General features: G+C 49.3%; 5 protein-coding genes across 5 annotated transcripts; 4 read left to right on the top strand and 1 right to left on the bottom strand.

The window, feature by feature from the left end:
* The first annotated feature begins 9,054 nt into the window (after nt 1–9,054).
* On the top strand, nt 9,055–12,980 carry LOC120697930 (phytochrome-associated serine/threonine-protein phosphatase 3). Its single transcript, XM_039981316.1, has 10 exons — nt 9,055–9,400; nt 9,656–9,802; nt 9,877–9,944; nt 10,740–10,797; nt 10,964–11,074; nt 11,174–11,224; nt 11,674–11,817; nt 11,920–12,012; nt 12,093–12,164; nt 12,711–12,980. Exons 1-10 carry the CDS (start codon nt 9,320–9,322, stop codon nt 12,792–12,794), a joined length of 909 nt encoding a protein of 302 aa, XP_039837250.1. The 5' UTR covers nt 9,055–9,319; the 3' UTR covers nt 12,795–12,980.
* Nucleotides 12,981–24,804: 11,824 nt separating this feature from the next.
* LOC120697931 (protein PLASTID MOVEMENT IMPAIRED 2-like) lies at nt 24,805–26,858 on the top strand. The gene is made up of 2 exons (XM_039981317.1): nt 24,805–25,065; nt 25,167–26,858. The coding sequence occupies exons 1-2, from the start codon at nt 24,958–24,960 to the stop codon at nt 26,634–26,636; spliced, it is 1,578 nt and encodes a 525-aa protein (XP_039837251.1). The 5' UTR covers nt 24,805–24,957; the 3' UTR covers nt 26,637–26,858.
* Nucleotides 26,859–31,745: 4,887 nt separating this feature from the next.
* LOC120697932 lies at nt 31,746–34,591 on the bottom strand. Its single transcript, XM_039981318.1, has 5 exons — nt 33,868–34,591; nt 33,451–33,624; nt 32,351–32,446; nt 32,126–32,275; nt 31,746–32,034 (listed from the first exon to the last, which is right to left on the bottom strand). The coding sequence occupies exons 1-5, from the start codon at nt 34,507–34,509 to the stop codon at nt 31,903–31,905; spliced, it is 1,194 nt and encodes a 397-aa protein (XP_039837252.1). The 5' UTR covers nt 34,510–34,591; the 3' UTR covers nt 31,746–31,902.
* A 4,415-nt stretch (nt 34,592–39,006) lies between these two features.
* Nucleotides 39,007–40,298, top strand: LOC120697933. The gene is made up of 3 exons (XM_039981319.1): nt 39,007–39,381; nt 39,580–39,759; nt 39,950–40,298. Exons 1-3 carry the CDS (start codon nt 39,128–39,130, stop codon nt 39,996–39,998), a joined length of 483 nt encoding a protein of 160 aa, XP_039837253.1. The 5' UTR covers nt 39,007–39,127; the 3' UTR covers nt 39,999–40,298.
* An 11,857-nt stretch (nt 40,299–52,155) lies between these two features.
* Nucleotides 52,156–53,910, top strand: LOC120697934 (lipid phosphate phosphatase 2-like). Its single transcript, XM_039981320.1, has 3 exons — nt 52,156–52,716; nt 52,865–52,924; nt 53,423–53,910. The coding sequence occupies exons 1-3, from the start codon at nt 52,647–52,649 to the stop codon at nt 53,596–53,598; spliced, it is 306 nt and encodes a 101-aa protein (XP_039837254.1). The 5' UTR covers nt 52,156–52,646; the 3' UTR covers nt 53,599–53,910.
* The last annotated feature ends 15,744 nt before the right edge of the window (nt 53,911–69,654 follow it).

The raw sequence follows: 69,654 nt of genomic DNA on the forward strand, positions 1-69,654 counted from the left end.
GCCCACCAGGCAAGCAGGCTGGTTGGCGGCAACCTACGCCGCGGCCTCACACATCATGCTTTACACCTCGCTGCGCACGCGGCCTCGCCACTGTGTGCCGCCCCGACCGGCCGGTTCACAAGGTCTTCTTGGCGTTTACACCCTCGCACGGCCGTGCTGCGCCCCTCGCTATGGCCCCTGTGTTGTTGCATTGGGGGTGCAGCCTCACCCTTGCACGCCCCCTGGCCGGCTGATCCCCATGGTTTGCTCGGCACCTGTAGCCCCGGCCGGACCTCCTCTCCCCAAGGCCATAGAGGAAGACATGGACACCTTGCTCCAGTCAAATTTTCAAGCTGGCTCATAAGGTAAATGAGAGCTGGAAATCGAGCTGAGCTGAGCCTGAATTCTAGCTCGTTTTGATATCAATCTAAGCCAAACTGGCTTGATATCCAGCCTTACCCGCATGGAATAAAATTCCCCTCTCGCACCTTCATCCTTGTGAGATCGTCCCCCTTGGAAATGGTAGGAGAGAACAGTTGCCATACTTTGTATCACGGTAGAAATTCTCTAGAATGAGATATTTGGACTGATTGGATAAAGATGAGAAATTTTTTGAAGTAGATATTTTGTAAAGAATAGTGTAAAATTTGCCACATGGGAACACTACAACATTTATGAGCATCTATAAATAAAGATGCTCCCCTTCTCACTCTTGCTATACTATTGCATAAGAGGTCTCAAGTAGAAGGTATCACGGTAGCTATGTAGAGTAGTTGTGTTATGATAGGGTAGCCACATAAAGAGTACAAAATTTATTATGTTGTAATAAGCTACAAAATAGAGTCGAGTTCTCTTGTATAGAGTTGGTCTCTCGTGTTTATGTCTAGATGAAGGTCTCCTCAGCGTGGGTATATTATCCATAGAAGAAGTGATATCATATTATTTTGGTACTGCTCGGTGTTAAAGTTAGAAACTCTAACTTCTCATATTGCGAAAATTGCCCAACCATACAACTGACATTCATACAGACAAAAAGAAACTCTAACCCTCCCGTTTGCTTGGTTTTCATATGCAAATTCATTACACGTAGTCATAGAAAATACAGAAGATAACTAGTTTATTCAATCTCATCCTCACGAAGAAAAGCATAGAAATACAAAATATAACTAGTTCTTTTAGTCACATGCTCATGGATAAAAGATAACATTAAATATAACTAACTATCCCTAAACAAGATCATGGGGGAAATTCATCATCATTGTACCAAACCTGGAAATGAGTCCAACTCCATATATACCGTAAGAGTAAATGACGATGTCAGAAAGTGGATCGTTACCACCGACCACTTTAAACATCAACTTAGAAATAGTTGATGTTGTCTTCTCGTAGCGAGTTGGTGTAACGATGCACCCTCTGCGCCCTTACCAGAATGTGAGGAAACTCTAGCACTAGATTACTAAACGCAAGTCTGTTAAACTGTGATATGCGACCGATGTTGTGCATCAAAAATTAGTGCAGCTCAATGCTTAACATCGTATTGCCCTCAGTTATTTGCCTGGCGTTAGTAAAGTAATAGAGAATAATGCCTTGGGTTTGCGAGGAATCAACGATTCGTTGAAGTCTCTCTACTCGCACCAACATCATGGGATACACATAGGATATACATTGAAATGGCAAAGTGCTGATGAATCTGTAGGGTGTACACACTTCTACCACTACGGACTCCGGCAGCTCAAGACGAACTGCCTATTCGCAGGCGCAATGATGAACGCCGCAAAACACGTAGCTACAACATCTCGCATACTCAACAGCATGAATGGGGCAAAGAGCACATTGGATGTGAGGGATAGGACGAGGGAAGATTAGCGATACTACTAGATCAACGGTAGGGTTTGAAAGGATCTTGGTGATGCCTAGAGGTGGTGAATAGACGAACCTATAAAACCTGAAAATTCTTTGTAGCAATTAAATAGTTCCGACCCTGTGTAGAAAGTTTCGATGAATGAGAACTTTCAACGCTGGGTAGGAACTTCCGACAAGAGTAAAAATTTAAACGAAATACAAGGTTTGATTTGAATCAAAACTTTAGCAAATAATCATAGAGTAACCTACAAGCGATCTTGCACAAAGAAACAATACATGAACGTATATCCGGGACAAAACAAACTCAAGATCAACATGAACTAGATAAAAGTAATAAGAACAAGTGACACAAGATTTGTTTCCAAAGTTCATTGTCACTAAGAAAGCTACGTCTCTGTTGAGGGGCTCACAAAGAGCAGGTTTGTCTACTAACTCTTTCCCTCACTCAATCAAACACTAAGGAGGATTGAGTCACTTACTATCAAAGTCCATCAAAGACGGGGTAATACAAACTTTCCGAGGCACACACATATGAGAGGATGCTCACCGAGCGACGCCTAACCATCTAGAATCAAGTTTCAAGAGTAACAGACACAAATCAACTGAAGGAGATGCTTGTAGTGCCCTTGAGATGAACTTGGCTGCACTCAAGTCAATGACTTAAGCTCACAATTCAATCTTGCTCTCACCCACACCCTAACTCAGATCCACTCGAAGTTGAGCTCAAGAAGGGATTGAGGAAAGGTTTTGAAAGCGCAAGAGGGTGTTCGGTTATATATACCTGAGCCCCCAAAACTAGCTATTACTGTGCAGGTTATGTGCTTGTCGGTTTCGACATAGGGTCGGAACTTTCGAACTAGTTAAAACAGTTGGCCGAGAACCCCTCATCGGAAGAACCAAGGAAATTTCGATGGGGTTGGAACTTCCGACCCCATGTCAGAACTTCCGACCCCTACACAAACTATAAGAATCAAAAATGCAAATGAGTGATTTGTGACTCTCATGGATTGTTAGCATCTCAAGTAGTCACTTTGGCATCTCTAGCAATCTTTTTCACTTCCTTTTTAATAGTATGGTGTTTCCTGTACTCAAATTCAAAAAGGAATTTATAAACAATCTTCAATGAAACTCAAACACCGGTCCTTTAGCAAATTTGGCGTCTTGCATTGCTCTTTTTTATTTCAATGGTTTTGAACATGTTCATTTCTCGATAAACTCGTTAGCTCCATAATTATGCATATCATCAACACCAAAACCCACTTAGTGGGTCAAATACACTTGGTTTCCACCTCCGTCTCCACATCCTCCTGGTCCTGGAGGTACACCGAGGCCATGGGCCCATGGTGCAGCCACGCCACCGCGACCAGCACCAGGCTGCTGCGGCCACCACCAAATCCTGGCAGTCGTGGTCTACACCCAGCGGCGGCAGCGGCAACGCTAGGATGCAGAGAATGGGCCATAGCGTGGCATCGGTGTTGGCGCCGACCCCTCCCGTCCTCACTGGCCACGTCGTCGACCACCGTAGGCTCCGCCGCCATTGCCGCCACCATCGTGGCCGCTACCAACGCGTCCCGTGCGTGCAGGCGTGTCGCCGCCGCCATGGCCTCCGCCACCGCGGGCCTTGCAGGTAGGCCCATGCCCATCACCATCGCCGTGGCACCATACGCAGAACCGCGGCGGGCAGGCACATCGCCGCCACCATGGCCTCTGCCACCGCGCGCCCTTGGAGCCTGCTTTGCTCCGCAATTGCGGTGTTCGAGAAGCTTCCCTCACACGGCCGGGCGCGGATCTCCGGTGGTCATCGCATCATTGTTGTAGACAATTTTGATGACACCATCAGCGAGGATGGTCCCACCGTGGCCGCGGCCAAGGCGATGATTGACCCTCCGCTCTGCCTCCGCTGCCGCTAGCTCGCGGGACTTCACCATAGCCTCTGCGGAGATTCCTCTCCGGCTGTCGTCTTCACTGGCTGTGGTCGTCGGACCCCTCCTCAGCCTACGCAGGATGTCGACGTTGGAGAGCATCATCTTCCAGGTCCTAGTTGGCTTTATAGATGGCAACGGGTAGAAAATATCCACATACCCGCAGATAGAAAACCCGACAGGCACGGATACGGGTTTAGATTTATGCCCGCAGGCGTGGGCGCGGGTACGATCTTAAACCCAACGGGTTTCAAAAAATGATATCCGCATCCGTAAACCCACAAAACCCGATTTAGTGGCTGACATGTGGGTCCTTAACTCCTGATATATAAACTTCACTTAGGGTTTCACCTCATCTCCTATTTCTTTTCCTTCTCCCGCACCCAGCCGCCACACCCGAGGCCCCGCACTTCCCCATGCGGCGCATCTCTCGCGCCCCTTCTTCTTTTCCCCTTCCTATGCGCCGCCACTCGTCGCCCACCCCTCTTCTCCCTCATCTGGCCTGTGCGTCGCCTCGGTCCTGTGCCGCTCGGACTCGACACTACCGTCTGCATCCTCGTTGCCGAGCTCCTCCCCGACGTCGTGGCAAAGGGAGGCCATGCGGGGCCCGCACTTCTGATTGCCCGGCGCGGCCTGACCTAGGGGCGCACGCCATGACCCAGCCACCCGCCGCTCAGAGCTACATCCGCGTGGATGGCACAGGACGCGCCGGCGCCCGGAGCTGCTCCGCCGGCGCCGCCCACCTCCACCATCAACGCGCCGTTGTGCCAGCTGCAGATCTGCTCCATCTCCCAACCCAGCTGCTGATCTGCTCTTCCTCAACTTGCGGGTACACGAGCGTGCCCGCGCGCATACGGGTATCCGCGGATAGCGGGTACGGGCGTCGTTGAGTACCCGTTGCGGGTGCGGGTGCGGGGGCGGATTTTGGCTCGTGGGTGCGGATCTACGAAGTTGATATCCGCACGGATTTTACCCATTGTCATCCCTAGTTGGCTTCCGTGACGCCGGAGCCGGACATGGGAGGCGTGGTCATCGCGAAATACTTCCAGGATGGCGAAGCGATTCACACTGTTCGCCACGCGTGCGGCGCGGTGTGGGTGTGGCGCGGGCAAACCGCTCCTGGCAGCCGCACCTCGCTCGAGGACGCGACCGGATGGGAAATGGAAAATATGAAAACGGGATATTTGGTGCATCCCTCACAAGCCCAAGTTGCCTCGATTGTGTGAAAACGGGATATTTGGTGCATCCCTCACAGGCCCAAGTTGCCTCGATTCACTGCGTTCGGCTGGTCTTGTAGCCTCCAGCGTTACAGTAATTTCCTCTCACACCACTCCAGCCACTAGCTCCAGCTCCAGCCAGCCCAACAGTATTTTTCTCTCACACCATTCCAGCTCCAGCCTGCCGAACGCGGTCTCGTGCTCGCTAGTCGCTACGAGTTGCCTTGATGCATGCTGCAGCTGGTAAGGGATATACAAGCCGTGGAAGAGGACTTCATCTGGAGCTCCGGATCGGACTTGTGTTCCATTTCCGCGTGCTGTTGGTGTCAGGTACGAGAAGAAAAGTTGCATTAGTAGAGGGAGGATCACGTGTAAACATGGTTGATTAATGATTAGGAGTGGATACTTCATGTCCCCTGTACATCTTTTTCTTTTAAAGGACAAAATCCCATATATTTCACAATTTACATGTACCCATTATTTTTCTGCAGATACGAAATTCGTTTTTCTTTCAAACATTAGAGCTGAACAATGGACAATCACTTATGGGCATTTCAATTTTTTTATGTAAGAAAGAAAGGGGTGAAAGGCCGAGCCTGCTTCATAGGGCAAAGTAGAAGTTGCCACATGACATGTCGACTCTTTACAAACACCGCCTACTTGTATGTTGGTTTGAGTGACATCATAGAATTGAGAGGGAGGTGTTGTCGTGCCATGGCCCCATAGATTTTGCTATATGAGAGTATTATGTTGCTTTGAAATATAAATAAGATACACTAAGTAGACAAGTATGAATGAGGTTAGACCGGCCTTTTATGGACTTGAGTTGGCATGACATAATGTCCTATTTCTTTCAGAGGCTAAAAGATCGAACCCAAATCATGTTCTGTAGTATAAAATAAGTTAAAATATTGTAGGCACGGTCTACTTTTTAATTATGGTTTAACTTGAGACTAGGAAGCCCTAAAACACTGAATTTTCCCCCTATCATTATTAAAACTAGCAAGGTGGCCCGCACAAATAGCGCGGGAATCTAGCTTTGTACTAATATTTAATATCTTTTATTTAACATGAAAAATAAATTTTATTTTGTTGCTTGCGGGACCAAGTAAATTTGTAGGCCATCGAAGTTATATCACCAAGGTAAATCAAGGCTAGGGTAAGGATAATCAAGGCCGTTAAGTACTATAAAATTCAGTGGTATTTATTTTTTGTTTTTTCAACTAACATGATAACTTCTAAACCCTCTTAATATTTAAAATATTTATATTTATTTGTTGTACTCAACGAAGGTCTCATCCACATGCTCTATTTTTATCAAATGTTGTAAAAATATAGATATTTTAGGATTTCAAATTTTTCTCATCACTAAATCACCATATGTAACCCTTGTGTGCGAAGCTTCTCTCATCCTTGTCCTCTCCCATCCTCTTACACTGTAGCCCACCAAGATCCCATGGCCTTCAGACCCTTCCTCTCCTCCTCTGGCATCTCGCCGGTGGTGAGAGGAAGGTGAGCCGGTCCTCTTCTCCTAGTATATATATTATGGTATAATATCTATAGTCTGTTGTGTTCGGATGGACGCTTGAGGGCCGCGCCACCACTCTCCTGCTGTTGTGGCCATTGTCGGTGCCGCCGGTGTCCTCGTTGCCATCTCTATTGTGGTGGCTGCAGGGCAAACCCGAATATTCCCCCTTCCTCTTCTTCTTCCATTTGCTCCGCCTGACAAAATCTTCTCCACTTCGTCTCCTCCTCTGGTGTCTCACTGGTGGTGAGAGGAAGGTGGGATAATTCCCTTCTCCTAGTATATATTATGGTATATTATCTGTGGTCTGTTGTGTCCGGATGGACGCTCGGCGGCCGCGCCGCCGCTCCTTTGCTGTTGTGGCCATTGTTGGTTCTCCCGGCATCCTCGTCTGTCACCTTCTTCATTATGGTGGTTGCAGGGTTCCTCGCTCCCTCTTCTTCTTTTTTCTCCACCTGACCAAATCTCCTCCACTTCATTTGTTTTCCTAGTCCCGTGGTTCGGCTCCTCCACTTCCTTCTCCTTCCTCATTTCTTCCTCCTCTTGCTTCCAAGTTTCTAACTGAATCTGCATAATTATTTTAGTTTTTATTTTTATTAGAGTCACGGTAGATCTGCTTGCTCATGCTGCGGATTTACTTATGTTCATCGCATGAGTGAATTGGTGAGGTCGTTGCTTACTGATTTTGGCTGTGATTCTGGTTTGCTTCAACTCTTCCTCTGTTGCCTTTTCTATTAAGCAGTTTTGAGTTTTTTTCTCTTCAGGTCCCCTTAGATCTCTGTCATTTGTTGTGTTGCAAGCCTTCCACCAGATTTGAGGACTCTGCTTTGCCGCTTTCATCTGTATCCTTGGGTCAAAGGTATGGTGTTGGTTTTCATCAACGGGTCTTCTGGGCCCCTTTGGATGTTGGTACCTCTTGTGGCCTTCACCGGCAAGCTTCATGGCAGTGACAATGGTATTTTGCAGTTTGCGTGTGGATTCACCGAGGTCGTGCTTCTATGATGCAATTAGGTGTTCATCTGTGTCTGACCGTTTGACTTGGTTTGTAATTGGCTCCTCTTTTCTATAATACTACGACTTCTATGATATATGTTATATTTTTTTAAAAATAGCATAATATAGTCAATCACATCTTCATCAATTTCTTGTCACTGTCTGATGAGGTTGCGGCAGGACCTATATGATGTCTACCGCTTATGCTTCCCTTGACAACTAATTATGCATTGCAACAATAAGTGTTCTCTAATCCATAATTTTTATGGAGTTTTTTATTAAATGCAAATCAATAGTTCATCATAAATTTATCTATTTACTAATCGTACCTGGCATGGAGCCCTTAATCATACCCTAATTTTTTAAATCTTTTTATTACAAAATTAGCTATTTATAATTATATTTGATATGGACTCTAGAATTTTATTACTTTTCTAATTCCAAATTTATATGTTTACTCATCGTACTCAATATAGACTTTTTGGGCATGTCCTAATTTTTCTTAATTTTCTTATTCCAAAATAAGCTATTTATTAATTATGTTTGATACAGACTCTTGAGTTAGTCTAGACTATTACATCTTTGTGAAATCCAACAGTGTAAATTTTTCTCTTTTTTAATTGACACCTTTAATGTGGTGCTTATTTTATCACTCCCTTATTTGAGCATTCAAGCCGTTACTTAGTGTTGTTCATTCTAAACCTTTATAATCTCGGAGTTTGTGCCATTTTGAAATTGTTTTTGTTTCTGGTGGAATACCAAGCACTCAGGACATGTGATGTTCTTACTCCTTAGCAATTATTTGGCTTGGCCCTCACATAGCCGTGCGATGCGTGGTTACCAGATGAGGCTGAAGCTTCAAGAAGCGATATGATACAGAAAGGCTGCAATAACATATCAATCTGCTGGTAGTGACTGCATACCAGATTTTTTTTATTTCCCCTTCCTACGTGATATATTTCTCCTTTGAGAGGAAGGCATGACTTACCTTCTATGAAAAAGTATACTCGTTTCTTAACAAAACTTCTAATTCTATTATAGAATTAATTATAGAGTTGTATCTAGATACAACTCTTTATATCAACCGATCTATTTATCTTCCATATTTTATTTCTGAATTTAATTACTATAATTGTATTTGGTACAAATTCATTGATGATTATTGTAGACCGTTAGATCTTCATAAAATCCAATGGTCTAAATACTTCAGATTTTTAGATTAACATGAGAATTTCTAAGCTCTCTCGGCGAATGTGGTGGATTATTTTAACACTTCTTTATTAATATAATAGATTTCTAGGCTCTCTCGGTGAACGTGGTGACTTCTTTTAATATTTTTTTAATTAATATAATAGATAAATTATTGTCATTTAAGGAAATTCCATGAGGCTCGCATTGCATTGTTCATTCATGATTTTATAGGCTTATATGTGGGTGTAAACAAAGAAATTATTGGCCTGGCCTGGAACAATGGCACATTGGCACCAACAACACGGACCACCAGACGACAAGCCACAAACCATATAAATCCAACTTTACCAGGGTCAGAATGGGGAACTATCCTTTGATGAAGGGAATACTATCCTGTTCATCTCCTCTCCCGGAACTGTTCATCCTTAGCTTCCTCTTCTCTCGATGTCAAAAAAAAGCTTCCTCTTCTCTCCGCGCCGTCGTGGTCAATTTGGTTAACAAAACCAAAAATATCCATCAATTCGCTACCTCCCCCCCCCCCCAATCTACCACAAACAATCCACGAAACCCTAGTCCATACGGGGGCCTCGAATTGGGGTCTTGGCGCTGGGGATTTCAGCCGTCTGGGCATGGATTTGGATCTGTGGATCGCCAAGGTCAAGGAGGGGCAGCACCTCGCCGAGCACGAGCTCCAGTCCCTGTGCGAATACGTACGCTCCTCTCGACTCTCCGATGCTGCCCTCCCTCGTCTGTTCTGTCTCTGCCCCGGGCATTTGCTTCTACCTGTTGTTGTCGAATAAGCAGAGCTGGGAATTCGGGGGGTTGGGGGGGGGGGGGGGCACGAGTTGGAGAAATAGTCGCCTTCTCTGATTCCCGTGTTGCATCGGGACTTTGTATCTGTTTGCTGTGTGGGTGTGCTCTATGAATTCTGTTATGATCGACGGCTCGGTGTGTTAATGGTTCAGGTGAAGGAGATTCTCATCGAGGAGTCGAATGTGCAGCCTGTCAACAGCCCTGTGACAGTGTGTGGTGACATCCACGGGCAGTTTCATGACCTGATGAAACTTTTTGCGACTGGAGGGCATGTCCCCGATACGAATTACATATTTATGGTCTGTTCTTGTGGTTGAATATCCTGTTGGATTGGTACCCCCGATTCCTGACCTGAGGTTGGATTGGCTTGCAGGGTGACTTTGTGGATCGCGGATTCAACAGCCTAGAGGTCTTCACAATCCTTTTGCTCCTAAAAGCAAGGTGTTACATTAAATGCCTGCTTGGGTATTCTTTCGTCGTGGTCGATGTGATGCCATAGAGTCTTGAGCATTATACTAAGTACTAAGTACCTGGTTACTGACTCAATTATGTCTTTGTTTCCTTGATGTCATGTAACCAACAAACGAGTCTTATTGAATTACATGAGAAACATCCAGATAACTTTTTTGTAGAAATTAGGACCTTCATAATTATGCCTAGACTCTACATATTATGGCGATTGAATTTGAACTTTCATGCATACATGTCAATTTGCTGCTGGTTTCCCTGGTCCTTATTCAAAATAGTGCCAAGATCAATTTATCTTGTACCTTTTAGTTTGTCGGCGCTGTTTGAATTTTTTTTTGCCACCTGGGTACTACGAACCAATCCACTGCCCGATTTTCTAAAACACTGCTTGCCAGTAATTTTACGATGTTCTAGTTAGTGATTGGGCGCATGGGATTTGGTATGAAATGCTTCTAGAAAGTTTCTATCTATTACTGTTAGCTGCCTAAGTAAGTTGAAACATAAAGATGGTTCGATAGATACTAGATTTATCTACAGAGCGGAACATTGGACCTTTATTCCTTATCAAAATTTCCTAAGAGTCACAAGCATGTTTTGGCTCCATTTTGATTGATCAGCTAATCAGTTATTTCTATTTGTTTCCAAACTTGTTTTGCTCGTTCTGGAGGCTTCTTCTTAATACGTCATTTTAGGAAGCTCAGATTATAAATATATATGAAGCACCATTCGAATTTCTTGTTGTTTCATTCATTTTTCTGTGTGTTGTAGGTACCCTGCCCACATAACCCTTCTACGCGGGAATCATGAAAGCAGGCAGTTGACACAGGTAATTCTGTCTGTATAAAGATTGTTTCCCCTCTTTGCAGTTACCTTAATTTGCATTCGCACATTTCTCTTGCAATTGCAATTGCAATCTCAATTAGTTTGGTTCATTTCTGCTCCTGCTGACTCTCTGTCACTGGAAAAGCTAATTTATTTATTTCTTCTTTTAGGTGTATGGTTTTTATGATGAGTGTCAGAGGAAGTATGGAAATGCCAATGCATGGCGATATTGTACCGATGTTTTTGATTACCTTACTCTTTCAGCAATCATCAATGGCACGGTAAGTTACAGGTTAAGAAATTGTAAGCTGTGAGTTTATGCCATGACAAGGGAGAAGCAAATGCTGTCAATTGATACTCAATGTCATGTTACATATTAGGTCCTTTGTGTTCATGGTGGCCTTTCACCTGATGTACGGACTGTTGATCAGGTTAGTGATTCTCTTTATTTGTCTTTATTTCACAAGATGTTCCATTTACATTGTCCTGATGAACTATCATAACATAAAATGCATTTGTTTACAAATTCTGATGCCATGTTATGGCCTTTCTATCCTGTTCTTTGCCAAATTAGTTGGGAGCATGCTGTGCCATTTATGTTTTGAAGGATACATTCATTAATTGAAGCATCACTGCATCAGATAACAAGTGGCTATAACTAGCATCAAGAAAATAAGTGGTTGTCAGTTATTCTAACTGTACACCAATTTTCTATGGGTGGTTTGTCTTTACAAAATTTGTGATGTTTTTTTTATCTTTTGAGGAGAAAAATGTGCAAGCCACCCATGCTGCCATGCATAATATGGAAAATGCTAGTTTAGTGGAGCTGAAGGATATGAGTCATTAACTGAAGGATAATCCACATTTTTGTTGTGGCCAGATACAAGTCATCGATCGCAATTGTGAGATTCCCCACGAAGGGCCTTTCTGTGATCTGATGTGGAGTGACCCTGAAGAGATAGATACATGGGCAGTTAGTCCCCGTGGAGCAGGTTGGCTTTTTGGAACAAGGGTGACTCAAGAGGTAAGAAAATAAATTTGATTTTCTTTTCATTTCTTTACTTATGTTATATAGTATAATAAGTCAAGTACAAGCTTCTTACTGCTGTGCCTTTTCTCAATGCAGTTCAACCATATTAATAAGATAGAGTTAGTTTGCCGGGCCCATCAACTGGTCCAGGAAGGCCTAAAGTACATGTTTGATAAAGGCCTTGTAACTGTGAGTTTTTGTTTCGCATGTCGGCTTGCCTCAAAATGTAGCTCCATATGCTCACTAGATCTTTTCCTTCTTTTTTCTAGGTGTGGTCTGCGCCTAATTATTGCTACAGATGTGGCAATGTTGCTTCTATACTAAGCTTCAGTGAGAATATGGTAAGTCACTTCATCCCCATTCATACACCAGCTCTTAATCCCTTTTTTTTGTTATCTGTTTTACTCCTGGTATTTGGATGGCCAACTTCGAATTGAGGATGTTTTACTTGCATTAGAAACATTCAAGTAATCCTTCCATTTTGTTGATCTTTGATAGTTTACATGAAGCCAAGTTTCTGTACATAGACACTATTTTGTTTGTAGATGAGCTGTAGAAGCTCACGAGCCCTGATAGCTTACTCATGTAGGGAACAGACTGAGAAATTCCTCTGTATAGGAATTTGCTTCTTCCTTCAACATTGTGTACTTAATATAACTGGGAGTTGGATCAGTTCAAGTGTTGAAAGCCTTTTCTTTGTGCCTCTTATCGGTATATAACAATTAAAACTAAGAAACTTCCAGTGGCTTCCATCTAATTTAGCTAAAAGAAAATTTTAAGCTGCCAAGTTGCTGCAGCATCTTATATCCTGGTCTGTGCTTACAGTAGTTCTGGTTTTGCGGTTATTTTCTTGTGCTTTATCTTGCCCTTTCTCGCTCTATTGGCAGGAAAGGGAGGTCAAGTTCTTCACAGAGACAGAGGAAAATAACCAGATGCGAGGGCCAAGGAGTGCAGTCCCATATTTTCTTTGACCCTGTCTGTACAATTTTTTTTTACCTGTGGATCTTATTTGTATGGGCTAAACGGCATTGGATAGGTGTTCATACTTGTAGGTTTCAGCTCAGAACGCAATCTGGTGCATTGTATGTCAGGTTATTTTTTCTTGCCTGTACAATAGATATTGAAAGAAATACTGCTCTTTCTCATGACCTCCATCACAGTGTCAGTGTCACTTGTCCTTTCTTTTAAAACCTTTGTCACCTCTTCTGCTCATTGAGCCACACCTTATACAGTCTCTCCCATTCATCCTAAATTACGTAATATGCTTCGCTTTCCTGAATTGTTGCAGATACTAAGATGTAGATAAATCCACATGCTGACACGGCATAAGAGAATTGTGACACCCCGGAAAAATTTACTAAATAAACCACTCGCTAAATTATTTTCAAAATTATTTTCATCGTTGAGCTCAGTAATCCTAAACCCTAATCAGAATTTTTCCGCCATCCCAACACCCGAGTTCATTCAACGTTCTGTCATTTCTTTTCCGCCAACCATATCCCTCCCCTTTTTCCTTGTCGCCGTCCCGTCCCGCGCAGCTCGGCGGCTTGTCGGCCACGCGCGACCGCTCGCCGCGGTCGGCGCCAACGCATCTCTCCCTTTCTCTCTTTCTCCCTCCCCCTTTTTTTACCATCCTTTTCCCTTTTCCCATTTTCCTTTTCCTTTTTCTTTTCCCCCCTCCTTCCTTCTCCCTCTTCCCCCTTCGGCTCTGTCCCGCTCCCGCCCCCCCCCCCGAACGCTACCCGCCACCGGCCGCTCCCCGCCCTCGCTCCACGCGCGCGCTCTGCCTCGGCCGACCCCACGCACGGCGCACGTGTGCCTGCTGCCCACACACTCGCCTGCTGCCGCTTGCGCGCGCACCCCGCCCACGCGTACACGCGCCGCGCCGAGCGCGCCGCGCCGCCCGCTCGCCGCCGACTCGTCCCATCGACGCACCGCACGGGCACAGGACCGAGAGCACCACGCGTTCCACGCGGCCGCGCCGCTCGCCGTGCCGTCCGTCGACCCGAGCATCACCACCGCCTTCCTGTGCCCGTCCTCGCCGCCGGCCTCCACACGCACACGCACACACCACGCGGCTGCCTCGCCGCTCGAGCCCGCGCGGCGATACACACAGCACCTGGGGCCCCTCCACATGCCTGCGCGCATGCCCGAGCCGTCACTTCGCCCTGGTCCGCCGCGAATCGCGCCGCCGCCGCGTCGCGACACCGAACGCCATTAATGGCGCCCGCGCCGCTCGCCGGCCGCCACCGCCGCGCTCAACCCTCCCCACCGCCTCTCGCGCCCTATAAAGGAGCCCCCAGCGCCACTCCCCCGCTCCACGACCGCCTCCACCGTAGCTAGCCCCCTTCCGAGCTGCAGTAGTGCCGCCGCCGCGATCCCGCTTCGCCCACCGTGCCTACTCCCGTGGCTGGCTCGCTCCGCTGCCTCCCTGCTCAAGCCAAGGGCCGAGGTAGGTGCCCTGGCCCTCCCTCTTCCTTTTCCCCACGACCACTCACCCCGAGCCCCCCTGCCTGCGCCGCCCCTGGCCGCCGTTCGCCGTCACGACCATGGCCGCCGCGCCCCTTCCTGCAGACCCCCTTCCATGAAATTGGAGAGGGGAATCAACCCCCCATGGCCCCACCTCTCTTTTCCCCATGACCCCGGCCGCCCTCGAGCCCCCAGGCCACCGGCCCAGGGCCGCCGCCGGCATGCGCCACCCTCCCCTGCTTCTCAGCGCGGGGGGAGGAAGAAGACAGGGCACTTTTGCCCATAACCTCTCCCCTCTATTCTATTTAATTAAGAACCTTTCCACCCTTTGGTTTCTTTCAAATAACACCCTATCCATTATGATATTTACAAACAAAACCTCCGCCACATAAACTTATTTATAAATAGAACCCTACCCTTTTCCTGAGTAACCCAAACCTTTCCCGAAATTCTAAACAAATCCTTTCACTAATTACAAGCAGGTCCCTGGACCCTTATTTAACCCCTAGGCCTTTATAAAACCTATCATTTCATGCGCCAAGCGACCTTGGATCGACCTAAAACTTTATCACGTCTCTCATAACATAGTTTTGTCCATGCCATCAGGAATCCACCCAAAAATATTACTCCGAACCCCATATCTTAACTATTTCCGATTCGAGCTCAACGATAAAACTTTTATTTCTGTTTCTTGATTGTGTGCATGTTTGTATGCGTCATAGATCACGGTGTGAACGAGGGAGAACCCGTCGACGAGTAGTACTGTGAGCAGGCGAACGAGGACCAGTTCCACGACCCCAAACCCGAAGGACAGTGCTTCGACCAGGACCCCCCCGAAGGCTTTGAAGATGTCAAGTTCAATCCCATCCTTTGATGCATGCTTTTGTCCTAGTTTTTATAAACACAACCTATTGGCATGTTTTACAAAATTGCATATGTTTTGCCTGCTGAAAACACAGTTGGATAGCCACCCCTTGATTTGTTATAACCATTCCTTGACCACCTAGATTAATGTATGAATGTGCTTTGTTTGGAAGTTAATCGCTGCTAGAACGCTTAGGATCTTATACACAATACAACTTGTTTTACAAAGAAAAGGTGTGCGTGTGTGGGAAGGGATAAAAGTGGAATTTCGAAAGATGAGTCTAGACGGGATGGATGGCATTTCTGTGTGATTTGCCGATTGGTGTGCTAGTGCCTGTGTGGCAGAGCAAGGAAGGGAGATATCCATCTTGTCACAATTAAGGACCGAGTTGTTGTGTCATCTCACCTAACTCCACCATCGTGCAAACCACTCGACCGTTGAATGGGCAACGGCTTAGCATAAACCCCACTAGTTAGTCTGATAGCCATCAGGAGAGCTGAGAGCAACGGGTGATCAAGGAGAAGGGATTAGCTCTGTGTGACTTATGCCCCGGTTACAACTTCCGTGATAGGTCAATGACCCCTTGGTGCATCCCGTGATGGCTAGTCAGGTCTAGCTAAGGTGGGTAATGGTTTTATTGGGATCTGCACCGACACTAAGGTGATCGAGTTGCGGTACCCCGCTTGTGGGTAAAGTTGCACACCTCTGCAGAGTTAAGAATCTATTCGAATAGCCGTGCCCACGGTACTGGGCGAGTTACGGTGTGGTCACATAACTAGTGTTTATTGTGGGATGGGCTGGCGTGAGTTGTTTTGGAAATGTGTCCGGTAGTTGTGCCGTGTGCTATGGCGGATGAGTAGTCTGGTAGCAGCTTAAAACTTGGATCCTGTGTGGATCAACCCCTCGTGTTACTCGGTACAAGAAAACTGGTTTTGGAAAATGCTTTCTTTCAAATGAACCCCTGCATAAAATATTACTTTCCACAAATCAAACCCTAGCCTTATTCTTGATTTACCCTGTGCATTATATTCTGTTTATACCCCCTCCGTGGGTGTGGCTGGACTTGCTGAGTACGTTTGTACTCACCCCATTCTTAATTTTTACAGAGGAAGACCCAGACTTCGTTCCAGAGGACGTTGAGTTGGGTACCGTCCTGCACCCAGCCTTGCCTGTGGATTTGGGTCACCCGCAGGAGATTCCGTATAGAGCAAGACTCTGATGACCCTTTTTTATAATTAATATCGTTGCGTGGATGTGGGTTGTAATCCTCGTGATAGTGGCGCTTCTCTGCTCACTACCGCGTAGAGTTGTACGGTAATAAACTATCTGATGTAATAAATGTGTCATCAGCCTCCTGGGACTAATGCTTGTATCACATTTAAGTCTTCTCTCATGAGGGGACGCTTCAGGTGGTATCAGAGCCGTTGGTTGGCCGTAGGACGTGACCCTAGGAGCGAAACCCTTTTTCTGGCCCTTTCACGTTAGGACTTTTCTTTCCTTAATCCTTCTTTCGCACAAACACTCACCACTGGTTCTTGCCCTGTTCTAGATGGCTGACAATGGATGGATTGGCGGAATCTGTCACGCAGAGCCCGGCCTTCCTAAGTTACTGATACTCAGCCTGGAACGCATTGGAGTGGTGGACCCACCAGAGTATGTCTACCGGGGGTACGACTCTAGGGGCACTCTTCGGTGCGACGTAATGATTTTCGTGGGAAAGAGCACCCGCTACCCTGGTTTGGATCCCTGGTTCATCTCCACCACTGGATTTCGTTTCCCTGACACCTACCGGAAAGCCGCCGGTAAAGCCCTCCGACGTCTGCGTGTGATCTACAAGCACCATCTTCAGCAGACTCCTATGAGATTTTTCCCACCTACTGAAGGAAGAGGACGCACATGGATTGCCCGGATGAGAGGACTCTGAAGAGAAGAAGAAGACCTGGAAGATACGGTCTCCCACCTATCCATCTATCTCACCGGCCTTGATGAGCTCTACCGCGAGCAAGCGGCACAATTGAAGCAGCAAGTCCACAGAGCAAAAAAGGCAATCCAGGAGCTGGATGAACAACGGACAAGAGCCGCACGCGCTGAGTATTCCGTAGCCGCTCTCCAAACCCAAATGCAAGAATGTGAGGCAGAATTGGAAGAACAACGGACAAGAGCCGCACGCGCCGAGAACTCCCTAGCCGCTCTCCAAGCCCGAATGCAAGAATACGAGGCTCGCAGAGGAATAGGTGGGTGGATAGAGGAAGAAGAAGAAGAACCCGAAGAAACCCATTGGGATAAGGGTACTCAGACTGAAGATGATGTGATGGATCTGTGTCTTCCACTGAAGAAGCGCCCTATCCGGATCAAGGAAGTGTCCCCATGATAGGAGTAGCACCCCAGACTAGAACCTTTGCCCTAATAACTGTGTATCCATGAAGTCTGTATCCCACCATGTTGCAATAATAAATATCATCTACTCCCTTTGTGTACCCCAAATAATTGTGCAAGTTTATTCACCCTATCTTTGCTTTCAGATGGCTGAGGAAGGATGGACCCAGGGCAATTGCCAAGCTGCACCTGGCTTCCCCAGCCACTTGATCAACGCCCTGGAAAGCCTTGGCGTCACGGAACGCCCAAGGTACTACAGCAGAGAGTACGAGCATCATGACACTCTCCGCTGCAGGGTGATCCTGGTCATCGCCAAAAGTGACCGCTACCCCGACATCCAACCATGACGAGTGATCGCTACCGGGTTTAGGCACAAAGACACCTATCCCTTGGCCGTCAGAAAGGTGCTCTGTTACCTTTGCCGGATTTTTGAAAGACACCTCGCTCCCACACCAATGAGGTTCTTTCCGCCGGCCATCAGAACCCCAGTTTGGGAAGCACGCATCAGAAGTCTGGAACGGCGCCGCCATGAAGAGGACCCTCTGTACCAAGTGGCTACCTACCTAGCCTCTTTGGATCAGCTCTTTGACGAGCAAGCCAACATTCTGAGGGAGCAGACCCATCGAGCCGAGCAAGCAGAGCTCGCGGTGAGACTGCAACAGATACGAGCAGCCCAAGCCGAGGCGAGAGCCGCAGTCGCGGTCAGCAGTGAAGCAGTTGCTCAGGAGAGCCTCAGGCAAGCCCTAGACCGGCGTATGCAAGAATGGACCAGAAGTGGAACCCCGGTCCCGGCAATTGGGGAAGACCATGTTCTACTCCGGACACCCGTCATATGATGGGGACTACTCGTGATAACCCCACAAGCCCCACTCGAGAACCCTGAAAGGTCTACTGCCGTCGGTGAAGGAGAAGCTGCTACGCAACCCTTGGAAAATGGAAACCCAGAGGACGGCGAGTAAGGACTACTCGCACACTCCGCCCCGGAAGAAGGCTTGCCCCGCGATTAGAATGCCCGACGCCACCCTAGTGTTGCGCCCTTCCAGCCCCACTGGTTTAAGTTGTAATCTTAAGTGTGAACCTGTACCCGGACGTGTAGTACGCATTTTAGTCATGTCCTTGTGTTGTACCCTCCCTTGCAGTAATAAAGATGTGTGCTTGTTATTTGCTATGATTGTGTGCTTGTTAGTTGTGTGCTTATCGGCAGAAGGTAGACTCTGCCTTTTCAAAAATATGAATTAAACAACTTAAACATCACTTAATCCCAATCTCACAAAAACTCTACTCAATCTACAGATGGCTTCCCGAAGCGTTACGAGGGCCTCCCGCATTCGGAACCCTGCAGTCACTGGTACGGGAGTGCAGCCTAATGGACAGAACCCCCCTCATGAAGAACAGGAAGTGAGCCAGAATAGAGGGGAGAATCAAGAAGTGCCACTGCCACCACCACCACCCCTCGGAGACCTGGCACAGATAATACACAACCAGACCCTTATCCTAGAAACACTGGCCAATGCCCTCGTTGACAAGCGTCCTCAAGAGCAAACCACGAATGACAAGCTAACAGCTTTTCTGAGGGCCAAGCCACCCACCTTTGCTGGATCTAGCAACCCCTTAGATGCAGACGACTGGCTTCGCGTGATCCAAAGGAAGCTCGAGCCGTTCGAGTGTCAAGACCGAGACAAAGTCCTTCTGGCAGCCCACCAACTCACCGGGACTGCCTTAGCCTGGTGGGAGAATTACTGTGCCGCCGCCGAAGATGCCTCCACCATCACATGGAAGGAATTTGTGAAGGAATTCCGCCGATATCATATCCCCTCGGCCACCATGAAGCGCAAGGCGGATGAGTTCCGCGCTCTGCAGCAAGGAAGCATGTCGGTGGAAGAATACACCCATCAGTTCATGGAGCTGGCCCGGTATGCACCAGAAGAAGTGAATGACGATGAGAAGAAGCAGGATATGTTCAAGAAAGGATTAAACCCAGAGCTCCGGACCTTGCTTACTCCGCAGATCTATCCAGACTTCAACACCCTGATGAACAAGGCGATTCTTAACGAAAGGGCCAAAATTGATGAAAGGAAAGATAACAAGCGCAAGTTTCTGGAAAGCAAGTCCCACCAGCAGGATCGCTTCCAGAAACCAAGAAGCTTCAGCTACACTGCACCAAGGTATCAGGCCCCAATGCAGTATATGACTCAATCTCAGGTGACAGGCCCGCAGGCCCCTAACACACAGCTCAGGAGCCAGAACACCATGAGGGCCCCGCAGAGCAATGCAAGCCAAGTCACCACCAACAACAGCAATACTATGGTCTGTTTCAACTACCGAGAGACAGGGCATTTCATTGTCAACTGCCCATATGCCAAGAACAAGCCTGCTACATCAGCCTTCTCCAATACAGTGAATGGACCAAGGCCAGTTCTGTCAGGTGACAACCGAGTGCCCATCCGCAACAACAACAACACCAACAACAATAGTCAGCAGATGAGGCAGCCCCAGCAGTCATTTGGACGAGCCCGCGTCAACCACATCAACGCACAGGAGGCTCAAGGAGCTCAGGGCGTAGTGCTCGGTGAGTATCTAGTCAGCTCAGCTCTTGCAACGGTACTATTTGATTCTGGAGCATCACACTCGTTCATATCCTCAAGTTTTGTGGAAAAGCACAATATACCTACAGTACTACTAAAAACACCCCTATTAACCCGGACGCCTGGAGGTGACATCAAATGTCAACTAGTTTGTCTACGAGTGAGGATCAATTTAAGTGGGGTAGAATTTTTAGCAGACTTAGTAGTACTCAAGTATAAGGGAATAGACGTGATCCTTAGAATGGACTGGTTAAGCCGACACAATGGCCTCATAGGTTGTACTGACAAGGTGGTACACCTAACAAACCCAGAAGGAGTACGAGTAACCTGCCATACCCGGGAAAGTGGATCAGACCCAATGGTGTTTAGCATGAAAGCCAAGTCCTTGGAAGAAATCCCAGCAGTAAATAAGTACCCAGATGTTTTCCCCAAAGAACTTCCCCACCTGTTTAGGGACCAGCCAAATCTCGAGGACGAGATTCATTTTAAGTGGGGTAGGTTTGTGACACCCCGAAAAAATTTACCAAATAAATCACTCGCTAAATTATTTTCAAAATTATTTTCATCGTTGAGCTCAGTAACCCTAAACCCTAATCAGAATTTTTCCGCCATCCCAACACCCGAGTTCATTCAACATTCTATCATTTCTTTTCCGCCGACCGTATCCCTCCCCTTTTTCCATGTCACTGTCCCGTCCCACGCCGCTCGGCGGCTTGTCGGCCACGCGCGACCGCTCGCCGCGGTCGGCGCCGACGCATCTCTCCATTTCTCTCTTTCTCCCTCCCCTTTTTCCCCTCCTTTTCCCTTTTCCCATTTTTCTTTTCCTTTTTCTTTTTCTTTTTCCCCCTCCTTCATTCTCCCTCTTCCCCCTTCGGCTCTGTCCCGCTCCCGCGCCCCCCGACCTCCCCCCCCGAACGCTGCCCGCCACCGGCCGCTCCCCGCCCTCGCTCCACGCGCGCGCTCTGCCTCTACCGACCCCACGCACGGCGCACGCGTGCCTGCTGCCCACACACTCGCCTGCTGCCGCTTGCGCACGCACCCCGCCCACGCGTACACGCGACGCGCCGAGCGCGTCGCGCCGCCCGCTCGCCGCCGACTCGTCCCGTCGACGCACCGCACGCGCACAGGACCGAGAGCACCACGCATTCCACGCAGCCGCGCCGCTCGCCGTGCCGGCCGCCACGCGCACACGCACACACCACGCCACTGCCTCGCCGCTCGAGCCCGCGCGGCGATACACACAGCACCCGGGGCCCCTCCATGTGCCTGCGCGCATGCCCGAGCCGTCACTTCGCCCTGGTCCGCCGCGAATCGCGCCGCCGCCGCGTCGCGACACCGAACGCCTCCCCTCTATTCTATTTAATTAAGAACCCTTCCACCCTTTGGTTTCTTTCAAATAACATAGTTTTGTCCATGCCATCAGGAATCCACCCAAAAATATTACTCCGAGCCCCATATCTTAACTATTTCCGATTCGAGCTCAACGATAAAACTTTTATTTCTATTTCTTGATTGTGTGCATGTTTGTATGCGTCGTAGATCACGGTGTGAATGAGGGAGAACCCGTCGACGAGCAGTACTGTGAGCAGGCGAACGAGGACCAGTTCCGCGACCCCAAACCCGAAGGACAGTGCTTCGACCAGGACCCCCCGAAGGCTTTGAAGACGGCAAGTTCAATCTCATCCTTTGATGCATGCTTTTGTCCTAGTTTTTATAAACACAACATATTGGCCTGTTTTACAAAATTGTATATGTTTTGCCTGCTGAAAACACGGTTGGATAGCCACCCCTTGATTTGTTATAATCATTCCTTGACCACCTAGATTAATGTATGAATGTGCTTTGTTTGGAAGTTAATCGCTGCTAGAACGCTTAGGATCTTATACACAATACAACTTGTTTTACAAAGAAAAGGTGTGCGTGTGTGGGAAGGGATAAAAGTGGAATTTCGAAAGATGAGTCTAGACGGGATGGATGGCATTTCTGTGTGATTTGCCGATTGGTGTGCTCGTGCCTGTGTGGCAGAGCAAGGAAGGGAGATATCCATCTTGTCACAATTAAGGACCGAGTTGATGTGTCATCTCACCTAACTCCACTATTGTGCAAACCACTCGACCGTTGAATGGGCAACGACTTAGCATAAACCCCATTAGTTAGTCTGATAGCCATCAGGAGAGCTGAGAGCAACGGGTGATCAAGGAGAAGGGATTAGCTCTGTGTGACCTATGCCCCGATTACAACATCTGTGATAGGTCAATGACCCCTTGGTGCATCCCGTGATGGCTAGACAGGTCTAGCTAAGGTGGGTAATGGCTTTGTTGGGATCTGCACCAACATTAAGGTGATCGAGTTGCGGTACCCCGCTTGTGGGTAAAGTTGCACACCTCTGCAGAGTTAAGAATCTATTCGAATAGCCGTGCACACGGTACTGTGCGAGTTATGGTGTGGTAACATAACTAGTGTTTATTGTGGGATGGGCTTGCGTGAGTTGTTTTGGAAATATGTCCGGCAGTTGTGCCGTGTGCTACGGCGGATGAGGAGTCCGGTAGCAGCTTAAAACTTGGATCTTGTGTGGATCAACCCCTCGTGTTACTCGGTACAAGAAAACTGATTTTGGAAAATGCTTTCTTTCAAATGAACCCCTGCATAAAATGTTGCTTTCCTCAAATCAAACCCTAGCCTTATCCTTGATTTACTCTGTGCATTATATTCTGTTTATACCCCCTCCGTCGGTGTGGCTTGACTTGCTGAGTACGTTTGTACTCACCCCATTCTTAATTTTTACAAAGGAAGACCCAGACTTCGTTCTAGAGGACGTTGAGTAGAGTATCGTCCTACACCCAGCCTTGCCTGTGAATTTGGGTCACCCGCAGGAGATTCCGCATGACGCAAGACTCTGATGACCCTTTTTTTATAATTAATATCGTTGTGTGGGTGTGGGTTGTAATCCTCGCGATAGTGGCGTTTCTCTGCTCACTACCGCGTAGAGTTGTATGGTAATGAACCATCTGATGTAATAAATGTGTCATCAGCCTTCTGAGACTGATGTTTGTATCACATTTAAGTCTTCTCTCATGAGGGGATGTTTCAAGAATGGAGGCTAAAGAAAACAACAGCTTTGCACTATCTCTGCGTACTACGAGAGCCCGCGGCGGCGCTGCTCTTTCCGTAGCCTGTGCTGCCAATGTCCTCGTCGAGGAGGCACTCGGAGCCAGGACGCCCCTGGTGCGGCGCAGCCGAGCACGGCCACGGGCAGGCACGCGCACAGGACGCAGCACGCGGCCGTGCACTCCGCCGCCGCCGCCTGCGGGTGCGGGTGGCTCCCCCGGCTCGCGCCCGCCTGTCCTCGCCCTCTGCCGTGACCGCTGCTTTCCACGCCTGCGGCCATCTCGTCGCGTGTCTCTGCCGCTGCTGCTGCCGTGGCAGGCGTGTGTGCCTGATTGCTGCTTGATTTGCCTCTGCATTTCGCGCGTAACACTTGCACCTGATTGTCTGACGATGATTGGTGATCGAGACCGGCGAGTCTAGGAACTTCTAACGATCATGGAGCTGTCTGTTCTCCCCTTCATTTTTCTACTCGCCAGCCAGGACCCCGGACTCCAGGAGGCAAGGAGCAGCCAACTGCCTCGCCACCACACACCATCAGTTCCTCAGGTTCTCGTCACAGCTAATCTGATCTGGCCCATGACAGTATTTTCCCAGAAAGAATCTCATATAACAATGGTGATCTTACACTTGCACACGATTTGTTCTGTTTGGGCTGGCTTGCCGTACGCACAAGCGACAAAAGGGCAAAGGAAATCGACCGGCTGTACCCGTGCTGTATTAGGAGTCCCCAAGGCACGGGCATTGTATCTTGCTCACCATGCGGCCGGCCTGATTGATGCAGCTAACTTGGGTGACGCAAGAGAAGAGCTGTGAGGACGCATCTCCGGATCATAATTTAGTAGCAGCAGATGGGAGCATCTGCTGCAGTCTATCAGGGATGTAAAGTTTCCTCAAAAACAAATTAGGGATGTAAAGGTTTTGAAATAGAATCTTTTTACATTTGAAATACTAAATATAGATTAATCATAAAATTAATTACAGAATTCGTCTGTAAACTATGAGACGAATTTAATAATCCTAATTAATCTATCATTAGCATATTGTTACTGTAGCAAATGATGTAGCAATTTAGTGTCTAATCATGACATAATTAGGTTCATTAGATTTGTCTTGTAATTTACAAGCAAACTATGGAATTAGTTGTTTATTTCGTCTAGTTTTAATACTTTATGCATGTAAAATTCCCATTCGATGTGATAGATTTGAATTTTTAAATTTTGTAACTAAACAATGCCCAGATATTCAGATCTTGGCATATTCAGCGAACGACTGTAGTCCAACCAGCATGAACAGCAAAGGTCTCATGAACTGTGATCTGCCTCTCCTGGGGCTGCTGACTCACCCATCCAATCGAAGGCGTGATCACGGGGCTTCCGTGTATATGCTGTCCCATGCACCAGGAAAGCTGTTCAGAATTACCGCGATGACACACTGTCAACTGACTTAACAAGGAGACGCGAGCTGGGGGCAGATCGCAATCACCGGCCAGCTACGCTGCTTTCTAGAAGGAGGCCGTGACAGGAACAGGATGGATAATGTATGGCTGCGACGGCGATGTATTGTAGACTGTAGTGAGCTCCTCTGAAGTTTGCCAAGCGTTCCGGCTTGGAATCGCAAAGCCGACGCTTGTCCATCTGATAACGCACGGCTCCATCGCAAAGCCTCTTCCTTCTCCTATATAACCACAGCTTCCAGCTTCCAAGAGATCTTCTAAGAACACGGAGAGTAAAAATGGAGCACAACTCGGAAGAGAGCAGATCAGTGGAGGCCATGAGCATCTTTGGTCAGAGCATCGATGTGAGGAGGTCAGCGAGGACCAGGAGAAGAGCCACCCAAAAGGTACAATTCAGATTCTTTTTTTCTTTTTACCTACTACACTTCTCTGTTACACTTGCCGATTTGTACTGCGGCGTGCCTGACATCCACCACGGTGCGTGCAGAAATTTTCACCCGCGGGGGAATCACCGGCGACACCCGGCGTGGAGAGGCTGCACGTCCACCAGCGCAGGGCCGTCGCGGAGCGAGAGCGCGCCCGTGCCGAGGCCGGCCTGTCAAGGGCGAGTACCATGGCTACCGAGCTGGAGCGGCAACTCGAGCAGGCCAACGCCAAGGCGCAGCAGTCTCACACGTCGGAGCTCCAAGGAACGCGTGCCGGCAGCAGAAGGAAGAAGGGGGCCGTCGACGTCGACACACCCGGCGCCGATCGGGCCCAGGATCAGAGCAACTCGCTGTACGCCGAGGTGATGCACGAGCTGGACCTCGTCAAGAGGGAGCTCCGGAAGCTGCAGCGCGAGGTGAAGGCGGCGAGGGAGGCCAAGGCCGAGGCCGAGAGGGGCGCGGAGACGCCGACGCCCAGGGCGTTGAGCTCCGGTTCGCGTCCCGTCGACCGCGTGAACCGAGACGCCGGCGAGGAGAACGAGGACCGCCGCGGCATAGCAGGGATGGCCGAAGCCGGCGGATCCCGCAAGGACGTGCAGGCGCAGGACGCGTGGACGCGCGCGCAGAGCCCGCAGAGAGACACGAGCCGCGCGAGCGACCCTGAAGAGAGGTTCGCCACGGCGAGCAGCTCCGACGTGGGGCTCGAGCCCGCGGACATGGCGATGGTGCCAGCGACAGAGGAGGCCGCGGACCACGTCGAGAACGGCGAGTCCGCGCTGACGGTCACGCGACACGGCGAACACGACGACGATCGCTCGCCGCTGCAGGCTGCGGCGGAAGCCGAGCTGACCTCGGCGAGGGTAGAGCTGGAGTCCATCAGAGAAGAGGGCGGCGTCCGGCTCGCGAACTCCGCGGAGCGCACGCGCGGGGAGACGGCGCGGGTCGCCGAGGAGATCGACCGGCTCACGGAGCAGGAGAAGAGGGCCGGCGCGCAGGTGCAGCAGCTGAACGCCAGGCTGCTCCGGGTCCGGTCCCGGCTGGACGCCGCGGCGGCCGCCGACGAGAGGGCCGAGGCGATGCTCTCCAAGCTGTCGGCCGCGGCGCGGCAGCTGGCCGAGGAGCCCGAGGCGGCGGAGAAGGAGAGGGAGCTGGTGGAGCTGGAGCACCGGTGCGTCCGGGAAGACGCGGAGGCCGTCGGCGCCGAGATCGCCGCGGCCGAGCGGAGGGTCCGGGAGGCGGTCAAGGAGCTCGAGGCGGCGAGGGCGTCGGAGGCCGCGGCGACGGGGAAGCTCGAGGCCGTCGTCGGCAGCGCGACGCGGGCCAGGGCGGCCGCGCTGTCGCAGAGGTCCGGGAACGTGACGGTCCCCAGGTTGGAGTACGGGTACCTGACCGGCCGCGCCGAGGTCGTCCGCGCGGTCGCCGACAGGAAGGTGGCCGCGGCGGAGGCGTGGGTGGAGGCGCTGCGCGCCGGCGAGAAAGAGGTGGTGATGCGGGCCGAGGCGATCGAGAGGGAGCTCGGAGAAATGAAATGACAGCGAACCACGTGGTGGATCTCGGCGCGCGCGGACACGAAGGAGACCAGCACGGGAGGAGGATACATTGCCGATGACGTCGAGGAGGACGGAGGCGCCGTCGTCATCGGCGGTGCGAAAGCAAAGGTCGCCTTCGTTCAGCGTCAGAGTGAAGAGGACACTGGTGCCGAAGTTCACGAAACTCATTGCAGGGGGAGTTGCTCATGTTTTTCACATATAAATATAAACTAGTAAGGTGACCCGCGCAAATATCGCGGGTAGCTATTCTTTTTTCTTTCTAATCTCTATATTTTTCGATAATGTTATTGTAATTTGTTTTCCAAATAGTTTAAATTGAGGGTCATCTATATCATTTTACATCATTTATATTTAATGAAATATTTTTGGAACATGAATTTAAGAGAAAATAGAATCTCTTATGTACAAACATATATTTTTATATTTTCATGCTCATGCTTTAATATTATTTGTATGAATATTTTTAAAAATTTTGATTGGCGGTGTATACCAGTAAAAGCAAGTAGTCTTCTTTCTTTTCTGTATACGACTATTTTTTTGTGTCACTTGTCGTCCATACGCGGTCTACAAATTTAGTATTAATGCTGACAAGGTACAAACTTCTCCTTTATGCTCACCACTCTTACACTGTTCGGCTGACTGCAAGTTGTTTGGGTTGAATTCGGCTGGGCTGACACAGCTCAGCTGTTCGGCTAGAAGACAGCAGCCGTTCGGTTGGCCAACTTGCCAATTAGTAGTCTCGATCGCCGTCTGTCGCTCGCTCACTCAGTCCGGATCCAAAATGGAGTCCACGGCTCGCTCACATAGTCCACGGCGGAATCAGCAAGCTAGCTGCTCGTTGGCTACGACGGGCTACAACACCTCCAGTCCAGACCAGCCATAAGTTGACTAGCCAAACGCAGAGTCTGTATATTCGTCATCACCCTCTTAGAATTCGAGAAATTTTAATTTTTTTTCTTCATTGTTCTCATCGTAGTTGTTCCATATAAGATACTACTGTTAAGTTGTGCTTCTCCGCAGCCACTCCAATGATTTTTCATGGTTGTTATTAGCACGCTCTCTAAATTGCACAATGATGGTCTGTATGGTAGGTTTCAAAACCTTCAAAAATAGTTTTAGCTTTGGTTTCATTTATAAAACTACTTTTTTGAGTCAAAGTTATTTTTTAAAAAATATTTAAGAAATCAGCTTCTTAATGATAATTTGGTAATTCAAAGAATGTTTTAGAGCTAAAGGAAAGAGGATAAGTTGATGAAACCGCTTTTTAGCTGCTTCCCTCTTTTGTAAGTTATTTTGGAAATCCATGTGAGCTTATTGTGTGAAGTTGTTTAATATTTTTAACTTATTTGGTAGGACTTCATCTGATGTTAGAGAAGTCCAGTCAAATACACCCTAACAATCACAAGGATTACTTGTGGTATCATCAACAGCACTGGTGTTTGAGACGTTGCCAATATGATGTAAGTGCACATCAAGGCTCGATGAACGCCATGGTCGAGCCTCAACCTAGCTACTGATCTATGACGATTGATTCGTAATGTATTTCAAACTATATTGTAGAGTAAAGCCTGATGTTAGAAGGTAGCAATTACTATAACGTAGTTGATGTACTCCACGATACTGGACAATTGGTGAAGCAAGCAGTACACATACGCAAATGGACATGTGCTTTTATTTAACTAATTTGGTTCCAAATATTAATGGAAATAAAACATCATTTTTCATTATATATTTTGTAATATAGTCATATATTCATTTGATATTTACATGGAATTTATATTTTTAATTCCTTCCAAATTCAAGTAAAATATTACATTTTTTCTATTTTTTATTTTCAAGTTAACCCATATATTAAATATATTTATAGAACCTTTTGCATTAACCTAAAACATTAGATGATTATAAAAGTAACATTGTAAATATTTATCTATTATCTTGACGATTCAACCCATACTTTTGAACATAGCTTAAATAAATTTTCTCTATATGGACTATTCACACATGTCATTTTCTTTCCCAACTTAAAATAAATCAAAATATCTATTTTTATTATTTTATTTCCAAATGTAGTTCTTTATTAATTGTAGTTCACAAATACTTTTATGTAGACATTTTTCCTAAAATTCATATACAAATTAACTAATTTTTTATTATTTTTATTCTAGATTTAACTATTTAGAAATTATATTTGATATGAAGTATTTAGTGAATTCGTAGTTTTTCTTCTTAACTTCAAATTTATTATTTATTAGTTATATTTGACATATACAATTTATTAAACTATTTTCCTTCCTAATCGGTATACAAACTAACTACTGATATATTATTTTTTAAAATACAAAATTTGCTCATTAGTCATATTAAAGATGGTCTCTTCAGTCAATTGCTAATATTTTTATATTTTTTGTTTGTACTCTTTTTCCAATTGCTATTTTCATTTTTTAGTTTCTAATTTAGCTATTGGATATTCTAATATTATTTTTCATGGACTCTTTGGTCAATCTGTTTCTATTTTTTAAATTTCGAATTTAGCTATTTAGTAAACATATTTGGCAATTATTATGGTATTTGATATAGATTATTTGTGTTAGCCTAAACAGATAGATCTTTATAAATGCAATGGTATAAATTTTTAGTTTTCTAAAATAACATGCGAATTTTAAAACATTTTAGCAAATGTGGTGGCTTTCTTTTAACGGTCCGTCGGTCCCTCAGCACCGCAGCCGAGGAGAACAGACGATCTTGGGCGGGATGGCTGGGTCAACCTTGACGATCTATGGTGGCTTTCTTTTAACGGTCCCTCGGCACCACAACCGAGGAGGACAGACGATCATGGACGGGATGGTCGGGTCAACCTTGAAGACCTGTGGTGGCTTTCTTTTAACAGTCCCTCAGTCCCTTGGCACCTTAGCCGAGGAGGACAGACGATCTTGGATGGGATGGCCGGGTCGACCTTAACGACCTGTGGTGGCTTTCTTTTAACGGTTCCTCAGTCCCTCGGCATCGCGGCCGATTCTTCTTAACTTCAAATTTATTATTTATTAGTTATATTTGACATATACAATTTATTAAACTATTTTCCTTCCTAATTGGTATACAAACTAACTACTGATATATTATTTTTTAAAATACAAAATTTGCTCATTTGTCATATTAAAGATGGTCTCTTCAGTCAATTGCTAATATTTTTATATTTTTTGTTTGTACTCTTTTTCCAATTGCTATTTTCATTTTTTAGTTTCTAATTTAGCTATTGAATATGCTAATATTATTTTTCATGGACTCTTTGGTCAAGCTGTTTCTATTTTTTAAAATTTGAATTTAACTATTTAGTAAACATATTTGGCAATTATTATGGTATTTGATATAGATTATTTGTGTTAGCCTAAACAGATGGGTCTTTATAAATGCAACAGTATAAATTTTTAGTTTTCTAAAATAACATGCGAATTTTAATACATTTTAGCAAATGTGGTGGCTTTCTTTTAACGATCCCTCGGTCCCTCGGCACCGCAGCCGAGGAGGACACACGATCTTGGGCGGGATGGCTGGGTCAACCTTGACGATCTGTGGTGGTTTTCTTTTAACAGTCCTTCGGCACCACAACTGAGGAGGACAGACCATCTTGGGCGGGATGGTCGGGTCGACCTTGAAGACCTGTGGTGGCTTTCTTTTAACGGTCCCTCAGTCCCTCGGCACCTTAGCCGAGGAGGACAGACGATCTTGGATGGGATGGCCGGGTCGACCTTAACGACCTGTGGTGGCTTTCTTTTAACGGTTCCTCAGTCCCTCGGCATCGCGGCCGAGGAGGACAGACAATCTTGGGCGGGATGGCGGGGTCAACCTTGATGATCTGGGTCAGATCGATGATAATGCTCGCTAAAGCTGGACACACCTAAGAGGTCATGCAGCGGGTTACCGGATGGTGCTGTCATGCCGCATCCCGGGGGCCAAGGTCGCCAGCATTGAGCTGCACATGTTGTTGTGCTTGGATGTGCAGTAGCAACGTCAGCACCACCACGTCGTGGGCGGCGAAGCCCTCTACCGCTCTACGTGCTTGCCAACGCTCTCCACCCTGCTGCATCTCTGTCAGCAGCCGTTTTGTAGCACGCGATTATTGTTTTTCAATGAACAAATAACATATTGGTTTACGTATCCATACATAGGTCTCGTGGCCTAAGATTATTCTCGGAATGCTGGCGCCACCTTTTTTTTTTTTGAAACTTGCTGGCGCCACCTAGGGATAAGGTGAGAATGAATATAACTCGGATTGATCATGAGCTGCGTCCACTGAGAATTGGGCACCATCTTTACATTAGCCTGGCAGTAGCGTGGTGAAGATGATCCTAATGCATACTCCTATCTCGTACGCTCTCGGTGGATGGACGACGATCTCCTTAATGGGTGCTAATTGTTTTTATTTTTAAATTCTGAATTTAGCTATTAGCTATTCTAATCGTATTCATTATGGACTCTTTGGTCAAGTATTTTTTATTTTTAAATTCTGAATTTAGGTAGTTTCTTGTTATATTTGTTAAGGACTCTTTAGGTTAGTCTAGACCGTTAGATTTTCATAAAATCCAACGATCTAAATTCTTCTCTTTTTTAGATTAATGTGGGAATTTCTAGCCTCTCTCAATGAACGTGGTGGCTTCTTCTAACACACAAATATTTATATAATAGATAGATGTTACTGTACATGTACACCAGATCATCATGTTCTGAAGATGGGTGACAAGATGATGGTGTCCTCGTCAGCTATTTGGTTGCGTAGCTGTATCTCATTTACCATCCACCCCTTGCATTGGGTCGCTGTCTCGCACGCAGGGGGAGCGTTCTTGCCGAGGCCCGAGAAACAAGTGATGAAGATTTTCTAATAAAAAATGATAAAGATTTTTTTAGGAAACCAAACGATGAAGATCTTTGCAAGCCCCTCGCTGCTGCGTGCTCTCAGCGTCTTTCGGATTTATAGACATCTTCGCACGCAGTGAAGTAATCTTCCCCAATGACCTTTTCTCGCCAATAACACAGCAGATGCAAGAACTTTCTCAACAGCAGATGCATTGAACCAGTGGAGAACTCAATAACCCATGGGGAAAAAAACTTGTAATTCTATATGCAAATAAACTCTTGGATCCTGTGCTTGTACGAGCGTGTATGCGGAGAGCTGTGCAACAACAAAAGAAAACTAATCCTTTACATTTTAATTCAATTACTCGATAAATAAAGTGTGGTCTACACTAGGACTTCAGGTCTTTGAGACAGTGGTCTTGCAAACAGGGCAAGCGTTCTTTTGAGAAAGCCACTGCTTAATGCAATGCACATGATAGCTGTGGCGACAACTCAGCTTCCCAGTTTCTTCATTTGCTTCGAACTCTTCCTGAAAATTGAAATGGAATAGGTAGCTAAGCATCAGGTGGCAATGCAAAGTGCAGTACGTGAGGGGCCAAAGCGAAAGAGAAGGGACATACTTGGCAAATGCTACACCTCCTATCCATTTCTGTAGAAAAATGCTTGGGGTTGAACGCTGAGTATTTGACCATCCTAAGGCTTCGAGTGATCTCATCCTCACGCAGCCCTGTACTTACGTATCCAATTCGGTCCTCCAGATCAAGCAGTTCCTGCCAAGCGAAATAGTGTGAGCGAAGATGACCATGTAAACTTTCTGTTATACATGATATTCAGTGTGAGGGTACCTCATATGTCAAGTTATCAACATCGAGGCGCCAATCCTGATACTGATCATACATACCCATTCTTCCCAGTAATATCCTTGTACGGAACACCATCATCTGCAAGTTGTAAATAAGAATTGAAAATGGAGGAAGAAATCATGAGTTCATAATCTTCGGAGAAAGCACATCCTGACTAAATACGATCTCATCTGAAAAAAAAATACTGCTGGACCTTCAACGCACATATTGGGAGTAGTACATAGGACCACAGACTAAAATGGCATGGAAACAGTACGGTTAACTGCTTTACCTGGACAACTAAATACCTTGACCAGTAATTGCAACACTCTAATCTAATACCAAAGAACGACTTTGGCTTACAAGATGTTAGTTCGCACTCTTGAATAGCTTCTTATAGAGCTACCCAGCCAAATTTTAATCCTTGGGCATGTATCCTTCATTGCCCCAGGACAGCAGGACTGTTCTAAAAAAGCACGGTAAACAGCAAAGGAAGCATCATTCCACCAACATGGTAGTTAACCGAAAGAATCAGCAACATGGCTGCTCGGCCAAGCACAATGATTCAGCACGGATGCATGTAACCATAAAAAGGACGGCAACTCTGCATCTACACTCAAAGGTCCCCCTTGACGACCTAACTTATCTATTCCCGAGCCATGTTCCAGCTATCACAGTGTCACCTTCTCTCATGTGAACCCCTCATATCTCTTGCCGACTCCTCAATAAACACGAGTACATTACCACCAAGTAGATAGCATGGTAGCACATACTTCCCGGGGTAAAGCCTCTTAGCTATTGAATATCTAACTGAAAGTCACATCTTAGTTCACACTCCATATTTCTAAAAGATGGTATCACGTGACATCCTCAACTAACAACAAACGAGCAAAATCAGCTCATAACACCGGTAGTTACCTATGACGGGATCACCCTACTGCAGGCATCAACCTTTCTAACAACGAGGTTACAAGAGAATAGCGACATCACATTGTAAATTTGTAGTCTGTAAAGCTAAATGGTAAAAGTCCATATGCAAGCACAAGCACAGCACACGACACAACGGGCTAAGCTGAACTGATTCTGCATAATTGCATCGTTACCTCTTCCTCGAGCCGTGCGTGCGAGTGCCGACGCCCACTCGTATGTCGGTTTCGGCCGGAAGGTGCACGGTCGGCATCAATGAACAGCATGTCATGGTGTGGCGGCGAATTCATGGGAGACGAGGAAATGTGCTCCCGCATGGTGATCCTCCGAGCAGGAGGCGCGCCAGACCTCTGTCACCGAGTAATCGACGGTCAATTCGGCAGCACGAGGTAGAAAATCGAATGGATTAATGACGAAAACAGCTGCGAAATGCTGGGATTGCAGCAGCATAGTGATGAATTTTGAACAGATGACTGAATTTGACCACACTAAGACATAAAATCCAATCAAAACAGGAATATAATTGTTACGAACAGATGCAGACATTCAGGCATTCAGCATCGACAACTGAAACAAGGAGAAACAAAGCATACCTCTCTGCGCGGCCTCTCGGCATCGGCGCGGCGGCGCGCGCTCGCCGCCTGGTGCGGCGCCACAACGCAGTCCACCGACGAGGCCTCGGCGGCGAACGGTATCCCCGGAGTGCACCACACGTCCCCGCCCATCCCGCCACCGCCACCACTGACGCCGCCGCCGCCCGCGCCACTCGCCTTCCGCCTCTCCCTCCCGCTCCTCCGCCGCCTCCCGCGCCTCTCCTCGGAGCGCCGCGCGGCGGCGTCCACCGCGGCGGCCGGCGCGTGGGCCTGCGACGCCGCCACAGCCGCGCACCCAAGCCCGCGCCAGTCCGCCGCGGACCGCGCCGCTTCCACCGCGGCGGCCGGCGCGTGCGCCTGGGCCGCCGCCGCCGCCGTGCACCCGAGCCCGCGCCAGTCAGCCGAAGGCCGCGCGGCGTCCACCGCGGCGGCCGGCGCGATGGCCTGCGACGCCGCCGCCGACGTGCACCGGAGCCCGCGCAGCAGCCCCTTGCTCGGCGTCCTCACGGCCTCCACCTCCGCCGCGGCCGGCGGCACGGCGGACGAGGACGCCTCTCCGCCGGCGAGGAGGGCACGCAGCGCCACTCGCCGCCGCTCCGCGCCCGGCGAGCCGCCCCCGCCTCCGCCGGCGTCGCGGGCCATTCAAAGGCTGCTTGCTCGTGCGCTCGGTAGCCGGTAGGTGAAGACCGACTCGGGAAAGATCGAAGAACAAGTGGGCGATCGGCGAGCCGGGCAGCCGATAAAACACGCGCCTGGAACCGTGACGATCAACCTCAGCCGTCCGATCCGCAGGGTCCCTGTCGATCTGACGGCCGTGGACCGGCTAACCGTCGCCGGAATCACACGTCAGCTAGCAAAGGCAACTGCCAAACAGCAGCACACAGGTTAGTCGACTAATTTTTCAAAGAAACAATTAGTAGATTGGTACGGTCCAAAACACATGGATTATTTGATGGACTTGCCTTAATCTCGTGGGCGAGAGGGTACGGTGGATACACTGGATAAGGATTGGAGAGTAGACACCTCCCTTTCGGCAACCACCGTGGAGCGCAGGAACGCAGGGAGCTTCAGGCTCCGGCAGCACGGCAGCTCAATCAATTGGCTGCGAATATCTGACGGCACTGGTGTCAGCCTCTGAAACTTTATCACGGAACGGTGTCATCTTCTGGAAAACATGCCTGAAAGCAACGTCGTCTCACTGCTTAAATTGCAAATCGATGCCCAGTTCAATTATTGGGGACGAACTAGCAGATTAGCACGGTACTGACGAACCGCTGCTGTTGTGTGTTTGTTCTTCTTCAGTAGTAGTACACTTGTACTCCGTCAGCTGTTTCGGCGGCGAAGAAACTTCTTTACAGTTGGGGCGAGACTGAAGAAACTTCTTTTCTGCAAAATTCGGTTGTCTCTGTAGTGGCCACGAAGGTCAGACGTCGCCGTCATGGATCAGTACAAATACAGGCGTTGATTGTCTCTGCCTAGCGTAGATTGTAGGACGTGACTATTGACAGGTGTGAGTTGCGACTGATGGACAATGAAGGACCGATGTGTTTCAGACTTGTTAGCGTGGTGACTGTTTTGCAGAACTGGAGATGCATCCTCTTCCGAAAGATCATTTGATCTCAGTTTTGGTGAATGGGCGAGGAACCACCGGATTTAGTTCTGTAGATCGTACTACCGCTATTGCCGATCCAGTTTTAATTCTGTCAACAAATGGCATTAACGTATGAACCTGTGCCGTCCTCTCAGGTGAGATTCTCTGAATTTCGTTTCTTTTTACCTAAGAGTCAATGCAGTAGTACGATCCACTAGTTTTCATACTCTTAGTCACTAGTAACAGTCAGTGAGACAGATGTGTCCTGCACCTGCTGCCTTCCTGGAAGGCAGCGGACGCCGCCCCAGCACGCCGACTTAGGCCCTATTTGGTTTTCCGTACTAGAGAGCACTATAAAATTTTGACCGCTAATTATGCTGTTAAATAAATTCAATTTACAAAACTAACTTCAAAACCTTATGCTATGAACCTTGAAGAATCTAATGAGACATTTGATCACGTAATTAGAGGATCGTTATTATAGCATCACTGTGGCCAATCATCGATTAATTATCATCATTAGATTCGTCGCGAAAAGTTATATCCATCCCTAAAATTTTTTTACAAATAGACTTCATTTAGCACTCCATGCATGCGAGATTCTTTTCTCGGATTGTGTGCACTAGGAACCGTAGTGTGAACCAAACATGGCCTTAGTGTTGCAGACACCACCACCGCGCCCCACTCTGCAGGTTGCGGGCTTGCTTCCGGTGTCATCTCAGCAGGAGCACACATAGGTCGGCGCAGCCTCGGGGCATGATCAAGACTGGCCTACAGGCTTTTTTTTTGAAAATACGGCAGGAGCACTGCTCATTCATATAAAAAGAAAAGAAGAAGTCCAGGTCTTACAGAGTTGATATTACATAAAAGAAACTACTCTTACTCAAGCGACAACAGGCTCGAACGCAAAACATTGAAACCTAAGGGGGACAGGCTTCGGTCCGGCCGAACCCCCGGTGGACACCGTTCCTCTCGGTACGGCACCGGTGGATGCCCACCAGACTGTGGACAGCGATGCCTCCGCCAACCGCCATCTCGAGCTCTTCATCAACATAGTGATGAGTAAGATTGCCTCCCCATTGATCCGTGAACCGCCCAAGCCAGCGCCCAAGCAAACGCCTACAAAGGTCATGCTACCGCGGCGAAGCAAGCGCCAGGCGGCTCAAAGCCTCTCTCGGGTGCCTGCTTCCAAGCGAGATGAGATCCTAGTCATGCAGCGTCTGGGTTTGGTCACCGTTGGGGCAACACCAAACACCTCGACAGTGAAAGCCTACGAGGACCTCTAGAAGCCTGACGCTGTCACCGTTGGGGCAACGCCAAACACCTCGACAGTGAAAGCCTACGAGGACCTCTAGAAGCCTAACGCTTCCAGCGTCAAGGAGCTAGCAGCACTCTTCAACGACGAGGTCGGGAATGAGTCGTGCCGGCAGAGGCGGAAGCGCAAGCTAGCTTCCTAGATTGTTTTGCTGCCTTCTCTGGTTGTCCGTTATTTATGTAATATCGAACTCTGTTTCTCTTACTAGGATGGTCCAGCCCACGGCTGTAATCCTGGAGACCCTATCCTAGAGCCCTCGCTTCAAGCGCATTGCTATAACCAACTTTTCTACCTTAATCACAAAAATGCGCAAATTTGCGTATTCAATAAAAAAAGAGTGAGACAGAGAGAATTTATGTTCGACTACAGAACCGATGGCCAGGGTTTAACGCAGAAATAGTGGTCCCATATATGCATTCCCGAATCCCAACTAATGAATATTGATGACTGATGATGAAATGGCAAGCTTGTGCTTCGTTGTCTGCAAGTGGCCCTAGCTGCAAGGGCCAGATCGAAATGATGGCGTACTAGCAATGCAGAAACATTGTCTTCTGAAGATCTATGAAGGTATCTCGTCGTCCACCTGTTTCTGGAATCTCTCCACATCACCATTTGTGGTGCTAGTGATCGATCCAGAGCGCTGTTGCGGATGAGTCTCCCTGCAGACTGCAGTACACCAGCACTACATGGAAGCGGTAAAAATTTCTCGAAGGGGACTCATCCGCTGACGTGTGGACCCAAGTGCAGTGAGGTCCACATGTCAGTGAGGGGGGAGTCCCTCTGCAGTACCGCAGAGGAACTACTTCCGCTGTTGCCGATCCAGATTTAGTTCTGCACATGAGATGGCAAATAGCCTATGAACCCACGCGGTCCCTTCAGAATCTCTGAATTTGTGTCTTCTAGCTGACCCTGGAGCCGGTCAATGCAACAATACGATTCTTAATATGCAATCCTGCTTACTAGTCGGTGGGAAAGATTTTTTTTTTCAACGAACCAGCCAGAAGAGTTGCCGATTATATTAAAAATAAGATGAAGCTTAGACTAGGCAATACAACAAAAGGGAGTAAAAACAACACGAGCAGGTTGGATTGGGACATCAACACATGCTCAACTCAACTCAACTATCGGTCGGATTGAGACATCGACACGATCCGCAACAACTCTGGCCCGCCGGATTGGGACATCGACACAAGCCACACAAACACTCCACACTCCACGCTACTCAGACACAGCCACACACTAGCCGGTCTCCACCCCAGCGCCATCCGTGCAGCTCCCAAACCAGCGTCGCCACAACTTGCAACTTTCTTTTTTTCTATTTTTGCTTTTTGAGAAAGAAGCAAAAAAAAAGAAGAGGAAGAAACTCCTTGTCACAGCTGAGCGACGAATGCCGAACCACCACGCCAGAAAATGCCCGATGTCGCCTTCAGGAAGGACACGACACTAGAAGTGCCGTCGACAACGACCCAAGAAGGGTTGTATTTTCATCCGCATTTTTAAAGGACGGTGAGGGCTAGGGAGGATGCCTCCAACGAGGAAGCGGCACCCTCAGACGTCGCCATCCAGACTTTCGCCAAAACCTCAACCGGCCTAGCTACGAGGAAGCAGTTAGAGCAAAAGTGACCACGCAGACGGTGGTGCGAAGAAGAAGCCGATACTGTCAGCTACGCCACCATGGCTCAGCTAACGCACCTCCGCTTGGATGCAAGTTAGCCACACCACCATAGTGTCGTTGACAAGCACCCGAGCACGCCACTGCCGGCCACGCCACCACGACGCCGCCGAAGCACCTCCGCAAAGCCTTGCAGGCCACACGCATGTCGCAGTCGGAGGCCGCCGAAGGAGGCCTGGAGCACCATCACACTGCAAGACGCGACGGAGGAGCACAAGACTGCGACCCCCACCAGCGAAGAAGCCACCACCCCAGCATCGGGAACGGCCGGGAAACGCCGGGAGAGCGCGGATCCGGCCGCCACCCGAGCGGATCCGTCCAGCTCCGGCGTGGATCTGGCCGCCGACCACGGCCACAGCGCTGCAGCAAAGAGGAGGGGAAAGAGGGAAGGGGTTGGGGGAGGAGGAGGAGGAGGGAGGGAGGGCGGCGGCGGGGCCACCTCGCTGCCCGCTGGGCTTCCGGCGAGCAACTCCGGCGGCGGCGAGGAAAGGGGGCGTGGGAGGTGGGTGACGAGGCGGGGAGACGGGAGCCGCCCATGTCGCCCGAGGCGGTGGGAAAGACTTCAAATGACCAGCATTCACGTTGAATTCAGGGGTGATTTTCTTGGTTGATTTCAAGCCTACACACGCCACAGACGAAAAAATCACCACTGGGAGCCACGAGCAGGAGCAGCAAGCCAGCTATGAAGTCTTCAGCCTTCTTTCTTCTACGAATCCGCGGCAGAAAAATTTTGAACCTGCCCTGGTTGCTCACCAATTTTCACCTAAAAAAATACAGCGAAACGCGCATGCATTCCATGTATCGTCTAATCAGGTGGCTTCGCTGTCTGTTCATCGCTCCCTGCTGTCGTGCGGGGAAGGAGGATCGAAGAGGATCGAGCTCAAGGGCTCGTGGGCTCGTGGCCGAGACCGTTGACCTCTACAACGCCTGTCCTCTGTGAGTACTCTCTTCTCATTCCGTGCGCGTTGTCTCCCTCCCCGTAGCTCGGGATGTCCGGATCGCGGCGGTTGCAGCAGCCTGCTGCCGGCCGGGCCGACGAGCTGTTGCTCCCCTTCCTAGCCGGCCGCTGCAGCTGCCATGCACTAGCAGCAACTAATGCTCGCTTTGACTCCTGCCGCTGCCCTGTCCGATCAGGCGAACAGGGAGAGGAGAAGATGCCGCCGCCGCCGCCGCCGAGCATCCGCCTGGGCCCCCGCACCCGTACCTGACGACCCACGGAGGCAAGGTCGCGAGGCTGCACCTGGTCGACTGGGTGGTGCTAGCCCTTCTCGTCGCCGTCGACGTGGGGCTCAACCTCGTCGAGCCGTTCCACCGGTTCGTCGGCGAGGACATGATGGCCGACCTCCGGTACCCGCTGAAGAGCAACACCGTCCCCGTCTGGACCGTGCCGGTACGCTACGTCTGTGCAGCTAGCCTTGAGCCTTCCCTGCAAAAAGAAAAGAACAGGAAATTAAGTAGTATATATTTCACTGGATTAAAACATCGCTGTCTTGAGATCGCGCAGATATACGCGGTCATCGGGCCGATCATCATCTTCGTCGGGATCTACGTGAAGCGGAGGAATGTGTGTTGGGATTTGCTTCTTTGACGCCCAGACAGGGAGCATGAACAGTAAGAAAGATGACAATGAAAGTAGGCGTCGAACTCTCTAATAATGATTAGAAAATTCAACCTTCTACACTATGAAGAGGGGGGCTATTTATACCTCTAGCCTTCGGCTAGGTTTTCCTAAATTGCCCCCTCCCAACTTATTTACAGCTCACTTCTAGCCGGCTTCGGAGTAAAATTACAAGGTGAGAGGTTTACAAATCCGACCTTCTCACGTAATCGAGAGGTGTACAAATCCGACCTTCTCACATACTCATTTTTCACATACATATCTATAGCTAACGAAGGTTTTGACAACCTTCGGTGACCTTCGGGGGTCAGAGCCATGAAGGTTCCTTCGTCGAGCAATTTGCCGCCACCTTCGAACTTGTGCTTCTTGGAAATCGTCCGTCACCTTCGGCCGGACGAAGGCGATCTCCTTCGCCACCGAAGGTATTAGTCCTCGTGCTTGTGCTCGCCTTCAGAAGGTGATATCCTTCGTCCCGAAGGTCAAGGCCTTTGAGTTTGTGCTTTCGAGTGTTCATCCGATACCTTCAGGTGCATTTGGCTTCCCTTCGTTGGGCCCTGCAAACGAGTTAGGGAGCATTTCCGAGGGGGGGCTTGACCCGAAGGTCCAATCCCCAACAGTAGCCCTTCGAGGGCGAGGTCCGAAGCCGACGGTCCGAACCCGCGTTGTAGAGGAAGATTGTAAATAACCTTCAGGAAGCTCCCGAGGAAAAACGTCTCCCGAACCGTCGGCTGCAACGGTCTTTTTTGGGTGGTGTACGTGTCGGGCTCCAATTGCGCCGCTTGGGCGGTTGACTCCTCGATTTTACCGTTGGTACTGTTGCTTACCTTCGGTGCTTTCCACTGAAAAGCGTTTCTTTCGAAAGTTTCGTTTTCGTGTGTGATCAAGTTGGTCGGTTTCCTCGGTGTAAGTGTTTTTGCGGTTTATGGCTCGTATTAAGCAAACAGCGAGGTTGATCAAAGGTTCGTTTGGACCCTTTTTCCTAATTTTCCTCTTTGTTTTTGTGTAGATATGGCATTCATTAAGAGGGCGGTTCTTCGTGCAGACTCTGGTCCAGCTCCCGAAGGAGAGGCGGGTGGTTCGCAGCCTTCTCAGCAGCAGTAGTCCAGCGAGAGCCTTTCGGCGGTGTCCACGGACGTGTCGGAATTAATGGCTCCTGAGAAACGTAAGACTTTGCTTTTCGAGTCATCTGTCGTATCTCAGAGCATGATAGACTTCTACGTTACGAAGGGCTATTTCGCCGAAGGTGTTTGTCGACCTCCAGGGGCAGAATTGATTCCTGTACCGGAGACCGGCGAGGTTGTGGTCTTTAAGGATTTTTTTACAGCGGGGCTTAGACTTCCGATGGATCCAATCGTGCTGAAGCTTTTGGAGCCATTCAACGTGAAGCTACACCACTTTACCCCGAACGGGATTGTTGCGTTGGCTAAGTTTCTGTGGGTGGTACGGAGATTCGGAGGGGAAGTGTCTGTGGATGCCTTTTGTAAGCTTTTCCAGCTGCACTGCCAGCCTCATAAGGTCTATGTACATGATGATTCGGAGCTTAGCGAGGTTCAGAACGGCTGCTGCACCTTCGTTCCTCGTAAGCCGAACAAAAGGACCGGTCTGTTAATGGTTATGCTCTCGGCAGCTTACAAGAACAAGTGGGAGGGGAACTGGTTAGGATATTGGTTTTACGCCAAGATTGGCTTCCCTGATCCCGAAGGTTCTGGTGAGGAGAAGTATCTGCTGGCTTCGGACATTGAGATGTTCGATCACGTCTATCAGCCTGCCTTCAGCAAGCGCGGGCCAGGTTTCAAATCGTGCCTGGAGGCCTTTATGACGGCTTGCCAAGTTTGTGGTGGCAGGGATGCTGTCGAGGAATTTCTGGCTGTGAAGGTTTGGCCGCTTGCTGCTGGCTGGTCTCCGTCGAGGTTCGAGCGTAAGCGTTTTGTTGGTTTGAAGTATGATGTGACTTCTCCGATTTTTGGGCTTCGGAGGCCCGAGGGTCCCAGTGACGAAGTTATTGTGGATGAGCTGGAGCGGCAGGCTGCGGAGATACTGGGCCCTTGGAACAAAAAGGAGTATCTTTCTTTGGTGGAGGTGTGCGGAGAGAACCTTCGGTTGAACCGGTGCTTGGCTGAGAAGGGTGTCGCTTACGAGCCTCGGCCGGTTCCGGCGAATGCCATTCCAAGAATGACTCCGCCGGGGAACGTTGGTTCGAAGGTTCCTGAGTCGAAGTCTAGGGGCAAGGCTAAGGTGGAGGAGGCGGGGAGCTCCGGGGCTGCTGGCGCACGGGGACGCGGGCGTGGTCGGAAATCTTCGAGCACGAAGGTTTCTGTTGCGAGGGCTGAGAGCGCCAAGAGGAAGGCGCGAGATGAGGAGGTTTCGTCGGGCGACAGCGGTACACCCTCATTCATGGAAGAGCTCATGGGGACGGTGGGCGGGGAGATCGTAGTTCCCGAGGGGAGGCTTTTTAGATCCCGTTTTGATCTCAGCGATGAGTACGGGACCATGCTTTTCGGTTCCGGCCATCGGGTTGAGGTGGCGAAAGCGCTGATTAATCTTCATTGTTCCTCCGAAGGTACGACAAAGAGGAAGAGGATTCAAAGCCTCGTTAAGACTGGGTCCAGGCTTGCGGACCTTCCGAAGCCACCCGTGACGAAGGGGACTGCCTCGATGGCTGATGTCCTGAAGGATTCGGCTCCGGCGCCGAAGGATGCGCAGCCTGTTCTTGCGGTGAACATCGAGGAGGGGGAGATCTTGGTAGGTGAGACGCTGATGGCGCTCAGAGGTGGAGAGGCTCCTGGTGGTTCCTCTGCTCCACCTTCGGACGAAGAGGTGGAGGCTTTGGAGGGGATGGCCTTCGACGAGTCTGGTAAGTTTCACCTACTTGGCATTTCCTGATTACCTAACTTTTTCGCCGCTCTCGAAGGGGTTTTTACTTGTGTTACTTTTTGCAGCTGTGTCGGCGTTGATGCAGCAGCTCTTGGCAATGCACGGGCCTGGCGCGGCTGGGATTCTCCCTCCCGAGAAAGGTGTGAGGCCTTGTTTTATTTTCAGCTTTTGAGCAATCTTTAGTGTTCCCGAAGGTGATTTTGTTTTTGTTTTAGATTTTAATGCTGCCGTGGCAGAGACGTCTACCTCCAACGCTGCCTTTATCGTTGCCGAGTTGAGCAAGAAGCTTGCTCATGCCAGCCGAATGTTAATGCAAAAGGCTAAGGCAGATGCAGACCTTCGGGTGAAGGGCGCCACCGAGAGATTAGGTCTGGCTGACAAACTGCGGCAAGCTGAGGCGGAGGTTCTCGCTCTGAGAGAGGAGAACCAGCAACTGAAGGTTAAGTGCTCGAAGCTGGAGTCGAGTGCTTCGGATAATGAGAAGGTTCTAGAGAGCCTTCGGAGGACCGTTGAGGGGGATGCGAATGAGAAGGCTGCCCTCGAGAGTAGGATCGCCGAGCTGGAGTGGGTTCAGGCTAAAATTATTGAACTCGAGCGGATCTTACCCGAAGTCGCCAGACGAGCCGATGGAGTGTATCAGGAGTACAAGAAGGCTCTTGCTGCCCTTGGAGCGGAGCCTTTGCCCTTGCCTGAGCCGGTCGAAGGTCCCCAAGTTTTCTTTCTGCTTTTGGACTGGTTGCTGTCAGAATTCGAGGGCCTCGGTGAGGTGATGAGCGTTGCAAATGACAACGCGGCCTCTGTCTCCTTCGAGGGGCTTGTTGGAAATCTTCTTCGTGCCGACGCAGTTGATCTTGCCCGACTCGATGGTTTTCAGTATGTACCCTACGAAGGCTTGGCAGCGGAGGTGGGAAGAATTCAAGAGGTGAAGGCTGCGTTTTTTGAGCGGTTCTGGGAAACTTCTGGCAAAGTTGCCGTTCGGACTCTGGCGGCCGCAACTGCTGAGGTATGGTTGGTTTCAGCAACCTTTCGTTTTTTCTTTTGTTTGTTTTTAATTGATTTCGTCTATTTGGTGCAGGAGGCGACTCCTGATCGTCCTTCGGAGGACAATCGAATGTCCGAGGATCGGAGGTCTCCTTCGGGGAATGACACAGCTGGTTCTTTGGGGGCTCAGGTGTAGAGATTGGTTTGTAGTTTACTTTGGTAGTTTTCTGGCACTTTGGTCTGTAAATATTGCCATGGTGCAGGATGTGAACAATGCTATGGTATTGACGAGCTGGGAGGCTTTTAGCCTTGCTCGTCCTGGATGCAGCGTTGCGGAATATTTAAGCTGGTCCGGTAGAAATTCATTGTAACATGTTTTGCCCCTTTGTCTGAATGTGACCTTCTCGATTGCTTTTGTAATGGCTACTTATTGCGTATCCTTCGGGTTTATTTTATGTGTGCATCCTTCGAGGTGTTTTGATGTGCATCCTTCGAGGTGCCTTGTGATATGTATTCTTCGAGGTGTTTTGATGTGCATCCTTCGAGGTGCCTTGTGTTGTGCATCCTTCGAGATGCCTTGTTGTGTGATCTGTTAGACATATTTGCACCCGATGTTTGCAGAGTAGTACTATCGTGGGGCTCTTGGAGAAAAACGTCTCCCCCCAGCCTTAGTTTTTTCTTGCCGAAGGACCTTTTTGGATGTAATTTGTTGTTGTCCGGGGCGACGCTCGTTAGGGTGGTTTTTCAAAAAAAAAACGTCTCCCCCCTTCCTAACGAGTCGTTGCCCGGAGGTATTTTGTGAAGAAGAAGTGTTTGTTATTTCGATGTATGATTTGTTTGCCAACGAGGCAATGCGCGGAAACTTTGTTTTTTGTGAAAAAAACGTCTCCCCCCTTTCTTGCGCGCTGTTGTCCTCGAAGGGCTTAGTTCTTTTTGTTTTGGGTAAATCGAATGATGTGTGCCGAAGGTTCTTGTGGAGAAAAGGTCCCCCCCTTTCTGGCATCCATCTTTCGATTTTTCTGAGGTAGCCTGTTGGCCTTCGCTTTGCACTTATTGTGCCCTTTTTGTCGTTGGTTTTTGCCATTTTTGCGCTTGTTGTGTGCTTGTGCCGAAGGTTTTTTGGTTCGGACCCTTTGAAAGGTCGAGGCCCCTTGGCGTTTTTTCGCTTGTTGTGTGTTTGGGCCGAAGGTTTTTTGGTTCGGACCTTTTGAAAGGTCGAAGCCCCTTGGCGTTTTTGCACTTGTTGTGCGTTTGTGCCGAAGGTTTTTTGGTTCGGACCTTTTGAAAAGGTCGAAGCCCCTTGGCGTTTTTGCACTTGTTGTGCGTTTGTGCCGAAGGTTTTTTGGTTCGGACCTTTTGAAAAGTCGAAGCCCCTTGGCGTTTTTGCACTTGTTGTGTGTTTGTGCCGAAGGTTTTTTGGTTCGGACCTTTTGAAAAGGTCGAAGCCCCTTGGCATTTTTGCACTTGTTGTGCGTTTGTTTTGATAAGTATGCAAAGTTTGCGGATTCTGCATACTTTGCTAACTTACTGTTTTATTTAGCATGCAGATGCTTGCCGAAGCTTGCCATTTTGTCTGCTTAGGCGAGAGTGACACTGTTTGGGGAAAATTCATTGTATTGAGATTGTTTACATTGGGTCCGCCTCGTCAAAAACCTCACCTCCTGTGTGGAGTTTCCCCTTGTGAGGAAAAGAGTACGGCCCGTTTACAATGTAAGAAATAACTGAAAATAGATGTGAAGGTCCGCGATCGCTTATAGCTTCGCGATGCGTCCTTTTTACAAAATTAAATGCAGTACTTTTTGAGGCTGTCGGCATTCCAAGGATGCTGCAGCTCATTGCCTTCGGCGTCGGACAAGTGATATGACCCTGGCCTGTTGCTCTTGATTACTAGGAATGGTCCTTCCCACTTGGGTTGAAGTTTGCCGGAGGTTTCGGCATTTGGCTTCCTTTTTAGGACCCAGTCTCCTACTGCGATGTCCTTTTTCACGATTTTCTTGTCTCTCCACTTCGTGGTTTCTTGTTGATACTTTTCTAGATTTTCCGAAACTTGTAGGATGTCTAGCTCTATGAGGTCTTTCTCCTCCGAGGGTGTGCCCTCGACTTGATGGGTCACCCTTAGGCTTCGATTCTTAAGCTCCTCTGGTGTCATTGCTTCGGCACCATATAGTAGCCTGAATGGGGTGAACTTGGTGGTTCTTGATTCTGAGGTGTTGTGGGACCAGATAACCTTCGGGAGTTCATCTGCCCATTTGCCTTTTTTCTGATCAAACAGGCACTTTTTGATGCTGCCGAAGACGATGCCATTGGCCCTTTCGACAGCCCCGTTGGATTGTGGGTGGTACACCGAAGCAAAGATTACCTTCGTGCCCAGACTGTAACAGAATTCTCTGAAGAGCTGTGAATCAAACTGTTTTCCGTTATCGACGGTGATCTCCCTTGGGACCCCGAACCTGCAGACGATGTTCTGCCAAAAGAATTTTCTGATTGTTTCTGATCTGATGTTGATGAGTGGCTTGGCTTCGATCCACTTTGTAATGTACTCGATAACAACTGCTGCGTACTTGTAATTGCCCTGAGCTATGGGTAGGGGGCCCACTAGATCAATTCCCCATCTTTGAAGAGGCCAGGTCGGGGGTATCAGCTGAATTGGCTCCGAAGGATTTGAGGACTTCGGGCCCATCATTTGGCATGCTTGGCATGTTTTCACTATGTGCTGGGCGTCCTTCAGGGCTGTTGGCCAGAAGAATCCTTGCCTGAAGGCTTTGGAGACAAGTTGTCTGAAGCCAATGTGGGATCCGCAAAACCCGGAGTGAATTTCCTTGAGGAGCTCGATTCCTTCGGTTGTCGAGATGCACTTTAACCATGGGCTGGTTACACCTGACTTGAACAATTCTCCCTCGGAGATAACGTAGCCCCTCGCTCTTTGGAACATTTTCTTCTCCTCTTTCTCATTTGGCAGCTCGATGTTTCCCCGAAGGTACTTCATTATAGGTGTTCTCCAATCTTCGGCTGAGATGACTGAGACTTGTTTTTCTCTCTTCGGCCTGACCGAAGGTTCTGTGATTTCTTCAAAAAATACATCTGATGGTAACTGCTCCTTTCTTGATGCTGCCTTTGCCAGTTTGTCTGCTTCGTCGTTCATGTGCCTCGGGATATGAACGATGTCGAAGCCTTTGAAATATTTCTCCATGGATCTAACTGCATCAAGGTACTCGATAAGATCTGGTTTTCTTGCCTCCGAGTCCTTTTCGATGTGGTCTCTGATGACCTTCGAGTCTGTTTTGACTATGAAGTTCTGATGGCCAAGGGCTTTCATTTTGCGAAGGCCCAGTAGCAAGGCTTCATACTCGGTTGTGTTGTTGGTAGATGATTCTAGGTTGCCGAAGGTTAGTCGTGCAGCGTATCTTGTTTTTGCTCCCGAAGGAGACTCTATTATTGTAGCAATGCCCGCTCCGTCGTTGCACCAGGCCCCATCGCAGTGCACGATCAGGTTTCAGTCGAAGGTTCCTCCTTGAAGGTTGGGGATGTCCAATCAGCAATGAAATCGGCTAATACTTGTGATTTGATGGCTGTTCTTCTTTCGAAGTCTATGTAAAACTCCGATAGTTCTGAAGCCCATTTGGCAATTCTGACTGAGGCCTCTGTATTGCTGAATAAATCATGCAAGGGTTGATCTGTGACCATGATTATCTTGTGAGCTTCGAAATAGTGTCGTAGCTTCCGGGCAGACATGACCACTGCGTATGCAATTTTTTCTAGCTCTGAGTATAGGAGCTTCGAGCATGCAAGAGCTTCAGATACGAAGTAGACGGGTAGTTGCTGCTTCTTTCCTCCAACTTCTCTCTCGAGGACGAGCGCTGCACTGACAGTGGAGTAAGATGCCGCGATGTACAGTTGCAACACGTCCTTCGGGTCCGGTGAAGTCATTTTTACCATGTTCTGGAGATGGTTTTTTAGGTCCTGAAGGGCTTTGCTTTGTTCGTGGCTCCACTCAAATTTGTTTGCGTTGCGAAGGACCTTGAAGAATGGTAAGCTTCGGTCTGCAGAGCGGGGGATGAATCTGCTTAAGGCTGCAATTCTTCCTGTGAGTTTCTATACGTCCCTGATGGACTTTGGCTCTTCCATGTTCCAAAGAGCTTTTACTTTGTCGGGGTTTGCTTCGATGCCTTTGGTGGACACTAGGCATCCTAGCACCTTCCCTTTGTGAACTCCGAAGATGCACTTATTGGGATTCAAGGATAGTCCTGCTTTTCTTAAGCTTGCGAATGTTTCGGCCAGATCTGCCACATGGTTGCTTCTTATTGAACTGGTTACAACAATGTCATCAACATAAGCCAGGACATTCCTTCTAAGTTGGTGTTCTAAGACCACGGAGGACATTCTTGAAAAAGACTGTCCTGCATTCTTTAACCCTTCGGGCATCCTCACAAAGCAGTAGGTACCGAATGGTGTTATGAAGCTTGTTTTCTCTTCATCTTCCTTTCTCATCCATATCTGATGGTATCCGGAGAAACAATCCAGCAGAGACATGAGTTGACTGTTTTCTGCGTCATCAACGACTCTGTCGATTCTTGGCAGCGGGAAGTCATCCTTCGGGCAGGCTTTATTGAGGTCAGTGAAATCGATGCACATGCGCCATTTGCCATTCTTCTTTTTGACCGGCACGGTGTTTGCCAGCCATGTTGGGTACTTGACTTCTCTAATGACATTTGCATCTAGCAGTCTCTGGACTTCGGCCTTGACTGCTGCGACTTTTTCATCTGTCATTTTGCGAAGCTTCTGCTTCTTCGGCTTGATGTTTGGGTTGATGTCCAGGCGATGCTCGATGATGTCTATGCTGACTCCCCGAAGGTCGCTGGCGGACCATGCAAAAACATCTTGATTCTTGCGAAGGAACTCGAGAAGTTCTTTCTCCTCTTCGGGCTCTAGGGTTGCATTGATAGTCACCATTTTGTCGGGGAGGTGTACATCGAGGGGGACCTTCTTGACTTCACAGTCTTCTTGGAAGGTTGCTTTCTCGCTGTCCCTTTGGTGCTCTTCGAAGGTAACGGGCTTGGATTCAGTCCGAAGATTGTGCATATTTTTCTATCCTGGGGTGTATCTCCGCTCAATGTCCCGCGCAAGTTGCTGGTCCCCGCGAACGGTGATGACCCCTGCGGGGGCTGGCATTTTCATGCACAAGTATAGTTGATGGACGATAGCTTCGAACTTGTTGATTGTTCCTCTTCCTAAGATTGCGCAGTATGGGTACGACATTTCTACCACATCGAAGGACACGGGGAGTGACAGTTTGCCGATTGCTTTCACTCTCTTTCCTCCGAATCCCATTAAAATGATTTCCGAAGGATGAAGCAGGCTTCGGTCGATACCCATCTTATCGAAGGTATCGGAGAAGATGATGTCTGCAGAACTGCAAGTGTCAACTAGTATCTTGCCAATCCTCCAGCCCTAAATGTTTGCCTTGATGACAAGAGCATTTGTGTGTGGGTAGCTGATGAGGTTGACATCTTCTTTAGAGAAGGTGATCGGAGAGTGTGACCACTGGGTTCTTTTGGTTGGACCTTCGGAGACGATGCAATGGACTTGTCTGAAGTAGTCCCTGCGCTGCCTCTTGTTTTCGAAGTCCAGGGTGGAACCTCCGGAGATGGGCATGATCATGCCGAAGGATGGTAGTGCCGCGGGTTGGCTATTTGTGGTTTGGTTTTCTTGTTTTGGTGGGTGAGCTGGGGGTGGTGGTAGCTGCTCCTGAGTGGGTTGAGCTTGGGTTGTGGGTTGAATGGTTTGCGTTTTAGGGTTTGGCTGCGGCTGCCAATTGTGATTGTAGTTGTAATTAAACATGGGTGGGCGGTATGCTTGTGTAAATGGTGGAGGTGGAACGAACGAAGGTTGCGTGTACTGTATTTGTTGAGGTTGTTGGGTCTGTGGCCATGTAGTGTGCCCAACTAGCTTGGCTTTTTTCTCGGCCTCCATTTTGTCAAGGGTCTTCTTCTTCTCCGGGCACTGGTTTGTTCTGTGGTCGGAGTCAGACCCATGGAAGTGACAGAAGAATTTTTTGGGATCACGCGAAGGTCCACGACCTCGGCCCCTTCCTCTGCCTTTACCTCTGCCCCTTGCCCCGGACGAAGGTTGCTTGTCGTTTGAGCGTTGGGGTTCCGACTCTTGTGGTGTCATGAAGGGATCGAAGGTTATCTGATCCTCATCTTCATGCGAAGGTTCCAGGGGATAAGATGAGCTGGTGAGCTGGCTGCTTTTCTTGCTGCCATGTTGGTTGTATTTCTCTGCCTGACGCATGATTCTTCTTTGCTCGACCCTTCTGCGATGGTCGGCGCCTGACTTCGCATACTTTTTCTGCTTCTGAATAAAGCTCCTCTAGAGTCCTCGGAGGTTCTCTTATGAGGTGGGAAGCAAGCTGGCCAGGCAGGAGACCCTCGATGCATTTCTCTATCGCATCTTTCTCTGGGAAATTTGGGATTTGAGCCTTCTTTTGGACGAACCTCCGGAAGTAGTCATAGAGAGGCTTACGGTCATGCTGGGGGCATTTGAAGTCTTTTACAGTGTTGGCGTTGAGCCTTCTGAAGCCTTGGAAGTCATGTAGGAGTCTTCCTTTCAGCTGATACCAGTTGTTGATTGATTACGGAGGCAAGTACGAGTACCAGTTGGCCACAGAACCTTCGCAGGCCATGACGAAGGACTTGGCCATGGTGAAGTCGTCACCTCCGGCCGAAGCGATGGTTGCTTCGTAGGCCATGAGGAACTGAGTTGGATCTGTTGTAGCGTTGTACTTGGGGAGCTGTGTTGGCTTGTAGCCGAGCGGCCATGAAGTTCGCTGCAGAGCGACTGAGAGTGGCGAGGTCGGGTCAATTGGGAGATTGACCGGCGGTGGCCTTTGATTCTCATTATGAGCGAAGGCTGTCTGGAGGATGACGCAGTTTTCTTGCTGGGAGGAACCTTCGGGCATTTCTTGGTATGCCCTCTGCAAGCTCTCAACTTCTGCCTCCATCTCTGCTAGCCTGCGCCTGGCCTCGGCTAGCTTGTTTGCTTGGTCCAGTGCCCTCTTTTTGGTGGCGAGCTGGGCTTCGATGTTCTTTTTCTTCATTTCGAGGGCTTTGAGCTTGAGTGCTGCTTCTGTGAGTTGATGAGCTTCGGGGTTTTCAGTGTTATCGATCAGGTCTCCATGGGGAGCAGTTTCGTTGGTGATGTCTTCCATTTGTGGGTTGGCTCCTTCGTGTTGCGGTTGAGGGCCGTCGAGGATGCGGCCAGGCTCAGTGGAGGTGCTTGTGGTGCCGGCGGTGGCTTTCTTCTTCACTGGGGCCATCGAGGGTTGTCTTACGTGCTGGAACGGTGGGCGCCGCTGTTGGGATCTTTGCTTCTTAGACGCCCAAACAGGGAGCATGAACAGTAAGAAAGATGACAATGAAAGTAGGTGTCGAACTCTCCAATAATGATTAGAAAAATCAACCTTCTACACTGTGGAGAGGGGGGCTATTTATACCTCTAGCCATCGGCTAGGTTTTCCTAAATTACCCCCTCCCAACTTATTTACAGCTCACTTCTAGCCGGCTTCGGAGTAAAATTACAAGGTGAGAGGTTTACAAATCCGACCTTCTCATGTAATCGAGAGGTGTACAAATCCGACCTTCTCACATACTCATTTTTCACATACATATCTACAGCTAACGAAGGTTTTGACAACCTTCGGTGACCTTCGGGGGTCGGAGCCATGAAGGTTCCTTCGTCGAGCAATCTACCGCCACCTTCGAACTTGTGCTTCTTGGAAATCGTCCGTCACCTTCGGCCGGACGAAGGCGATCTCCTTCGCCACCGAAGGTATTGGTCCTCGCGCTTGTGCTCGCCTTCAGGAGGTGATATCCTTCGTCCCGAAGGTCAAGGCCTTTGAGTTTGTGCTTTCGAGTGTTCATCCAATACCTTTAGGTGCATTTGGCTTCCTTTCGTTGGGCCCTGCAAACGAGTTAGGGAGCATTTCCGAGGAGGGGTTTGACCCGAAGGTCCAATCCCCAACAATGTGTATGACATGCACCATGCCATTCTAGGCGAGTTCTTGGCTTCTTGCAGTGGCGTCCCTTTGCTCCGGTTGTTCTTCTGCAGCTGTGCTGCTTTTATGTTCTGACATGTGGTTGCCCGTGGCTGTCTGAGCAGGCCTTCTGTTCTCCGTGCTCATCACCGGCGTCCTGACCGACGCGATCAAGGACGGAGTTGGCCGGCCGCGCGGCCGCGCCCCGATTTCTTCTGGCGCTGCTTCCCTGACAGAGTGCCGGTGAGTGAGTTGTATTCTGAACCTCAATGACCTGAACCGTCAGAAACTTCAGAGTTTGCTAGCCTGTTTCTTTCTCTCGCCACAATTAATGTGACACCAATCACGCCATGATCTCATTGCTCAATGATTCGATGCGTCGTAAATTCAGAAGTACAACAACATCACCACGCAAGCCATATGCCACGGAGACCCGGCCGTGATCAAAGAAGGGCACAAGAGCTTCCCAAGTGGGCATTCTTCATGTAAGCGGCTGCCTGCATCTCTGCGAGCCGTTTGCTGTGTGCAAGCAGCATACCATTTGGATCCTGAAAATTCCGGCTTGAAATCATTCCAGAGTCCTTCGCTGGGCTAGGCTTCCTGTTGTGGTACCTGGCCGGCAAGATCAAGGCATTCGACCGGCGCGGCCATGTGGCCAAGCTCTGCATCGTCCTCCTGCCGCTGCTGCTGGCGACCATGGTTGCCATCTCGAGGGTGGATGACTACTGGCACCACTGGCAGGACGTATTTGCCGGTGGAATTCTCGGTAGGCTCATCGATTCATTCAGCTGGCTCAGCTACCCAGGATTGCAGCTACCTCACATCTGTTGTCAACTACTGGTCTGAACAGACAACAAAGTCGTTTCAACAAAAAATGGTCTGAACATAGATCTCTCGTTGGTGTAACTTTGCAGGGTTGGTGGTTGCGTCCTTCTGCTACCTGCAGTTTTTTCCTCCACCCTCCGGGGAACAAGGTACGATGCATCATTGCATACAGGACCCTACTATCCTTTTCCCATTTTTTTTAAAGTTTTTTTCCTATTCTTTTCTAAAACAAAAATGTAATGAAGAATTTACTAGCAGTACTTTGCTGACTAGGCCCAAACGTCTTGTGAAATTAATCTGGGCCGAGAAAATCTCAGTTTCTTGGACCAGGCCCTATAGAATAGTGGGCCGAAGTATGCTCGGCCTCTCTGCCTCAATCCATCTAGGTCCATTTTTTATGTCTCAAGATTTTTCTTTATGAGCAAAGTACTGCTAGTACGTTTCTTCATTTTTTTTATCTGCTATTACAGCTCTGTTACAATGATTGTAAAGTATTGGAGGGTACAATTCTGTCGGATGAACGGCTCATAATTTTTTAAACATTGTAAAAGTTCTCAAATATATAATATGTAGAAGAGTAAGGCAGTTGAGGAAAAAAAACAAGAGTACAAGACTGGATGGCTGATGTTTTACTTGTGGAGTTGCAGGATTTTGGCCCCACGCCTACTTTGATCACATTCTTAACCCCGAGGGAGAGGGCCAAGTGCAGTCAACAACCAACTCGAGTCACCATCAATCACTATCGGAAGTCTCAGTTGCAATGGAAATGGGGAACACGAACCAAGAATTGGGTTCCATGGAAGAAGGCCACCGAGCTCGGTGACCGACTGCCGCCGTGTTGCCGTTACGAACAGAACCGCGGTCCCTGACGATCTGACGGCCGTGGACCGGCTAACCTGCCGTCAAGGCAATTACGTCAGCTAGCAAAGACAACTGCCAAACAGCAGCACAAAGATTAGTCGATTATTTTTTTTAAAAAAAAAGTTTAGTGGATTGGTACGGCAAAAACAAACAAACACATGGAGCATTTGATGGACTTGCCTTAAAGTTCGTGGACGAGAGGGTGGATAAGGATTCCTGCAGCACGGCATCCCAATCAATTGGCTGCGAATATCTTACGGGAATGTCAGCCTCTGAAACTGTTCAGTTACAAAATTCCAAATTCCAATTTTTTTTTCCGGCACCTGCATGGAGACTTAAATCTAGACGAAATAAAAAACGCATTGCGACTGCTGTCGGTAAATGACAAGACGAATCTAATGAACCTAATTAGGCTGTAATTAGATGCTAAATTGCTACAGTAATGCTACAGTAAATAACCTCTAATGACAGATTAATTAGGCTCATTAGATTCGTCTCGTGATTTACAGACGAGTTCTGTAATTATTTTTGTGATTAGTCTATGTTTAGTACTTCAAATATAGAAAAATATTTTTTCAAAAAATTTACAGACTGCAACCAAACACGGCTTATCACGGAATGGTGTCACCTTGGAAAAACATGTCCAAGCAACCTCATCTCACTGTTTGAATTGCAACTCGATGCCCATTACAATTATTGTTTGAATTACATCTCATCTTTAGCGTGGTGCTGACGGAACTGCTGCTGTTGTGTGTTTGTTCAGTTCAGCTGCACATTTGTACTCCGTCAGCTATTTCGGCAGTGAACGAAGTTTTCTTTACTGTTTGGACGAGACAGAAGAAATTTCTATCTGCAAAATTCGGTTGTCTCCGTGTAGCCGCCTCGAAGGTCAGACGTCGCCGTCATGGATCAATACAAGGGCCGATCGTCTCTGCCTAGCGTAGATTGTAGGATGCGACAATTTAACAAGTGTGAGCTTTGACTGAGGGACAGTGAAGGAGCCGATATGTTTGTGTTGGTGTGGTGATTGTTTGGTTGTGAATGTGAACTGTTCGAAAGCGTCTTGAGTACTCAGTAGCTGTAGAAGTCCAGGGTTAACACAAGAACGGTGTAAATGTACTCATGAAGGGAGCGTAGCTGGGAACTTTGGCTTCACTAGCCTATCAAACCCGAGCTCCCGCACGGGATAAATTAAAATTAATATAAAAATATGACTTACAGTTAATAATTATAATTATCTATCTCACACTCTCTTTCATCTATTAAATATTATAATACATACTATAAAATACATGAACAAATTTTGGAGATGCCTAGAGGGGGGTGAATAGGCGAACCTGTGACAAACCTGAAAAATTCTTCGCAGCGGATTAGTATGTCGAAACTTCCGACCCTGTGAGGGGAGTTCCTGTAACATCCCAAAATTCGCTAAGTTGATTCGTACGCTATTTAGTTTCAAAATCGAGTTTTCGTCGTTGAGCTCAAGTTTTTCCTAAAGCCTAACCCTAATATTTCGGGAACTTTTCCCTGTTCCGCCCGATCTCCCGATCCCTGTTAGACCCGACCCCGACAACCAAATCTGCCGCCCTATTCTTCCTTGACCCGCGCGTCGCGCTCACGTGTGCCCGGCGCCGCGCGTGGCCGACCAAGCGCCGTGTTTTCGGCGCGAATCTCTCTCCCTCTCACTTCTTTCCCTTCTCTCTCCCCTTCTTTTCTTTTTCTTTTCTTCTTTTCCTTCTTTTTCCCTCTCCTCTCTCCTTCCCCGCGCGCTCGGCCCCCCTTCTGCTCTGCCCCGCTCCCGAGCACACCCCCGAGCGCCGCTCGCCACGCGCGCACCGGCCCGGCTCCCCGACCTCGCTCTCCCGCGCGCGTCCACGCCACGCTGCCCGGCCCCGCCTTCCCTGCTCTACTCCGCGCGCCACCACGGCCGCTCCCTGCTTCCGCACGCACACGCCCGCCTTGCTTCCTGCTCCCGCGCGCCGCGCCGCCCGCCCGCGCACGCACACACGCGCACGCGCCCGCTGCTCACACGCCACTGCTCCCCGCCCCACCGCGTGCACATGAACGCGCGCCTCGCCGTGCCCACGTGCGCGCCGCGACGCCGACCGCCCGCGCAGCCGTGCAACGCCGCTCGCCCGCGACCCGCGCGCACGCGCCGACGCCCTGGGCGCACAGCACCGGTGACCTCGGCACAGCGCCGCCTGCGACGGTCGCCGCCTGCCCGAGGCGTCGCGTCACCTCGCCGTCCGCACCGCCGTTGACGCCCGCACAGCGCCGCCTACGCCGGTCGCCGCCCGCTCGAAGCATCACGTCACCAGTGGTCGCCTCGCCACCGCCCAACTGCCGCCGTCCCCGCTACGCGCCACCACGGCCCACTGCTCGCCTCGACGCTCGGGCAGCACAGCGCCGAGCCGCCCCCCCCCCAACGCCATTAAAGCCGGCCGCAGAGCCCGCCAGGCCGTCATCGCCGCACTCCCACCTCCACCGCCTTGACCGCCTATAAAAAGGGGCCGAGGGGCACTCCCGAGCTCCACGACCCCCACTCCGAGCTACACAGCCCCGTGCCTCTTCTCTCTGAGCTCCCTAGCGCCGCCACCACCGCCTGCTCCCGCTGTCCCGCCTCCACGCCGCGCCTTAGGCCAAGGTGAGAGGGGGAATCGAACCCCTGCACCCCGCTGCCCCTTTTCCCCTCCTCTCTGGCCGCCGCCGTGACCCCGAGCCGTCAGCCCAACGCCGCCACCGCCCTGCTACCGCACGCCGCTGCGGCCAAGCCGAGCCGGGCCGCCTCCGCCCGAGCTGCGGCCGGGGATCGACCCCGCAGGCCTCCCCTCGCCTTTTCCCCTTACCCCAGAGCCGCCCCGAGCCCCTGGCCGCCGGAATCGGCACCGCCGGCGAGCCACCTCCCCCTCCCCTGTTTCCCAGCGCGAGGGGAGGAAGAGGACATGGCATTATGCCCAAAACTCCCTAGCCTTCCCTGTTTTTGTAAAAGAAACCCCCACCCTTTTAACCTTTTCCCTAAGAAGCCCTTCCTGTTTCCTTATTTTGCAAACAAGCCCTCCAACTTATAAACCCAATAATAAATAAACCCCTACACTTTTTCTAATAGGCCCAAGTATTTTTAGAATTGTTAACCAAGCCCTTGCCCCCAAAAATATTTACAAAGAAGCCCCTGGACCCCGGTTTATCCGTAATCACTCCTTTAACCTATCATTTCATGCGCCAAACGACCTCGGATCTACCTAAAACTTTACCACGCCTCTCATGACATAATGTGGTCCATGCCATTAGAAAACCGCCCGAAAATATTACTCCGAACTCCATAACTTAATTATTCCTGATTCGAGCTCAACGATAAATCTTTTATTGTCTGTTTCTTGATTGTGTGCTTGTTTGTATGCGTCGTAGACCACGGTGTGAATGAAGGAGAGCCCATGGACGAACAGTACTGCGAGCCCGCGAACGAGGACCAGTTCCGCGACCCCGAGCCCGAAGGACAGTACCTCGACCAGGACCTCCCCGAAGGCTTCGAAGACGGCAAGTTCAATCCCGCCCTTTGATGCATGTTTCAGTCCTAGTTTTTATAAACATAACCTATTAGCCTGCTTTATTGGGCGAGTTACAGTGTGGTCACATAACTAGTGTTTCTTTGGGGTTGGGTTAGCGTGAGTTATTTTGGAATTGTGTCCGGCAGTTGTGCCGTGTGCTACGACAGACGGGGAGTCCGGTAGCAATTTAAAACTTGAACTCCGTTTTACTCACTTCAAAAATTGGTTTCTGAAATGTTTTCGGCTAAACGAACCCCTGCATAAAATTTAGCTTTCCGCAAATTAAATTGTAGCCTTATCCTTGTTTTACCTGAGCATGCTATTCTGATATGACCCCCTCCGTGGGTGTGGTTGGACTTGCTGGGTACGTTTGTACTCACCCCATTCTTACTTTTTACAGAAGAAGACCCAGACTTCGTACCAGGCGACGCCGAGTAGGGTTATCGTTCTACACCCAACCTTGCCTGTGGAACCGGCCCTGTTCGAGATGATTTCGCTAACGCAGTACTCTGAGCCCGAGCTAGATCCCATGTGGGTCGCACTCTGGTGTTATGTCGTAGCTTGGTTACTTATTATTATCATCTGTATCGAGTGTCCTCCTCGGAGGTTTGTACGGTAATGAACCATCTGATGTAATAAATGTGGCATCAGCCTCCTGGGACTGATGTTTGTAACACATTTAAGTTCTCTCTTATGAGAGGACGCTTCAGGTGGTATCAGAGCCGTAGGTTGGCCGTAGGATGTGACCCTAGGAACGAAACCCTGTCTTAGGCCCTTTCACACTAGGATTATTCCTTCCTTAACCCTTTCTTCACACAAACACTCACCACTGGTTCTTGCCCTGTTCCAGATGGCTGACAATGGATGGATCGGCGGAATCTGTCACGCAGAGCTCGGCCTTCCTAAGTTATTGATACTCAGCCTGGAACGCATCGGAGTTGTGGACCCACCAGAGATTCTCTACCGGATTTGTACGATTCCAAGGGCACTCTTCGGTGTGACCTGATGATCTTCGTGGCAAGAAGCACCCGCTACCCAGATGTGGACCCTTGGTTCATCTCCACCACTAGTTTTCGCTTTCCGGACACCTGTCGAAAAGCCGCCCGTAAAGCCCTGCGACGCCTACGCGTGGTCTACAGGCATCACCTTCAGCGGACTCCTATGGGATTTTTCCCGCCGACTGAAGGAAGAGGACGCACATGGATTGCCCGGATGAGAGGACTTGGAAGAGAAGAAGAAGACCTAGAAGACACGGTCTCTCACCTATCCATCTATCTCACCGGCCTGGATGAGCTCTACCGCGAACAAGCGGCACAACTGAAACAACAAGTCCACAGAGCAGAGAAGGCAACCCAAGAGCTGGATGAACAACGGACAAGAGCCGTACACGCCGAGTATTCCCTAGCCGCTCTCCAAGTCCAAATGCAAGAATGTGAGGCGGAACTGGAAGAACAACAGGCAAGAGCCACATGCGCTGAGAATTCCCTAGCCGCTCTCCAAGCCCGAATGCAAGAGTACGAGGCTCGCAGAGGAATAGGTGGATGGATAGAGGAAGAAGAAGAAGAAGAAGAACCCATGGAAACCCATTGGGATGTAGGTACTCAGACCGAAGAAGAAGAACCCGAAGAAACCCACTGGGATAAAGGTACCCAGACCGAAGATGACGTGATGAATCAGTACCTTCCACTGAAAAAGCGCCCTCTTAGGATCGAGGAAGAGTCCCCATGATAGGAGTAGCACCCCAAGCTAGAACCTCGCCCTAATAATTGTGTAACCATGAAGTCTGTACACCACCATGTTGTATTAATAAATATCACCCACTCCCTTTATGTACCCCAAATAATTGTGTAAGTTTTTCACCCTATCTTTGTTTTCAGATGGCTGAGGAAGGATGGACCCAGGGCGACTGCCAAGCTGCACCTGGCTTCCCCAGCCTCTTGATCAACGCCCTGGAAAGCCTTTGCGTCACGGAACGCCCAAGGTACAACAGCAGAGAGTACGAACATCATGGCACACTCCGCTGCAGGGTGATCCTAGTCATCACCAGAAGTGACCGCTACCCCGACATCCAGCCATGGCGAGTGACCGCTACAGGGTTTAGGCACCAGGACACCTATCCCTTAGCCGTCAGGAAAGCACTCCGTTACCTGTGCCAGATTTTCGAAAGACACCTCGCCCCCACACCAATGAGGTTCTTTCCGCCGACCATCAGAACCCCAGTCTGGGAAGCTCGAATGAGAAGCCTGGAACGGCGCCGCCATGAAGAAGGCCCCCTGTACCAAGTGGCTACCTACCTAGCCTCCTTGGATCAGCTCTTTGACGAGCAAGCCAACTTGCTGAGGGAACAGACCCATCGAGCCGAGCAAGCAGAGCTCGCGGTAAGACTGCAGCAGATCCAAGCAGTCCAAGCCGAGGCAAGAGCCGCAGCCGCGGTCAACAGTGAAGCAGTTGCTCAGGAGAGCCTCAGGCAAGCCCGGGACCGGCGTATGCAGGAATGGGCTAGAAGTGGAACCCCAGTCCCGGTAATAGGAGAAGACCATGTTCTGCTTGGAACACCCGTCATAGGATGGGGACCACTCTTTGGAAACCAAGCCCCACCCGAGAACCCTGGAAGGTCTACGGCCGCCGCCGCAAGAGAAGCCACTACGCAACCCCGGGAAAACGGAGATCTAGAGGGCGGCGAGCAAGGACCACTTATTCCCCTGGAAGACGTGAGTTCCCTTCCAAGGGAAGAACCCACTCAAGCCAATGAGTTTGCCTGAAGTGCTAGCGACCGTCAAGGGATGAAGCCGTGTGGTCCGAAGAAGATTTGTGCCCCCCTTTCTTTTGATGTTGTGTACCCGGACGTGTAGTACGTGTTTTGGCTTGCCCCGTGTTGTACCCTCCCTTGCAGTAATAAAGTTGTTTGTGCTTGTTGTTTGTTATGTTGTGTGCTTGTTAGTTGTGTGCTTAAGCGGCAGAAGGTAGATACCGCCTTTTCAAAAATACGATTTAAATAACTTAAACATCACTTAATCCTAAATCTCATAAAAACTCTACCCAATTTACAGATGGCTTCCCGAAGCGTTACAAGGGCCTCCCGCATTCGGAACCCTCCAGTCGTTGATGTGGGAGTGCACCCGAATGGACAGAACCCTCCTCAGGATGAACAAGAAGTGAGCCAGAACCGAGGAGAAAATCAAGAAGTGCCACTGCCACCACCACCACCCCTCGGGGACCTGGCACAAATAAACCACAATCAGACCCTCATCCTAGAAACACTGGCCAATGCCCTTGTCAATAGGCAGCCACGAGGACAAACCATGAATGACAAGCTGACAGCCTTCCTGAGGACCAAGCCGCCCACCTTTGCTGGATCCAGCAACCCCTTGGATGCAGATGATTAGCTCCGTGTGATCCAAAGGAAGCTTGAGCTGTTCGAGTGCCAGGATCGGGAAAAAGTTCTTCTAGCAGCCCACCAACTCACCGGGTCTGCCTTAGCCTCGTGGGAGAATTACTGCGCTGCTGCCAAGGATGCCTCCACCATCACTTGGAATGAATTTGTAAAGGAGTTCCGCCGCTACCATATCCCCTCGGCCACCATGAAGCGCAAGGTGGATGAATTCCGTGCACTTCAGCAAGGGAGTATGTCGGTGGAAGAATATACTCACCAATTTATGGAGCTGGCTCGCTATGCACCAGAAGAAGTGAACGACGACGAGAAAAGGCAGGATATGTTCAAGAAGGGGCTAAACCCAGAACTCAGGACCCTGCTCACCCCTCAGATCTATCCTGATTTAAACACTCTGATGAACAAGGCAATCCTCACAGAGAAGGCCAAGATTGATGAAAGAAAGGATAACAAGCGCAAGTTCCTGGAGAGCAAGTCTCGCCAGCAGGATCGTTTCTAGAAGCCTAGAAGCTTCAGCTACAACGCACCAAGGTTCCAAGCCCCAATGCAGTACAGAACTCAGTCTCAAGTGATAGGGCCACGGGCCCCTAACACCCAGCCCAGAAGCCAGAACACCATAAGGGCCCCGCAAAGTAATGCAAGCCAGGTCACCACCAACAACAGCAATGTGAGGGTCTGCTTCAACTGCCGAGAGATGGGACATTTCATCGCCGACTGTCCCTATGCCAAGAACAAGCCCGCTACGTCAGCCTTCTCCAACATGGTGAACGGACCAAAGCCAGTCCTGACCGGTGCCAACCGAGTGCCCATCCGCAACAACAGCAACGCCAACAACAACAGTCAGCAGATGAGGCAGCCCCAGCAGTCATTTGGACGAGCCCGCGTTAACCACATCAACGCACAAGAGGCTCAAGGAGCTCAGGGCGTGGTACTCGGTGAGTACCTAGTCAGCTCAGCCCTTGCAACAGTATTATTTGATTCTGGAGCATCACACTCATTCATATCCTCGAGTTTCATGGAAAAGCACAAAATACCTACAGTACTACTAAAAACACCTCTAATAACCCGGACGCCTGGAGGTGACATCAAGTGTCAACTAGGTTGTCTACGGGTAAGGATCAATTTAAGTGGGGCAGAATTTTTAGCAGATTTAGTAGTACTAAAGTCCAAGGGAATAGACGTGATCCTTGGAATGGACTGGTTAAGTCGACACAATGGCCTCATAGGATGTACTGACAAGGTGGTACACCTCACGAACCCGGAAGGAGTCCGAGTGACCTGTCATACCCGGGAGAGTGGATCGAACCCGATGGTGTTTAGCATGGAAGCCAAGTCCTTGGGTGAAGTCCCAGTAGTGAATGAATACCCTGATGTCTTCCCTGAAGAACCTCCCGGTATGCCACCAGATAGGGATGTAGAGTTTGTTATTGACCTTGTTCCTGGAACCGCCCCTATAGCCAAGAGACCCTATAGGATGGCAGCCTCGGAGTTAGCAGAATTAAAGAAACAGCTGGAAGAACTACAACGAATTGGCTTCATCAGGCCAAGTTCGTCTCCTTGGGGAGCCCCGGTTCTATTTGTCAAGAAGAAGGACGGAAGTATGAGGTTGTGTGTAGATTACCGGGCACTAAACGAAGTCACTATCAAAAACAAGTACCCCCCTTCCCAGGATCGATGACCTTTTTGATCAGTTAAAAGGGGCCAAGTACTTCTCCAAGATCGATCTGAGGTCCGGATATTTTCACCTCAAGATTAGGGAGAGCGATATCCCGAAGACAGCCTTTGTCACCCGATACGGGCAGTTTGAGTTCACAGTGATGTCTTTTGGACTGACAAATGCACCTGCTTATTTCATGAACCTCATGAACAAGGTGTTTATGGACGAGTTAGATAAGTTTGTCGTAGTCTTCATCGACGACATACTTATTTACTCGAAGAGCATTCAGAAGCACGAGCAGCACTTGAGGGTAGTTTTGGAAAAGCCGAGAGTGCATAGACCATACGCCAAATTCAGCAAGTGCGAGTTCTGGCTGGAGAAAGTAGCTTTCCTTGGTCATATTCTGACCGCGGAAGGAGTAGCAGTGGATCCCAAGAAGGTTGAAGCAGTCTCCAGCTGGCAACAACCGACCAACGTCAGTGAGATCAGAAGTTTTCTTGGATTAGCTGGGTATTATCGGAGATTCATTGAAGGATTTTCCAAGATAGCTCGGCCCATGACGGAGCTACTTAAGAAGGAGAAGAAATTCACCTGGACGGAGTCATGTGAAAGGAGTTTCCAGGAATTGAAGCAAAGACTGACGACCGCTCCAGTACTAACCCTACCGGATATTCATCGGGATTTTGTCATCTATTGTGATGCGTCCCGACAAGGATTGGGTTGTGTGCTGATGCAAGATGGGAAAGTTGTTGCATATGCTTCCCGTCAGCTCAGGTCTCATGAGCAGAACTATCCGACCCATGATTTGTAACTTGCAGCCGTAGTGCACGCTCTTAAAATTTGGAGGCATTATTTGATCGGGAATAAGTGTGAAATCTATACTGACCATAAGAGCCTGAAGTACATCTTCACCCAGCCGGATCTGAACCTAAGGCAGAGAAGATGGCTGGAATTGGTTAAGGATTATAACTTGGAAATCCATTACCACCCGGGGAAAGCAAACGTAGTAGCTGATGCCCTAAGTCGGAAATCCTATGGACCCAAGGATGATCATCTGCAAGAGGAAATGACATGATTAAATGTGCACATTGTCCCTCGAGGTTCCAGCCAAGTGTTGAACGTTCAATCCACGCTAGAAGACAGAATCCGAAAGGCACAAAGTTCGGATAAGGGGCTAATGGAAATCCGAAGGCAGACTGGAGAAAATAAGGCGCCAGATTTTAGAGTGGACAATAAGGGAACCTTATGGTATAAAGATAGGATTTGTGTGCCCCAGAAAGGAGACTTCAGGCAAATAATCATGCATGAAGCTCACAACTCGGCATATTCCATTCACCCAGGATCCACCAAAATGTATATGGACTTAAAACAAAAATATTGGTGGAATGGGATGAAGGCAGATATTGCATGATTTGTCGCCCGGTGCGATACTTGTCAAAGGATCAAGGCCGAACATCAGAAACCAGTAGGGTTGTTGCAACCCTTACCCATCCTGGTTTGGAAATGGGACGAGGTAGGAATGGATTTTGTAGTAGGTTTGCCCAGGACTCAGAAAGGGCACGACTCCATATGGGTAATAGTGGATCGACTTACTAAATCAGCTCATTTCATACCCGTACGAACCAATTACGGCGGAGAGAAGCTAGCCAATCTCTATGTGTAAAACATAGTGAAGTTGTATGGTGTGCCCAGCCGAATTGTTTTAGATAGAGGGACCCAGTTCACCTCTAGATTTTGGAAAAGTTTGCATAAAGCCATGAGCACCAAGTTAGATTTTAGTTCCGCTTATCACCCACAGACAGATGGCCAGACAGAAAGGGTAAACCAGATTATGGAAGATATGCTGAGAGCATGTGTCCTCACTTATGGCAAAGATTGGGAGAAGAATTTACCCTATGCCGAGTTCTCATACAACAACGGGTACCAAGCAAGTTTAGGCATGTCACCGTTCGAAGCCCTCTATGGAAGGAAGTGCAGAACACCACTGATGTGGTCAGAAGTTGGAGAACGTGCCCTGGTCGGGCCCGCTCTCATAAAAGAAGCAGAAGAAAGAGTTGCTGAGATTAGAGAAAAGCTAAAAGCAGCCCAGTCCCGACAAAAGAGCTACGCCGACAGGAAAAGACGGGAAATAAGTTTCAACCCAGGAGATTTCGTGTATCCAGGCCCGGCCCTGAGGGGGGTCGAGCTGTGCAGCCGCCCCGGGCCCCCAAAACGTAGGGGCCTCCTAAGGTAACACACATACATATATACGTATACTTGTAAATGGGCTAGGTTCACACGACAAGCAAGAAGCAACGCTAGAAAGCCTACAAGCTAATCACGCAGTCATGCTTGTCTAATTGGCAATTGCGTACCACGCTGCCAGCCGACTCATCGATTCCTTGAATTCTCATTGTCGTTGTTCATTCACTCACCCTGATTGGATTCCAATCTCACTGCTCGTAACTCGTAAATCATCTGATAGACTGATACTAGCCCCTTCATTGATCCTTCGTCTTTGAAGTCAGAATTCATCTATTAGCATCTACCCACTATATCTACGTGTGATAATTATCTTTTTGAAAATTTCAGAGCCCTCATGTCATCTAGAAGACACCCATCAAAGTTAAAACTATTGAAGAATTATTTCAGGTCCGTAATATCTCAAAAAAGGTTAAATGGTTTGGCCACTTTATGCATTGAGAATAAATTATTGGTAGATCACCACTAATGCCATCATCGATGATTTCACATTGAGAAATGCTAAAAGAAATTTTAAGCTAATATGTATAAATTGTATGATATAAATGTTGCTTTGGACACTTTAAAGTGTTTTTTACTACTACTGTTATTGTTATTATTAGTTCATAGTATTGTTAGGGGGCCTCTCTTTTTAGTTACACCCCGGGCCACCAAAAACTCAGGACCGGGCCTGCGTGTATCTCAAGGTGTCACCCATTCGAGGATCCTGAAGATTCTAGGTACAAGGGAAATTGGCCCCCCGGTACATTGGACCGTACAAAGTTTTGAAGAAAGTTGGAGCGGTACCATACCGCCTAGAGCTACCAGAAGAAATGTCGGATATACACCCGGTGTTCCACATCTCACAATTAAGAAGGTGTTTGAGGGTACCCGAAGCAGAACATGTGCCAGTTGAAACGATAGATCTGCAGCCAGACCTGCGATACCAGGAGGTACCGGTTAAGATTCTAGACACTGTCACCAGGAGGACCAGAAACTCCGAAGTACGGATATGCAGAGTTCAGTGGAGCAGACACGGAAGAAGCGACGTGGGAACGCGACGACGCTCTAAGGAAGGAGTTTCCCCACCTGTTTAGGAACTAGCCGAATCTCGAGGACGAGATTCATTTTAAGTGGAGTAGGTTTGTAACATCCCAAAATTCGCTAAGTTGATTCGTACGCTATTTAGTTTCAAAACCGAGTTTTCGTCGTTGAGCTCAAGTTTTTCCTAAAGCCTAACCCTAATATTTCGGGAACTTTTCCCTGTTCCGCCCGATCTCCCGATCCCTGTTAGACCCGACCCCGACAACCAAATCCGCCGCCCTATTCTTCCTTGACCCGCGCGTCGCGCTCACATGTGCCCGGCGCCGCGCGTGGCCGACCGAGCGCCGTGTTTTCGACGCGAATCTCTCTCCCTCTCTCTTCTTTCCTTTCTCTCTCCCCTTCTTTCCTTTTTCTTTTCTTCTTTTCCTTCTTTTTCCCTCTCCTCTCTCCTTTCCCCGCGCGCTCGGCCCCCCTTCTGCTCTGCCCCGCTCCCGAGCACACCCCCGAGCCCCGCTCGCCACGCGCGCACCGGCCCGGCTCCCCGACCTCGCTCTCCCGCGTGCGTCCAAGCCACGCTGCCCAGCCCCGCCTTCCCTGCTCTACTCCGCGTGCCACCATGGCCGCTCCCTGCTTCCGCACGCACGCGCCCGCCTTGCTTCCTGCTCCCGCGCGCCGCGCCGTCCGCCCGCGCACGCACACACGCGCACGCGCCCGCTGCTCACATGCCACTACTCCCCGCCCCACCGCGTGCACACAAACGCGCGCCTCGCCGTGCCCACGTGCGCGCCGCGACGCCGACCACCCGCGCAGCCGTGCCACGCCGTTCGCCCGCGACCCGCGCGCACGCGCCGACGCACTGGGCGCATAGCACCGGTGACCTCGGCACAGCGCCGCCTGCGACGGTCGCCGCCTGCCCGAGGCGTCGCGTCACCTCGCCGTCCGCACCGCCGTTGACGCCCGCACAGCGCCGCCTGCGCCGGTCGCCGCTCGCTCGAAGCATCACGTCACCAGGCCCAGCTGCCGCCGTCCCCGCTACACGCCACCACGGGCCACTGCTCGCCTCGACGCTCGGGCAGCACAGCGCCGAGCCGCCGCCTCCCATCGCCATTAAAGCCGGCCGCAGAGCCCGCCAGGCCGTCATCCCCGCACTCCCACCTCCACCGCCTTGACCGCCTATAAAAAGGGGCCGAGGGGCACTCCCGAGCTCCACGACCCCCACTCCGAGCTACACAGCCCCGTGATTCTTCTCTCCGAGCTCCCTAGCGCCGCCACCACCGCCTGCTCCCGCTGCCCCGCCTCCTCGCCGTGCCTCAGGCCAAGGTGAGAGGGGGAATCGAACCCCTGCACCCCGCTGTCCCTTTTCCCCTCCTCTCCGGCCGCCGCCGTGACCCCGAGCCATCGGCCCAACGCTGCCACCGCCCTGCTACCGCACGCCGCCGCGGCCAAGCCGACCCGGGCCGCCTCCGCCCGAGCTGCGGCCGGGGATCGACCCCGCAGGCCTCCCCTCGCCTTTCCCCTTACCCCAGAGCCGCCCCGAGCCCCTGGCCGCCGGAATCGGCACCGCCGGCGAGCCGCCTCCCCCTCCCCTGTTTCCCAGCGCGAGGGGAGGAAGAGGACAGGGCATTATGCCCAAAACCCCCTAGCCTTCCCTGTTTTTGTAAAAGAAACCCCCACCCTTTTAACCTTTTCCCTAAGAAGCCCTTCCTGTTTCCTTATTTTGCAAACAAGCCCTCCAACTTATAAACCCAATAATAAATAAACCCCTACACTTTTTCTAATAGGCCCAAGTATTTTTAGAATTGTTAACCAAGCCCTTTCCCCCAAAAATATTTACAAAGAAGCCCCTGGACCCCAGTTTATCCCTAATCACTCCTTTAACCTATCATTTCATGCGCCAAACGACCTCGGATCTACCTAAAACTTTACCACGCCTCTCATGACATAATGTGGTCCATGCCATTAGAAAACCGCCCGAAAATATTACTCCGAACTCCATAACTTAATTATTCCTGATTCGAGCTCAACGATAAATCTTGTATTGTCTGTTTCTTGATTGTGTGCTTGTTTGTATGCGTCGTAGACCACGGTGCGAACAAAGGAGAGCCCGTGGATGAACAGTACTACGAGCCCGCGAACGAGGACCAGTTCCGCGACCCCGAGCCCGAAGGACAGTACCTCGACCAGGACCTCCCCGAAGGCTTCGAAGACGGCAAGTTCAATCCCGCCCTTTGATGCATGTTTCAGTCCTAGTTTTTATAAACATAACCTATTGGCCTGCTTTATAAAATTGAATATGTTTTGCCTGCATGAAAACACGGTTGGATAGCCACCCCTTGATTTGTTATAACCATTCCTTGACCACCTAGATTAATGTCTGATTTTGCTTGGACGTTAATTGCTATTTGAACGCTTAGGACTATACACATAATGCTATTTGCTTTATAAAAGAAAATGCGTGAGTATGTGGGAAGGGATAAAAGCGGTATTTTTTTTGAAAAGTGAGTTTTAGACGGGATGGATGGCATTTCTGCGGGATTTGCCATTTGGTGTGCTCGTGCCTGTGTGACAGGGCAAGGAAGGTAGATATCCATCTTGTCACAACTAAGGACCGAGTTGGTGTGTCATCTCACCTAACTCCACTATCGTGCAAACCACTCGACCGTTGAATGGACAACGGCTTAGCATAAACCCCACTAGTTGATGTGATAGCCATCAGGAGGGCTGAGAGCAACAGGTGCCCAAGGAAAAGGGATAGGCTCAGTGTGACTTATACCCCAGTTATACCTCAGAGTTAGGTCGATGACCCCTTGGTAAATCCCGTGATTGCAAATCAGGTCTAGCTAAGGTGGGTAATGGCTATGTCGGGATCTACACCAACACAACGGTGCTCGTGTTGTGGTACCCGCTTGTGGGTAAAGTTGCACACCTCTGCAGAGTTAAAAGCTATTCGAATAGTCGTGCCCACGGTATTGGGCGAGTTACGGTGTGGTCACATAACTAGTGTTTCTTTGGGGTTGGGTTAGCGTGAGTTGTTTTGGAATTGTGTCCGGCAGTTGTGCCGTGTGCTACGACGGACGAGGAGTCCGGTAGCAGTTTAAAACTTGAACTCCGTGTTACTCAATTCAAAAACTGGTTTCTGAAATGTTTTCGGCTAAACGAACCCCTGCATAAAATTTAGCTTTCCGCAAATTAAACCATAGCCTTATCTTTGTTTTACCTGAGCATGCTATTCTGATATAACCCCCTTCGTGGGTGTGGTTGGACTTGTTGGGTACGTTTGTACTCACCCCATTCTTACTTTTTACAGAAGAAGACCCAGACTTCGTACCAGGCGACGCCGAGTAGGGTTATCGTTCTACAATCAACCTTGCCTCTGGAACCAGCCCTGTTCGAGATGATTTCGCTGACGCAGTACTCGGAGCCCGAGCTAGATCCCATGTGGGTCGCGCTCTGGTGTTATGTCATAGCTTGGTTACTTATTATTATCATCTGTATCGAGTGTCCTCCTCGGAGGTTTGTACGGTAATGAACCATCTGATGTAATAAATGTGGCATCAGCCTCCTAGGACTGATGTTTGTATTACATTTAAGTTCTCTCTTATGAGAGGACGCTTCAGTTCCGATGTACGAAACTTCCGACACTGTGAAGGAACTTCCGACGAGAGTAAGAATTTGAACGAAATACAAGATTCAAGGTGAACCTGGGAAAAATGTTTGAATCAAAAGTTCACCAATAGTTCCTAGAGTAACCTGCAAGTGGTCTAGCATAAAGGAATACTCCACAAAAGTAGATCGGGACAAAACGAGTTCAAAGTCAACAAGAACTAGATATGAACAATAAGAACAAGAGACACTCGATTTGTTTCCCGAAGTTCACACCCAAAAGTGCTACGTCTCCGTTGAGGAAGGATTCAAGAGAGGACGCTCAAGAACCCCTATGCTCCTCCCCAAGGGCGAGATCACCTCTCTAGCCCAAGGTCACTTACTATGAGATGATGTTGTACAAACTTCTCGGGGCGCACACACAAGAGAGGACGCTCCACGGGCGACACCTAACCGTCTAGAAGCAAGCTTCAAGAGTAACAAATGCGAATCGACAGAAGAAGATGCTTCTAGTGCTCTTGAGATGGAAATGGCTGCTCACACAAGTCAAATGCTCAA

Source organism: Panicum virgatum, chromosome 3K, assembly GCF_016808335.1.
Source record: "Panicum virgatum strain AP13 chromosome 3K, P.virgatum_v5, whole genome shotgun sequence".
NCBI classification, from domain to species: domain Eukaryota; kingdom Viridiplantae; phylum Streptophyta; class Magnoliopsida; order Poales; family Poaceae; genus Panicum; species Panicum virgatum.

What these genes read in the sequence shown, in the direction of transcription:
- LOC120697930 (XM_039981316.1), top strand. Translation starts at nt 9,320, where the DNA reads ATGGATTTGGATCTGTGGATCGCCAAGGTCAAGGAGGGGCAGCACCTC. An exon ending in ATACGAATTACATATTTATG is followed by an intron (nt 9,803 to 9,876) that starts GTCTGTTCTTGT and finishes ATTGGCTTGCAG; the next exon opens with GGTGACTTTGTGGATCGCGG. An exon ending in AAAGCAGGCAGTTGACACAG is followed by an intron (nt 10,798 to 10,963) that starts GTAATTCTGTCT and finishes TTCTTCTTTTAG; the next exon opens with GTGTATGGTTTTTATGATGA.
- LOC120697931 (XM_039981317.1), top strand. Translation starts at nt 24,958, where the DNA reads ATGGAGCACAACTCGGAAGAGAGCAGATCAGTGGAGGCCATGAGCATC. An exon ending in GGAGAAGAGCCACCCAAAAG is followed by an intron (nt 25,066 to 25,166) that starts GTACAATTCAGA and finishes CGGTGCGTGCAG; the next exon opens with AAATTTTCACCCGCGGGGGA.
- LOC120697932 (XM_039981318.1), bottom strand. Translation starts at nt 34,509, where the DNA reads ATGGCCCGCGACGCCGGCGGAGGCGGGGGCGGCTCGCCGGGCGCGGAG. An exon ending in ACGCACGGCTCGAGGAAGAG is followed by an intron (nt 32,447 to 33,450) that starts GTAACGATGCAA and finishes TACAACTTGCAG; the next exon opens with ATGATGGTGTTCCGTACAAG. An exon ending in TTGATAACTTGACATATGAG is followed by an intron (nt 32,276 to 32,350) that starts GTACCCTCACAC and finishes TTCGCTTGGCAG; the next exon opens with GAACTGCTTGATCTGGAGGA.
- LOC120697933 (XM_039981319.1), top strand. Translation starts at nt 39,128, where the DNA reads ATGAAGTCTTCAGCCTTCTTTCTTCTACGAATCCGCGGCAGAAAAATT. An exon ending in CTCTACAACGCCTGTCCTCT is followed by an intron (nt 39,382 to 39,579) that starts GTGAGTACTCTC and finishes CTGTCCGATCAG; the next exon opens with GCGAACAGGGAGAGGAGAAG. An exon ending in CTCGTCGAGCCGTTCCACCG is followed by an intron (nt 39,760 to 39,949) that starts GTTCGTCGGCGA and finishes GAGATCGCGCAG; the next exon opens with ATATACGCGGTCATCGGGCC.
- LOC120697934 (XM_039981320.1), top strand. Translation starts at nt 52,647, where the DNA reads ATGGTTGCCATCTCGAGGGTGGATGACTACTGGCACCACTGGCAGGAC. An exon ending in ATTTGCCGGTGGAATTCTCG is followed by an intron (nt 52,717 to 52,864) that starts GTAGGCTCATCG and finishes GTAACTTTGCAG; the next exon opens with GGTTGGTGGTTGCGTCCTTC. An exon ending in TCCACCCTCCGGGGAACAAG is followed by an intron (nt 52,925 to 53,422) that starts GTACGATGCATC and finishes GTGGAGTTGCAG; the next exon opens with GATTTTGGCCCCACGCCTAC.